Below are 72,089 nucleotides of genomic sequence, written 5' to 3'. Positions count from 1 at the left end.
CAGGATTCGAACGCGGAACCTTCGGTTAAGAAGCCAAGCGCTTTGCCATTTTACACCAACGCCTCCAAAAAAAGAGGTAGGTACCTTTATGGGCAGACAATATGTAAGTAATCATGGTACTCTGGACAACGGTTATGGAGCAATCACATTACTAATCTATAAATGATGCTCTTTTAGGGAGATAAATGTTCATATACTTCTAGATCTGGATATGTTTCCATCGTCAAATGTATATATGAACTCACTCCGTTTGTCTGTCTGGGTATACATTTAGTGTGCGTTAGTTACCCCACTTTCCATTTCCGGGTCCAGCTGAAATTGTGCACAATTATTTAGAGTTGATGTCAATAAATGAATCAATGTAGAGCATCAGATATTAGGCTAACTTGGAGTCCTGGTGATTGTTTGGAATCTATCTATCTATCTATCTATCTATCTATCTATCTATCTATCTATCTATCTATCTATCTATCTATCTATCTATCTATCTATCTCTCTGTCTATCTATCTATCTATCTATCTATCTATCTATCTATCTATCTCTCTGTCTCTTCCATTTCACGATTCTCTCCCCCCCCCTTGGGATTTGTCTCCCCTTTTGCCAGGAAATGAAATTACTAGTTTGAGACCAATGGCTCCGCCCACTTTATAGACCTTCAGAATGTGTCAACAGCTCCACGCCCCAATAACTTTCTGGACACTGTCCTCATGCTCACACACACACACACACACACACACTAAGCAACGACACATAAGGAAACATGTACATCAACATTGAAGTGTATCAGACGAAACAAAAACCTTGTTTGTGGTTTTGACGATGAGTTTCTGAACTCTGTCAATTCTGAATTTAAAGTCACTGTTAAATGTTTATTATTTTATTATTACTATTCATTCGTATTTCCATGCCGCAGTTAAACATATATCACATTGTGAAATACTAACAAATACATGCCAAATAATTATCTAAATTGCTCTTCTAACATATAGTACATTACAGTGGCGTAGCTAGAAATTTGCCAGCCTTTAGGGGCCCGGGGGGGGGAAGCTTGACCTCTTTGGGGGGAGGGTCTCTGAATTTTACGCAATATTTAATATCTAATGTAAAAAACTATTTCAAACACTCATTTGGGAGCCCGGGGGGTTTTCAAATTCTTCTCCCTCTCCCCCCTTAGCTACGCCACTGTTACATCAATTTCTTGCCAAAAGGTTAATAAGTATTTTTATTTATTATGGATCATATAGTACGTTTCTAATTCTGATAATGATACTTTGACATTTTGTCACTTGAGACAATCAAAAGAAGACCAAAGCTTGAATTTTCCTTGCCCAGGGGTGAAATTTTGTAAGGACCGCTTCTGAGTTTGTGTAATAACACAATCTATTTTTGTTGTCTTGTTTTTCATAATGCTTACGTACTGAGCTAGACAAAAACAAGGACAGATGAAATGCGCAAACTATATTGCTCCAAATTAGTAAAGTAAACACAATCTTAAATGTCTTATTAAATGAAATGATGGTCAACTTTATCAGTTTTTTTTTTAAAGCCCTTGAGGATGGAACATGTTTCCAGACTGACAAAATAATTGAGGCATTTCTAAAATTGTAGAAAGAAAATCTTTGAATAGAACAGTTAGTAATCACATGGGACTAAGATGATTAGATCAAGGTTTAGATCATGTCATGGTTAGATCACTTTTTAGTAGGGATGCACCGGATAGTACTTTTTGATATCCGGCAAGAGCCAGATATGACCGGATAGTAAAATTAGATATTCGGCCAGAGCCGGATACCTAGATGACTCAAACAGCTCGTTTTACTGAAGTTTTTGCAAATCTTCTAAATAACATACCTATATTCATATTATTTTTTAAAATTTACTTTCTTGCTTTAAACTTTATTATTGATTGATAAATTGAAATTAACAGCATTTTTTAACAAATGTGCTTATCATAAACTAATCTTTGTAGCATGAGATGATGTGTGTATGTATGAGGCCACCAATTGTACAGTAGTATGTGGGATAACTCATGTAGAATATATAAACTTATATGTAACTAATGTAAATCTTTCAAAGGTAAAGTTCAATCTTGGTTGTATAGTGTAAAAATCTCTCTTAAGTACAATCTAGGTTGTATAGTGGGTACATGTTTGTGTTCATGTATTTGACATCATCAACTTGTCTTTAGGCTCGTGTTTTAAAGGCCACAAACCGCTTCTGGTTTGTACCTAATACAGATAATGGCTAAGTAATTATCTTAAGTAATACCCTAAATAACGAGGAGTTACTTGGCACTCTTAAATTATTATTAAGGAATGTTGTTACTCAATCAAGACACACATAACACAAGAGTAAGATTTAAAGTTAACACGTTAGAAAAATTAATTTAACAGTAATATTTATTTACAAAATAATACATAATGCTAATTTAATATAATAATATAATAATGCAAAGCTGCTTCGGTCAAATGACTCATTCAACTGATGGGCAGTTAAACCAGAATATGATTCGGTGGTATTATCAGCTGTCCAAGTGTCTGTTGAGAAAGCGATGCTTTTAGCATCAGATAGCATTTCACGAAGCTTTGAGGAAATATTGTCGTAGATATCTGGAATAACTCGTTCAGTACAATATTTGCGACTAGGCACAGTGTATCTTTTCTCCGGGACTTTTAAAGGTCCAATAAATCCAGTTTTTAGTAGGGATAAGTACAGAGTAGACGAAACACACAGAACTGAAAAGAACTTTCTTTTCATTGTATACATCAGATCTATATTTAGCTTGCAAGGAAGATGATAAAAATAAATAAATCTATATCCATATCTATATCCATATCTATATTGATATCTATATCTATATCCAGTGCCCTTTTTGTGACGGTACGCACCTGTACGCGTACGAGCACCTTTTTAAATGTGGGAAAAAAAATATTTTTCTTGTATTTTAACGTTTATTATTAATTTATTAGTAATTAAAAGTTAGGCAATCCATCACTGAGTACAGCCACCTATTTTTTGTTTTTACAAAAAAGCACTGTCTATATCTATAACTATATCTATATTCATATCTATTTCCATATCTATATCTATACCTATTATTACCTATATATCTATATCCAAACCTAAAACTAAATCTGAATCTAAATCTATATCTAAAACTATATTTATATCTATATCTTTATCTATTTATCTATCTAACTGTATACCCCTTGGACATACACAACGGTCTCGGCTATATTCCTAGAAAAATTTTATCAAGATTGGTCAAACGGTTTTAAATTCTAAGCATGACATACATACATACATTGATTAAAAAAGAGATTGATAATAGATTTATAAATAAATACACCAAAAGAGAGATGATTGCTTAGATAAATAGATAGAAAAAAAAAAAAAAAAAAAAAAAAAAAAAAAAAAAAAAAGTTGGACAACAATAACAACAACAACAACATAGAAATACAGCAGCTATCATGATAGAAAGAGTGAAAAGAAAGAAACAGAGAGATAGAGAGAGAGATAGAGAGAGAGAGAAATGAGAGCGCGAGAGACATTGTTTATTTTAAAAAGTAAATGAAACACATACGTCGTTTGAAATCTATCCATCGATCGATAAACTTGAATATAATAAACTTCTTTCCTAGGTTCATAAATCATTTGTTGTTTTGAGCACAAGATCTCATCTAAAAATGGCTGATTCAACGCTCAGGTTTAGAATGCAATAGATTGCGAACATGTTCTCTCTAAGTAGCATGTACTTTACTAGTGTAGAACAAAGGTGGTGCAACGGTCCTAACCGCTGGTTCTACAATGGACTCCCACACTGTACAAATACAAAAACAAAATTTAACAAAATACTCTGAAAGACACAAAGATAAAGGCATATTCCTCGTCCCATATGCTAGGACAAATTTGTACAAATACTCCTTCTTCCCTAGTGCTATTAGAGCATGGAATGGGTTGCCTGAGCTGCCAGGAAAACCAGTGACTTGGCTGAATTTAAGTCATTGGTTAATATGCATGACTAAATGCATGACGCGTAGGACGTAATCATCTTCTTTTTTTTTGAAGTAATGTCTGTATTATATAAGATAAGATAGAGTTCTGCAATGATTGAGTTGCTATTCATGTTTCGCAATTTTTCCCTAAAAATAATGTCCTAGTCCTGTGCGAGGCCCCCTTCAATCGGAGGCCCTAGGTGGCTGCCTAATTTGCCTATACCTAAACCCGGCCCTGGCATTGTTTTACAAGTTTCGAATATCCCTTCAGATTCGAAGAATATTACATCCTAGTCCAAACCTCCCTCAAGAGGCGAGGGGAGGCGGCGGCAGGATTCTAAACCTGGACCATCGAGGTGATAGTCCAAAAGGCAGACCACACGACCAGAAAGCCCCCCCCCCTTCCCAAGCCAAGCATAACAGCTTCACCTGATTATCAAATTTTTACATTGTCAATAGCATGGACATTGTTTGTTTCACCACCTAATAAATAATGTGGTTGTGCCTCGTGAAGGAATAAGATAAGCCTGATTTCTTGGAGAATTCAAATCAAGTTTCTGATAACTTATCCTACAAAAATTTCATGCCAAAATTATTGGACAGTGTCTTTGATGTATTTTGTTATTAAATTCTTGAGCTTCAAACAATTTTCTCCTCTTTTTTACCCCCCGAAAATGCAATTTCGAATTACTCTGTTTGTCTGTGTGCGTGTGTGTGTGCGTGCGTGTGTGCGTGTGTGTGTGTGTGTGTATGTGTGTGTGTGTGTGTGTGAGTGAGTGCCACAAAAGAGATTGTGTTCACGCAAATTTTGTTCGTGTGCGAGTATAAGGGAGTATGTGTGTGTGTGTGCATTTGCCTTTGACGCGAGCTTTAAGGGAATAGAAGTCATCTCCAAAGACAACAAAAATTATATGAAGGGAGTTAATTATTAGCACAAAAAAATTTCGGTTATTTTTTTGTTTTTGTTTTTAAAGCGTAAAGCAAAAATCTGCAATTTCCTTAAATTAAAATTCAAATTTCGATCTTTAATAAAACATTAACTTATCATCTGGATGACAGTTGGAAATAAATAAATAAAAAAACACCGAATAAAATAATTTTGAAAGCCTCAGCTAGTTTTTTAACAACTCTTACTTTTACTTCACAATTTGTGAATTAATCTGCGTAACAGGATAGTGACCTAACATATAACAATATTTATAGGTTATACGGAATATGGGAGAAACATAGCAAAGAGGCTCAGTCATACAAAGGGTTGATCCCAAAACAAGAAAAATATTTAATAAAAAATAATTTTTATTGTAAAAACAAAGCGTATATAACGACAGAACTTCAAATTTACAGCCACATATCTCAATACTGTAAGATCATTTTCCTTTTTCAATATCAAACCAAATTACCACAAATTAATTAATAAATATTTAGCTTGATTCGTGTTTTTTTTTAAATTAATTAATAATTTGGATCTGATCCGAGAATGGGAAGTGGGAGAAATAATGAGTACAAAATGTGTACAAGAAACACTCAGTAGATTATAATCTTTTAACTCTTTCTCTCCTAACTGACGATACCAAACGTTGATACCACCAGAATGTGTTAAATAATTACGGAAAAAAAAGAGTTAAATACCTGTAATCCAAGTGTACAAGACTATAGCCCTGGAAGTACACTTCTATAAATAAATGTCCCTCTCAAAACCCGATCATTTTTGTTGCTATGTCTCTTGGTTCTCGTTTTTTTTTAGCTCAGGCTGAATCAGTTTTTGCAACGTCAGCTTTTCTTAACATTGTTTTGTCGTAATGCTCGTATACTTTTGGTAACTCTGGCTTGCATTGTCAGCTTTTCTAAGTATGGTCTCACTTATCTCAAGCCTCCGCATTACTTTTCACATACATGTTTAATTAACCATTTCTTTTAAAATATACAATCTACAATTTTCCCTTGGCTCAATTACACTTAAGTTTGAAGTTTCCCCACAGGACGCAGGTTTGACTTGTCCTGACATAAACACCGACACCAACACTTAATTTACCTAGATACCATGAACTGGACTGATGTTGTTGCTGGTCATTACCATTTACAGAAACGGCTACCAGAGTGAATGCGTTATTTATGGTGAGGACATATTAGTTTTAAAAATGTTGTTACTAATAAGGTTTTAAAATAATTCTGACGTTAAAAGAGGAAATTGTTACAAAACATAAAAAGAGAGTTTTAAAATAGATTTGTGCCGTTCTGTTCTGAAGACCATTATATAATAAATGTAGATTTTCAGGCAGACGACAGTCATTATTTCTTGTTGCAGACGACAGACTTCTGGCAGGTTTTTAAACTAGGTCTCTATATCAGGCTTTAAAAAAAAACAAGACTATGAAGAAAGCTCATGTTGTCACACAAACTCAGAGGCGGCCCACGTCGGAGTCGGATCCCTGTCGGATCCGCCTATTCGCAAGGAATATTCAAGACGTGATTTTGTTTTGATTGTCAAAAGTAATAATGTTTCGAAGATTCATTTGGCGTTGTAAAAAATGTGTTTTTTTTCTGTAAAATGTTTTACATGTTTTGGATGTTCTCTTTTATGCACCACAATGGTTTGTGCGCTCTTGTTCCTAGGGTCGCGCTTTGTTGATGTCATTGTCTCTTTGCCTCTGTTGTAGTTGTGCTGATGGCGGATCTTTGGTTGGACTTTTCTTTGGTGTTTTCTTCCACTGTGTTGAGGACGCAGGCTTGGGACTCTTTTATAGTCAGCCTGTTTTGTTTTGGTATGTTACTTGCATCCATAGCATTGTGAATGAGTTTGTGTGGGTTACAAGAGCCCTGATCAAATTTTGGCACCGAGATTGTGTGCTATATATCATTTGCATAATATGTATAACTTGTTGTTGCCCTTGTAAATACTATTAATACTCATGGACTATCCATGTCATAAATCTAATATTCATTCATTACTTAAATTAATTAAAATATTTTTTTTAGGTATGTTTAAAAATACTTGCTTGTTGAATACTTTACTTCCATTTGATTGGCTAATTGTAGACTCAGACGAATTAGGGTTAGCGAATTAATGTTTATTACTTAAATTTTCTTAACGGTATCGGGAAATCCATAGTCCACAGTTGCGGATTTTCACAGTGAAATGTAATCACATTAGTCTCCCCTTTGTTAACAGTTTGATCTTTAAGATCTTGTTGTCGTTCTTGAAGAAAAGAAAGAAAAAAAGAAAAGAAAACAATATGAAGAAATGTGGTGCTGATACTTCAAGTTATTAAAGTTTGTTTGTTTTTAAGCAAAACGTAAGAAGATGAAAAAGGAAGATTGGGAAAGATTTTTAAAAATAAATAAACACATTAAACAACGGTAGGACGCCATATTGAAAAAATGACCGTGAAAAACTAGATAATAAAATTTTCTTTTTGCATCAAGTCAAAGAACTTCGCGATTTGATTATATGGTGCTGAGGAAGGTAAATATTAAACAGTTTTTTTTTTAATTCGCATTATTAATAATTCCATAATTCGAAAACCGTAAACATCAAAATCTTGCTCATTAAGTCTTTACCTCCATTTATGTTAATCTTCAATCGAAATGAGCATTTCATTCTTTAAAATTTGTTTCGTCTAGTAGCTTGACAAAATGTATGACTTTTAAAACTGCGACAGATTCAGGGGGCTTGAGGCAGCTGGAATTGTTGGTCAATACTAGGGCTTACTGGTTTGATTGAAAGGAATAGTTACTTTAGTTAAAGCCTTTTATAAATTTTGTTATGATTAGTAGACGTTTGCTTACAAAACAAAATCTAAAAAAATAAGACTTAATGAACTATTTACTTAAGATCTGGGAGAATGTAGATATTCTATCTGTTTTTTTTTTAAATAGAAATGTTGGATTAGATTAAAATAGTGAGCTTAAAGTAAAATGTAAAAAAAAAAAATACATCCCTTCAATTATAAAGTAAAGTCTATGATCAAAACACATTAAAGTTCAATGTAACAGTACATTTCAAAACAGAATCTACTTCCATTGGAAATACCTGGTTTGAATATTTCTTATTCTGAAATGTACTTTGAGGTACAGCCTATTAACATTTGGACATCAAAATTCTTTCATCCTAAACTACTTTTTATATTATTGGCTGGTTTAGAGTTTAATGGTGCCAAGAAAAACTCTTTCTAGTACTTGTAGATTTAGTATATTTTAGACACATTTTTTATAAGATGATTAAAAATGGAATTCAATAAAATTACTAAGAGAATTTGTGTTTTCACACAAACTCAAGTGACCCCCAGCAAGTCCTCCCGTGTATCCGCCATGAAGGTAGATATACAGGTTTCGACATCCATCCAAAATGTTTATGTGCATGATTGCCTGCTATCATTGAAACCAAAATGTACGAGGTCCTGTTGGTCACCTGTCTCAATACGACAGAGCATGACCATTGAATGGTTTTCTAGATGTAGAACATGAGATATATGGTAATCTCTCTCTCTCTCTCTCTATCTATCTATCTATCTATCTATCTGACACGCACTACGTCATTTGTTTCTCTCTATTTCAACTTCTCTCTCTCAATGTCTCTCTCTCTTTCTCTCTTTGTCTTTCTCTCTTTTTCTCTCTCTCTCTTTCTTACTGTCTCTTTCTTTCTCTCTATTTGTCTTTCTCTCTCTCTTTCTCTCTCTCTTCCTCTCACACCCACAGCGTCATTTGTTCCTCTCTATCAACTTCTCCTTCTCCCTCTCTTTCTATATATCTCGTTCTCTCACCTTCTCTCTCTTTATTTCTAGTTCTCTCTTCGTCTCTCTATTTCTCTCCTTTTTTTCTCTCTCTCTCTTTCTTTCTCTTTTTTTTCTCTCTCTCTCTCTTTCTCTTTCTCTCGCACCCAGAACGTCTATTGTTTCTCTCTCAATTTCTCTCTTTCTCTTTCTCTCTCTCTCTTTCTCTCTTTCTCCTCCTCTTTCACTTTCTCTCTTTCTCTCTCGCATCGTCCTTCGATCTCCCTCTCTCTGTCTTTCCCTCTCTCTCTGTATTTCCATCCCTCTCCCTCTCTGGGACATTGATTTAATGAGAACGATATGGTAAAACGGTATTCAAAAAAATAGAAGCACTGACGACGTCGACTAGATACAGACAGGGGAAATAATTATGTGCTTCTCCCGAGTGGGTGTGAGAGTAATGGGTCTTGCATGTAAATAGTATGCAGAATTAGACTAAAGAATATGTTTCCCTCATCCAGCAAGGCGGACCTTTTTTTTTTCGCCCGCGGACACGAGGTGGGCGGAAGCTGACAGGACTGGAACTAGCTTGCAGCAATTAGATTCAGGAGAAACGATTTCATGATCAGAATGACAATATGGCAATCAATGTTGTCACATTTCCAGATTTGAGAACTATTAAAACAGTGAACAGTGGAAACTGAGCGACCTAAGACTATTGTCTGTGAAGGGAGGTCTCATTGTTTCACATCGAAGGACAAAACAAAGTAGAAATAAAATAATGTCCACTAGTCTAGAACTTGAGATGCTACTAGTCTAGAAATTAAGATGCTATTAGTCTAGAAATTGAGATGCTATTAGTCTAGAAATTGAGATGCTATTGAAGGTATCACCTACAAAGACCGTATCACATACGAAGATAGTAGAAACAAGATCACACCGACAATATAGGGCCCAATAAGTGACATGCTAATCACTGTTCAGAAAAGCAAACTGAGACTTTATGGCCGAATCACAAGGTCCTCAGGTTTTGCAAAGACCTTCCTTCAGGGAACAGTGCCATGTTAAAGAAGAAGAGGCAGACAGAGAAAATGATGGGAAGACGCCCTAAAAGAACGGACGGACTGTCACGGAAAGAGATTCTAACAAAGGAGTGGTGCTCCAAGGGATAGTTGAGGTGACGAAGTCTAGTAACTGAAGTAAAGTTCCCCTGTCAGACCTTGTGGACTATAGGGCAAATGATATAAAGGTCATCTGGTTCTGTGGCCTAAGGATAACGAGGGTGTTTTGTGGCCAGCACAACGACCAACCACCTTTACTTTTCCCCAACTAATGTCAGGTACCTATTAGAGCTGGGTTGACTCAGAGGCGCCCGAAGATCCCGAAATTTAATATCCCAGTTTTCACCAGGATTCGAACCCCCGGACTCCGGTTCGGAAGCCAAGCACTTTACCGCAAAGCCACCGCGCCTCCCGTTTAGAAGTCTAGATTTATTCTAAACTAGACGCTACCATAGACCTGACGTCGGTACTAGACGCTACCATAGACCTGATGCCGGCACTAACCTATGCCTAGCTTTTATTCCTAAACTAAATGCTAATTTAAACCTGGCGCCGGCACTAACCTATGCCTAGCTTTTATTCCTAAATTAAACGCTAATTTGCCTAGCTTTTTTCCCTAAACTAAACGTTAATTTGCCTAGCTTTTTTTTCCTAAACTAAACGCTAATTTAGACCTGACGCCGACACTAAAAGTTTAACCTATGCCTAGCTTTTTTTCCTAAAATAAATGTTAATTTGCCTAGCTTTTTTTCCTAAACTAAACGATAATTTAGACCTAAAGCCAACACTAAAAGCCTAATCTATGTCTAGCTCTTTTTCCTACACTAACCACTAATTTAGACCTGATGCCGGCACTAACCTATGCCTAGCTTTTATTCCTAAACTAAACGTTATTTTAAAACTGACGCTGGCACTAACCAATGCCTAGCTTTTATTCATAAACTAAACATTAATTTGCTTAGCTTTTATTCCTAAACTAAACGCTACTTTAAACCTGACGATAATTTAGACCTGACGCCAGCACTGAAAGCCTAACCTATGTCTAGCTTTTTTTCCTAAACTAAACATTAATTTACCTAGTTTTTTTTCCTAAACTAAATGTTAATTTGCCTAGCTTTTTTCCTAAACTATTCGCTAATTTAGACCAGAAGCCGACACTAAAAGTTTAACCTATGCCTATTTGTTTTTCCTAAACTATTCGTTAATTTAGACCAGAAGCCGACACTAAAAGTTTAACCTATGCCTATTTGTTTTTCCTAAACTATTCGCTAATTTAGATCTGACGCCGACACTAAAAGCTTAACCTATGCCTATTTGTTTTTCCTATACTAACCGCTAATTTAGATCTGATGCCGGCTATAAAAGTTTAACCTATGCCTACCTTTTTTTCCTACACTAACCGCTAATTTAGATCTGACGCCGGCACTAAAAGTTTAACCTATGCCTACCTTTTTTTCCTACACTAAACGCTAATTTAGATCTGACGCCGGCACTAAAAGTTTAACCTATGCCTAATTGTTTTTCTTAAACTAACCGCTAATTTAGATCTGATGCCGGCACTAAAAGCTTAACCTATGCCTATTTGTTTTTCCTATATTAACCGCTAATTTAGATCTGATGCCGGCACTAAAAGTTTAACCTATGCCTACCTTTTTTTCCTACACTAACCGCTAATTTAGATCTGACGCTGGCACTAAAAGTTTAACCTAAGCCTACCTTTTTTTCCTACACTAAACGCTAATTTAGATCTGACGCCGGCACTAAAAGTTTAACCTATGCCTAATTGTTTTTCCTAAACTAACCGCTAATTTAGATCTGACGCCGGCACTAAAAGCTTAACCTATGCCTAATTATTTTTCCTATACCAACCGCTAATTTAGATCTGAGGCCGGCACTAAAAGCTTAACCTATGCCTATTTGGTTTTCCTATAACAACCGCTAATTTAGATCTGAGGCCGGCACTAAAAGCTTAACCTATGCCTAATTGTTTTTTCTATACCAACCGCTAATTTAGATCTGAGGCCGGCACTAAAAGCTTAACCTATGCCTATTTGGTTTTCCTATAACAACCGCTAATTTAGATCTGACGCCGGCACTAAAAGCTTAACCTATGCCTAATTGTTTTTTCTATACCAACCGCTAATTTAGATCTGAGGCCGGCACTAAAAGCTTAACCTATGCCTACCTTTTTTTCCTACACTAACCGCTAATTTAGATCTGACGCCGGCACTAAAAGTTTAACCTAAGCCTACCTTTTTTTCCTACACTAAACGCTAATTTAGATCTGACGCCGGCACTAAAAGTTTAACCTATGCCTAATTGTTTTTCCTAAACTAACCGCTAATTTAGATCTGACGCCGGCACTAAAAGTTTAACCTATGCCTATTTGTTTTTCCTATACTAACCTCTAATTTAGAACTGTAGCCGGAACTAAAAGTTTAACCTATGCCTAATTGTTTTTCCTATACCAACCGCTAATTTAGATCTGACGCCGGCACTAAAAGCTTAACCTATGCCTAATTGTTTTTCCTATACCAACCGCTAATTTAGATCTGACGCCGGCACTAAAAGCTTAACCTATGCCTATTTGGTTTTCCTATACCAACCGCTAATTTAGATCTGACGCCGGCACTAAAAGCTTAACCTATGCCTAATTGTTTTTCCTATACTAACCGCTAATTTAGATCTGAGGCCGGCACTAAAAATATAACCTATGCCTAATTGTTTTTCCTATACTAACCGCTAATTTAGATCTGAGGCCGGCACTAAAAATATAACCTATGCCTATTTGGTTTTCCTATACCAACCGCTAATTTAGATCTGACGCCGGCACTAAAAGCTTAACCTATGCCTAATTGTTTTTCCTATACTAACCGCTAATTTAGATCTGAGGCCGGCACTAAAAGCTTAACCTATGCCTAATTGTTTTTCCTATACTAACCGCTAATTTAGATCTGAGGCCGGCACTAAAAATATAACCTATGCCTACCTTTGTTTCCTACACGAAACTTAACCTAAAGCTGAAAATTTTCATGTGCGCATGCAAGTTTTGTAAGTAGAAAGGAGCTAATGTATGCCTAATGTCATGAACCTAATGAATTGATGAAATGACCTATCTGACCCTAAAATCTACCTAGCTATTTAATTAATGATTTGATGATTCGAACGATTAATGACGCTTTTAGTGGGACCTAATGTTGTCCTGCAAATTGCGTAAATTTCGTAAAGAAAGCTGGTACCTAATGGTAGTGTAGTGTATTGTGAGCAGGTGATGCGCTGTCTGTAGCTGGATCCTGGTTTGTTGTCATTGTAAGTGTTCTATGTTATGGTGTGCTAGATATAATCTGTAGGTGTGGTTGCATGGTGTTCCCCATCCCCCCAAGTCATCTGTAGTAGTTGTCTGACTTAAAGGCGTCGCGCGAACTCCAAGTAATTCATAGGCTTACCGGTATGAATTAAAAAAAAAAAATCTTAAATTCCCATCTTAATTATATATAGACTAGATTGACACATGACATGCGTAGGACGTAACTATCTTATTTTTTAAAGAAACGTCTGTAATCTATAAGTAGTATCAAAAAGCTTTAAAGTCATTAGTCTGCTTTTGTATTGTTTATAGTTTTCAGACTACATACATGTATAAATAGAATACATTATGTAATCCTACGAAATGCATCCATCCAGTTTTCGATGCGTTATCAAACTTTATATATTTTGTAGAGAATTAGGCTATGATATAACACATGGGCGTAGTTGGGATGGGAGGGGTTCAAACCATCACTTGCCTCAGAAAAGGAAACTTTACTTACTGCCACAGTGCAGCCAACTTATTATATTATAGCTTTTATGTAGCGCTACTTTCATGCTTATAGCAAGCTCAGAGCGCTTTTGGTCCAATCTCATTTGTGGACCAGTGGGGGGGGGGGGGGTATCTAGGAGTTGGTTTTCCGTGCTGCCTTTAGGCGTTCAGTAAACACAACTCTGCCCGAGTCGGGTGTCGAATCTCGAGCCCCCTTCGAGGTAGCCGAGCCAAACCATGTTCAAACGCACTTGGCCTCTTGACCACGCTTCCCACCATTTACTTAAGCAAACTACAGTCACCAAATTTCATGAGCGTAGCCAAATGGGGTTTTGTGGTTACCCTCCCCCCTCCAATACAAAAACTAAAGCATTTTCACCATTTTCTACCAGTCGCTGAACTCAAGTGAATAGCAAATTTAGTTTTTGAATTTTTGTTAGCGGAAGAGTAGCAGGCTAATAGCACTGTAGATACTCCAGAATATGCATTTTTTAAAGCTTAAAATAACGGAAATGATGCTTGGTTCCGGGACTTCGCCCCTGACCACACTGGGGGAGCTCACAGTGCTCCCTACCTGTCCCTTGGCGGTGTGTACTGTCTTTCCATTAATTATAGGCAGAGAGTATTCTAGGGTAGAAAAAACGTTTGAAAGAATGAAAGATCAGAATGAAGTGAAGATTAATTACATATACACACACACTAATTATATATATATATATATATATATATATATATATATTGCGGAGTGGGGTAAAAATCCCCCCCCCCACCGAAAATATATGACATACCATTTGTGGGCCGCTTTATATGGTAATGCCCGGGCCGATTTTGATACCCAGTCCGCCCCTGACTTCAACCTATGCGACCGCAGCGGGCCCCCACTTTCAAAGGATCCGCACTTTCATAGGACCCGCTCTAATTCAAGGTGTATACATTTTTAATTAAACCATTTTATAACTTAAAACAGATTTCGCGCGCCCTCCTGTCGATTTACCAGTAACTCCTGGAATTCTCCCGAAATCGCAAAATATACTAAAAAATCATTAAAATATACGGTTTCAATATGGAAAACAATTTGATTGAAACATTTGGTAATTCTTGCTATTGAGCGAGATCTATGTAGGAAACAGAATTATTATGATATACTGTATGACTTTGCTACACGCAAGGCTCGTAAAGTAATTCTGTACGTAGTAAAGAATGAATAAAATGCAAAGACGAATTTATTTTCTAATACAAACTCTTAATTTTCACTTATTATCCGTATCCCCACCCAAACTTGGCCCCGCGAAATCCGTTTCGCATAGGGCCCCACAATGGTTAAGTACGGTCCTACTATTTAGTAGATTACTTAGATTAGTTCCTAGTCCAAACCTCCCGCTGGACAAAGGGGGATGGGATCGGGCAGGGTTTGATACATTTAAACGACAGTCAAGCGCGCAGCCAGTCATCCGTAATGTGAACACTACTCTTGTTTTCTCGTGGGCTATCCGCAGAAATAAGGGAGTGATCTTTCCTTTGCTTCTTCTCGTTTAAACTGTTGAGGGAAGAAGAGAATTATATATATAGATAGATTGTAAGCCAGTTAGGAGACTATACCAAACACTCATGCTGTTATATTGGTAGGTATCGCAAAGAGCTGGTTTTACAGGTAGTCAGGCATTGGTTTGGTCGCAGGCAGGTTGACGTAAAGACACCAGTCCCGTCATTAGCCGACAGGGTGACATCTTCTATGCTTTGAGGCGAGCTCTTTAGCCGACAGGGTGACATCTTCTATGCTTTGAGGTGACCTCTTCAATTGCTAGGTCTATCAACCAAACAAAACCAAACAAACAAACAAACTCGTTCATATACTGACGTAAAGAAGCTCAAAGGGGAACTAAACAAAAAAGTCTGACCCCCAACATCAACTTAAACCAGTTCTTTTCCTATCTCACTAAAAAAATGACCTCTCTCTCTCTCTCTCTCTCCTATAATAGTATAAAGATTCTGCGCACACCTTAAGTATCTCTCCTGTCTACACTAGAGCCTATTATCCACAATATCACAACAATCGTGATAGTCACTCTCAATTTTTCATTTTTGGAGATTGTCACCATAAACTAAACAATGTCAAGGACGTTCTAGTGAAATGGCCAACTAAATAAGAGCCACAAACGGAGTAAGGAAGTTCCCCCCTTTACTGACCTTTTGGTCTATAGGGCAGATGATGTAAAGGTCTGTGGCCTACGGTTAACAAGGGTGTCATGTGGCCAGCACAACGACTAACCGCCATTTCTTTTCCCTAACTAATGTCAGGTACCAATTAGAGCTGGGTGGACTCAGAGGCGCCCAAAGATCCCGAAATTAAAAATCCCAGTTTTCACTAGGATTTGAACCTGGGACCCCGGTTCGGAAGCCAAGCGCTCTACCACTCAGCCACCTCGCCTCCGCCACAAACGGAAGCGCTTAGAAAATGTGATTATACAGTGTTAAAAAGAGCAAACAAATAAAATTAAATAACTTGAAAAACAACATCAGTACTTAGCAACACTTCCTTCCTTCTATACACCAAATACACCAAAAAAGCTATTTTATAGTTTTTTCGCCATAAAAATTGGAGATTTTCACGATAAACGAAACAATCTGAAAGACGCTCAACTCAACTAAATATAAAAAATAGAGCTATAATTTTAATAATATATCAATGCGTAGCAGTCGATCTTCGTATCAACTCCCACTAGTTTCAATTACCTTTCTTAGGGCCCTGCCCTGGACTACTCCCGCAAGTCTGTCATCAAAACTGTTGCACTCATATCATTAGGTAATAGATTCCAAAGTCTCTTCCAGGGCTGCAAGAAGTGACGGTGAGTCAACCACTGAATTGTCTGGTCAATAGTGCAGTACGAATTCAGTGTGTGTGTGACGTCATTACGCATGACAATTGTATTGATATGAAATCATTTCAAAGCCAGATTATCAGGAACCAATCTGTTCATATTGAAAAATTTGGACCTAAGTTGGACAGCTTATAAAAAAAAAACACAACTCCAAGCTAAATCTAGATCAATTGAACTGTTCAAGCCCGCGCGCTCCCAGATCTCAAGTCTGCCAGAGAAGTAAATGCAATGTGAAACCCCCGTTACAGGCCAGACAGGCTCACGTTACATTGAATTGCCTTGAGGTCGTCGTTTGTACGTCGTAGTCTCGCTTTTCCAATTACACACCGCTTATTGTATTTGGCCTTTTTTAACCTATTTACGAGCCAAGCTGGCCACTTTTTTTTTCTTTGGCGCGCTTACCATTGGTTAATATAGACTCGATCACACATGAGCAAATTATACTTTACATTTACATCGTCTGGCGGTGTCCAGATTTTCCAGATTTAGTAGAGCCAAAAAGTAAGATAGCAAAAAGTCTATTACTCCCACACCGCGGCAATTCATAAAAAAAATGTCGTAGCTGGCCAATAAATACAATGTGAAAAATTTGAGCTGCAAACAAGAAAATAAAAGGATCAGTAAGCCGACAGTTTAGTTAAACAGACTACAAGACCTAAGAGTTAATCCTTAAGTTAAGAAACCACTAATCTAGAAGTAGAAATCATTAAATCAATTAATGCTATATGGGGAAAGGAAAAGCTTCAAATTGGGAATTTAAAAAATAAGAAGAAAATACTACATTGCCATTAAGTGTAGTTGCAGGGCCGGTCCTAACAATTGCGGGGCCCTATGCGAAACTGGTTGCACGGGGCCTAGTCTGGGTGGGAATAGGGGTAATAAGTGACAATTAAGATTTTGCATTAGAAAAAAAAAATTGACTTTGAATTTTATTTATTCTTTACTAAGAACAAAATTGCGATCAAATTAACTTTAATTTACGAACTTTGCAACCTATGGCATATGTATTTGTCAGTGACTGTAAAAGTAAATAAAGAATTGTAACTTCTGATTAAGGTGAAAACTCGCCCGATTATTACTATTTATTACATAAAAGCTGACAATGCCTTTTTTCTTTTATCGCGCGTAGGATTGGTGTTTTCCGTAAAGAATGACATCCACAAACCACAATTTGGACTATTTTTCATGAGATTTCAATAAATTCAGATTTCCATGACTTTTTCGTATGTATTCTACAATTTAATAATTACACATAGAATTAGCGCGGGGCCTATGAAAGCGCGGGCCCACTGCGACCGCATAGGTTGCAGTGGCCTAAGACCGGACCTGTGTAGTTGCTTTTGTATCTCGACCTAATTAAGAAGATTGAGTATTTTCAACACGATAATGCCAGTTTGACTCCTCTCTCTTTAGATTTTTCTCCATCGCAAAAGGTTCAACAAATATCTAAATCTTTACTTAGATCCTCCCGCGCTATATGGCGCATTGAGTGGCCTGCAGTCTCAGGAAAGATTCATCACTGGCAATGTTGGAAGCTTCTTTCCACCTGGTGGCCACTGCTCTGAGGTCACCAATGACGGTGTGGCGCCAAGGTATACTAGGACGTCTCTGCTTTCGCTCTCCTCACATTGGCCTCCATGTCATCGCAACTCATGGTATACGTGGTTCATTCTGTCGGAGGATTTGTCCCGCAAACCTCACGCGACGCTCGGTCACAACCTCATTAAATTTCAAAAAATATTCTGCATATCTTTTCATGATTGAGAAACAAGATCCAGATTGGATAAACTGTAAAATGACGATTTCAAATCTAGTGGTAGATTTTTTAATATTTTTTTTTTGCATTGTTGCTTTATAGAATGATTGAGTGTTAAGATAATAAAGCTCTTACTAATAAAAAACAAGGTAACAAAGACAGTTTGTGTGGAAACACAAACTCAAAATCGGCCCCCGAAGTGGTCCACCCAGGCAGGAAAAAAGGCAGGTATCAATATTTTCAGAAGAATATCGGAATTAAATTCTATCAACCCAGGCAGGTAAAAAGGCAGATTTCAATATTTTCAGAAAGAACATCATAATGAAATTCTATCAAAGGCTAATGACAGAGAAGAATGGAGAAAGATGGTTGACAGATCCTGTGTGGTGCCCCAAAAGTCCAGCAGACCAAGGGATAGGTGAATGTGAATGTGAAATTAGATGTGAACCTGGCCTAACTGATGTCTTATAATGAGTATATCTAATTGATCTAATTGTTTTGTAAAGAGTCAATCTCTTTATTCAACGACTTAAGAATACATTTCCGTAAAAAAAAATTCCTTTAGTTTTGTGTTTCATTCTCTTTTGTGCATTCTACAGTTAACGCGATATTATGAAAAACTACTTATTAATCGTTGTTTTAAATAATGTCCAACTTATTAGCATAGATTTTTTCTCTTTAAAAAAAAGTTAACATTTTTTTTTGTAAATGTAGTATTTAATATGACAGAACTTTCATAACTTAGCAATACAATTGTAAAAAAAATATTTTTTTTTATAAAAAATCTAAAACCATTTGCATAAATGTGTTAAATAAGGGTAAATAGATATCTCCCTTACTAACAAAAAAAAAACATCCAGACTTTGTTACTATTAATAGTGAATAGTTGTAAAAATTGTGGATTTTTATGAAAAACTGCTTGCATAATTGATTTTAAAAATTAGATTTTTCTCTTCAGAAAAGAAAAAAAGTAGCCGTTGCATCAGAACTTTGAATGATCTAAAATATCATGATGTCCGATTTTCATTTTCTCTTCTAGTTTCTGAGATCTAAACGGGAAGGACGGACGGACAGACAGGCCACACAAAAGTAATAGCGTCTTTTCCCCTTTCGGGGGCCTCTAAAAAAAAGGTCACATCAACTTCTTACAATAAGAAATGTACTTTTCGGGAGTGGTCAATTGATGTGACTCAATCAAACGTTTCTATTCTGAACTTCAATTTCTGTTTCTTGTTTCTCATGAGCTGTTTTTCTCTATTTCAAACTGTTTTTCTCCCCCCGACTTTTCACGCGGCGTCTCAGACTCGGTCTAGAAATAAAAACAAAGTTTAATAAACTGAGTCGTGACATCAGAAATCATTCACTCCAGTTGCTAGCCAACGTCTGCTGCATTCTCTTGACATATTGAAAACACGCTTCTCTCCCCTCTGTTTGTCTCCCTTTGTTTTAACTACACCTCGCAGGAAAAAAGTGGCGTCTCTTCGCAGGGGCGTAGCTAGGAATTTTCCATCGTTTGGGTGCCCTGGGGGTAGGGGCTTGACCTCTTTGGGGGGGGGGGGGGCAGCATTTTGCGTAATATTTAATTTTTAATGTAAGAAACACTCATTTGGGAGCGCCCTCAAGTAGGGGCCCGGGGGGATTTTAAAATTCCCCCTCCTCCCCCTCCTCCCCCCACCCTAGCTACGTGAAGATGGGCAAGAACAATGAAGTAGAATATAATTCTTTGAATGCCTAATTGTATGGAATGCGTTTCAAGATGTCTTAAGGTGCCGAGTTTGAACCCTGTCCTGCAGGAACCTTGAGGTAGAAGGTAATAACCTTCATTTTGACCATTATACTCAAATATTTTAAAATATTGTAATGGCTTTTGCTTGGGCATGTTCGCCGGATGAAGGTCAATCATAACCCGAAAATCTTTCTTTACCGACAACTCGCGTCTGGCTCGAGAAAAACTGGTCGTTACGTGGATGTAAAAAAAGGTACTTTAAAGGGAAACTCCGATAGTTTTTCAAATTTTAGTTATTGACTTATTTAAATTCTGCGTAAAAAGTTGTAATAGTAAACATTATATCATTTTTTATTTAAATGCTCAGAAAATTTAATATTTAATAAATTAGACAGAAAATTCTTCACACCCCCCAAAAAACGGGGTTCTGCGAGATTTTGTTTTAAGTTATTTCATGCGTCACTTCCCTAAACAATACTGAAAGAGAAACCTGATTTAACCAATCGTATCGCTTCATTCTTACAGTAGCTGTTAGGCTGTTAGGCTTAGTGACGGCCTAGTCCAGAGCTATGATACAGTTATATATATAAACATGTATAGATAGATCCAAAAGCATTAGGATAACCAACTCGAGACAAAAAAAAGTAACATTTTCATCTAAGCCTCTCCCTATCCCAAGAAGTAAATAGATCGTGTGTCTGAATGATTCGAGCAAGCTGGTCAGTGTAAGGCTAGTCTAGACTACGTGTAGTCGGTCATGACAAGAAAACCAAGCGATAGTGTTTGTTGTGTGTTGAATGGTCTGGCGAGACAATACACACTGCCGTGATTAGTCAAGCATGTAAATCTACTTTTAATACGCATTTTTTCTTTGCTTACAAGATCCTAGATCTAACTGCATAGACAAAGCTATATTTCTTTTACGAGAATGTAAACTTTGCTGTATGGTCTCCTGTTATACAATAAGTCAGTAGATTAAAAGACCTTTGCGACGTCACATAGAAACCTGGTGAAAGTCTGACTGTTTTGGATGCGCAGGAAAATTACGTCGGAAAAAACATCAATTACTAAGTTATTATTGCAAATAAAAAAAAAGAAGAATATATTCATTATCTGTAAATCAAAACACATTATATCAAAAATTGTCAAAACCATCGGAGTTTCCCTTTAAAACAGTAAACATTGATATTGACCATTGGGAAGACATAGCCCTTAGATTGCACTAGATGTAGAAAGACGGTGACCAAGAAAGCCATGGACAGTGAAAAAACATGGGCCTCAGCCCTGGAAGACAAGCGTGCCATAAGAAAAACGACCGGCTCCTCTACCATCAAAACCAAAGTCACCTTAACCTGCTATATTAGTGGACGGGAGTGTCTCTCCAAAATAGGGTTCCAAAGTCACATGAAAAAGTGTTCGAGATGAACCATAGTCGTCCTACGACTGAAGGAGGCCAACTAATGGCTTTTGTATATAGATATATAGTATATAGATACCATTGTGCTCAGAGCGCTATGGCCCAACCTCTGTGGAGGGAGAACGTCTCAAGAGACAGCCAGGGAGAAGGTTTACGGAGCTAACCTTAGGGAGCTCACCAAAACTCAATTCGGGTTTCGAACTCAAGCCCATTGATACTTGGTGAAGTGGTTCATGTCCCTCAGCTACACCGCCCACTTGTGTTCATATCATTATGTTTTGTTTAAAAAGCGCTTGTTACATAAACACACAAGAAAACAAGTAGCTTTGAAGTAACATGAGGGGAAAGAACAGATTGTCTCAGCTACGCAATTTATTCCGTTCAGCTTATAGTCAATAAAATATTGGCTACAACCAATGCGTGTTGAGCCTTGTGTCTGTTGGACCGTTGGGGCACCAAGCAAGATTTTTCGACTGTCTTTCTCCATTTCTCCCTGAAGAGGCTGACTGAGAAAGCGATGGGAGGACAACATTAAAGAATGGACAGGTCTACAATTGACAGAGGTTTTAAACAAGGCAAAAGACAGGGAGGATATACAATTATATTTTTACAAAGCTTATATCAACTCACTCTGTCTGTCTGTCTGGGGAAAAATTATTTGTACCACACCCAGCCTCGGATCAAGCTGACATTTTTGCTTTAATTATTTCTTTTAACTGACAACACACGAATCAATAAAAAAAATCAACCAATTAGATAATTAATTATTGATATTTAATTATTTTGTTTGTTATCTCAATCAGGGAAAGAATTTGTATTTTACTGAAGTGGTGGTCTAAGCTGAATTAGTCCCCTTTATAGGTCATCGTCTGTGTCATAGTGAAAAAATAGATAACTTTAGATCTTCCATATTCATAAGCTCTCCATTAGCTGAATGGTTACCGTGTTGGCTTGAGAAGCCTGAGAAGGCTTGAAACATGAACTCGAAATCAGGTCTTCCCCCCTCTTTTTTTTTTTAAATTTAAATAAATACTTTTTTATTGTTAGTATAAATATATTACAAATTTAATTACATGACTGATTCAAACTAATTGAGTTTACTATCCTTAATATAAGCTTTTCGATATTTTCTTGTTGGTGTTAGTTTTCTCCCTTTAGTTGAAGATTGCAGGATGGACAAGTGGAACTACCCAAACTAGAGTCCGATTGGGAAGTACATTTGTCTTCCAATCTATTGTGAGTAAAACTATATCTGATTGAAAAGTTAATAAAAGCGACCTTACAGGTGGCGAATAACCATTGAATTGAATTGAAATGAATATGACAGGTCGTGAACTGTTGAAACAATGGACTACTTTAAAACACTTGTTGCTAAATGATGAGTTATCTTTCTTATACAAGATTTGTATACCTTTAAAAAAAAAACGATGTCTACCAAAGACTTCATCTCTGTAAGGGAATAACCATTTCAAACTATTAGTCTGTGTATGTGCATTATGTCACGTCAAGTTCCTACAGCAGAAAGTGAGTCTTTTATTTTCTTTAAACATAAGAAATTGGTTTTTGCAGGAAGCTTGCTAGACTAAATCTATCCTCATCTACCGTAATGCATTTTGACCATGCAAGAACTCATCTTGGTCTGGAAACAAGTAAAAGAAAAATATTGAAAACATACAAAATACTTTTTAAAAAGCAATAACAAAGCTTATACAACGTTTTTAAAAGCATTTAAAAAAATAGTGATCACAATGGTTCACGTCTTCTCAAGCCGACATTCTAACCACTCTGTTAGGGGAAGTGCCTATGGCTATAGAGGGTTGTATAGTTACTTCCCTTGAGCGGTGATTTATAAAGGGGACTAATTCAGATTGAAACACCCAATTCAGTCAAGTGCACTTTGTTTCTCTTGTTCGAGATACCAAACAAAATAATTAATTACCATGTTGAAATTCTGCATAATTATCATAGTTGATAACAATAGAAGAATTAATAAAAAAATTAACCAGTTAATTAATCAATAAGTACTAATTAATTAATTGATTAGTTCTAAATAATAAATTTTGTTTTACATGTCAGAAAGGGAGCTAAACCCTGCAATTTTCATATTGTTAAGACGTGGGGGTTGAACTAAAGAAAATAACTCACCGATTCTCAGATCGCTGGTATCTCTCCGATTGCAGAAACACAATCCAACTATGATCAATCAATATCCCCGATAAAAAGAAACAATGTCACAATCTCCAAATCAAATTTACATATCCCGATTCACTAACACAAGAGAAAACAATCCTCAATCCTTAGTCGAGAAATCCAAAAATCAAAATTAAAGTCTCTTAACACATTTACACACTAGTCAAGGTCATTTACGCCCAACAGCATAAACAAAAACCACCCTACTTTGCCCGGGATAAAAAAAGGTTAGTCAGGGAGGAACAGGGTTACAACAATATAAATGACAGTAATCAGCGGTTCTTTCCCTTATACAAGTTTTGTATTAAAAAAGTTATCTTTTTTCTTTTGCTTGTCTGTTTATTGATTAGGTTATAGACCTCGCCCTATTTTTAGACATATAGCTAAATCTAATATAGATTGTATCTAGTGTAGAATGTAGATTTAGATCTACAACCGGATTTAGTCAGAGCTATAGACTTACAACTAAAGCGAATGTTCGGATCGAAAATCTTATTAAAATTCGCGAATTTATAAATGAAAATTATCAGTGAAAAAGTCTATGGCATAGACTTATATATACTATATCTAGACTGGACCACTGGCGGATCCAAGGGGGGGGCGGTATGGGCGATCGCCCCCCCCCCCCGAAATGTGGAGGGGGGGCGGACGAATTTTAGTATAGAATTCACACAATTTGTATACGAATTTATTACTTATGTTAATAATATGTACTAATTATTTATATTTCAACCTATTTTTAGATTATTTTGCCCCCCCCCCTCTAGTATGTTGGCCGATTTGGTGGGGTCTGGAGGGGGCGATGGTATCAATCTTGCCCTCGCCCCCCCCCCCCCCCCCCAATACACTTTCGAGTGGGGGACGGTCCAATTTATTTCAAGAAATCACAGCTTGCTAACAGAATCAATTAAACATCTTTATGATCAAAACCTGTCATTGATATTTTTGTTTGACTGTTGATAATCAATTACTAGATCTAGATCTAAAAAATAAAATTATATATTACATAGGTTAGGGTTGAAAAAAAAGCAACTTTACTTCTGTGAACTACTTGACAAAACAACGCCTTGATTCAACTTTCTACAAAATGTTCACGAGCGATCAGTCGCGGATAAGAATTTATTTCCGGTTTCCAGTCTAGTAGTAGATATAAGTCTATGGTCTATATATATTATAGCTTTTATATAGCGCTACTTTCATGCTTATAGCAGGCTCAGAGCGCTTTTGGTCCAATCTCATTTGTGGACCGGTGGGGGGGGGGGGAGGGGGTATCTAGGAGTTGGTTTTCCGTGCTGCCTTTAGGTGCTCAGTAAACACAACTCTGCCCGAGTCGTATGTCGAACCTCGAGCCCCCCCTCTAGGTAGCCAAGCCAAGCCAAGTTCCAGCGCACTTGGCCTCTCGATCACGCTTCCCTATTGTAGGTGAAGAATTACCTTCCCTGTAGTTTTGTAAAATAAAAAAAAATGGCTTGCGTAATTATTTTTTAAGATAAAAAGATAGACTTTTAGAAAACAAAAGGCAGCCGTTGCATCACAACTCTGCAAGCTGGAAAATGTCGTGAGATCTTATAACTATTTTAGTTTCTGAGATCTGAGATTGACAGACGGATGGACAGACGGACGGACAGACCACACAAAACTTATATTGGCTTTTCTCCTATCAGAGGCGGTTAAAATCACGGGAGATCAGCAAATAATTTTATAATCTCCTGGTCTTTCTGTGGTTTATCTCCCTTGCACAATTTTCCCATTCATGCGAAAACAGGTGATTGTGCGTGTGGTTACGGAAAAGGGGTTGGCCAGATGTAGCAGTGACTCTCAAAGTACTGAATTATGTTGTCATTATGAGGGTGTCGTGTAAGATTTCTCTTCGCCGACCCACCAAGCATGTAACGTGGAGATTTTTTTTTAATCAAATAATTGTATCTCTACTTACGCTAATTTTCCAATTAACCCAAATATCCAGTCAACCAAAAACCCATAAATCCCAATTGTCTATCCGCTGTTTTAAACCAATGACAATAACTCTCTAACGCCCGGAGTACTTGTAAGTGTTGCATCTTGTCATAGCAATCAATCTTTTTTACAATACCTCTAATCAAATCACTCCTTCATGGAGGGTCGGAGGACAGCTGATCTCAAAAATGGCTCTAACGATTTTCCTAGAAATGTATATGTGGATGTATATTGCTGAGAAGAGAATTACATGGGGAAAACTATGGTTTTTCAAAGTAAAAATAAATAAATGTAAATTTGGCTAGAGACTAAATCTAGGTCTAGATCCTACATCAGTTTTGAAAGGATTATCGCGTTCTTGAAAGGATTATTTCTTTCGGGAGTTTCCGAACGTATGGCCTTAGTCATTCAAGACTTTAATAAATTCATGTTCAGGGAAATTTTTGCGCATCGTTTTCATAGTCGAGATCATAGACATAAATAAATATAGACTGGAAGTAGGAAGTTATTTTTATTTGGGGGAAATCAAATATGTTTTATGTACTCTATCTATGTGAAAAAAAAATGGCGGCAATTGAGCTATAAATTCTTGGACTAACATTTCAGCCAATATATACCTTTGATCTTTAGTTTTGAAAAGTACAAAACTGCCATATTCCCAATATTTTGCCTTTGTTTCATAATCATAGACATAGGCAAATATATATATAGGTTTGTGATGTGGATCTTTGTTTGTTGACACGGCTTCTTCGTCTTATCGATTCAAATTGTTAGAATTAGTTTTTAGTCAAAAAAAAAATGAGCAGAACGTGCTCTTATGTTCGTAGTACGATAGGCCAAAGATAAATTCTAAAGGTTGAAAAAAAATTGAATATTATACACATTAACTTTCAGTTTCAGTAAGTCAGAATAATTCAGTGTCACTGACACTGACACTAATTTAATATTGATAGATCTAAATCTAATAAATATGACTAATATTTGTATTAACTAGGTCTAATACTTTTCATACTTTTTACTACTAACTATTAAACTAGTCAGTCTATCATCTATGCATGCAGACTATAGACTAGATCTAGTTTAAGTATAGATTATAGATCTAGTGACAATCTTGAATCTAGTCCTAGACTATTTATATACTCTATAGACTAGACAGATTACAATTATAGTTTAAAGTATAGTATAGTAGTATAGTACTAGTAGTAAGTAGTATTTTTTTTACTATACTATCTAGATCTATATAGACTGGATCTAAATCTAGTATTTAAAACTATTTATAATTAGGCACGATTAGAGATATAATAATACAGAAGGGGTTCTATCAATTATATAGGTTATGGCTGAAAAAAACAACAACTATAAATACTTTTAATTTTACACTGCTCATAACTGCTGTATAACTCATGCAAACTTATCTTTTCCCAAATGTTTCCCATAATAATTTTTACTTTATCGTCCAGTCTATAAATATATGTCTATGGTCGAGATCTAATTGCAGATCATTGGCATATTAAAAGGTGTACTAGATCTATACATTCGCTTGACCAGGATTCTCTCGGTGGGAGAGGGAGGGTACAGATGTTTTTAAATCTAACATTCATTCATTTTTAAAGAGGAAACATAGTTGCTTACTAATTTGCTAAAAAGGAGGTATTGTCTTTCTTTTAAAAGTACTTTTAATGTTCTCCATGATGCAAAATTATGTTCATTTATATTAGCAAACTGTGTTTCTGTATCTTTTAAAATAGTTTGCTTATTAAAAATATTTTAGAAATGTGAAGAAAAATCCCCCCCTTCTTAAGTATAACCAAAGTCTTCCATGTATTTATAACCTGTATCCGGTTCTGTATGGGACGGTCATTACGTCAGATAAGTCTGTTCCCCCACCCCTGATATCTAGTTCATGTAACTAGCTAATTGTTTACTGCTGATAAAATTATGAATCCACGTACATCAGTGTATTTAGTAATACAGAAAGGAGAAGTTTAATGTCTTATCAAAGCCTGTAAAAAATATACATGAAAGATATGTACATGTCTTATCTAAAGGATTGGAGCATACAAAATATATATATATATATATATATATATTATCGTTTTATATAGATCAGGAAGTAAAAAAATTGGAATGGGGGCGACTTACCTGTCTTTTTTTCTATGATATGCCCACGTGACCAAGTACATTCTAACAGTTTTAGTATCAAGCGTTGGCTTAATACTTGGACAGATTTATACGCCCTAGAATGAAGCTAGCAGGTTTTAAGTACTATAACTCTCATATGTTTAGTGCACTATACTAATTATGGCGAAGTTGATGCCATGCAATATATTTGGAAACTGTGTGGTTTTGTTTTGGTTGAGGTGTTTGAGATTAATGATTGAACATGGTGGTTTTATTCGTTCCTGCTTGTAATCATTCAGTCTGTGAGGAGAGACTATGGAAACTGACGGATCTTTTAAGTGATGAAGGTTACACCATCTTAGAAAATGTGTTCAGTAAGTACCCTGAGATCTATTATTTTGTAGGAATAATTGTCAATTTTTGTTCACTGCTCCTCTTATGAGCTTGTACACTCTTCACGGGAGGCTGAGGGTGATACTGTTGACTAGATCAACAGCAAGCAATCACACCGATGAATGTTTGTGTTTGTAGGACAGGTTTTGATTCACCGATATCCAATGATGACTTGAATAGTTTACTCTCTATAACTGTCTCTCTCTAGGTCTCACCATTTCTCTTTATTTCTTTTTCTTTTTTATTTCTCTCCACGTGTCACACACACACTCTCTCACACTGTCTCTCACACACTCTCTCACACTGAGTTGATTTTTTATCCCGATTTCTCTTTCTTTGCGCGCTCTCTTTCTCTCTCTCTTTCTCTCTCTCTCTCTCTCACACACACACACACTTGTATAACTTTCGCTTTATTTCTCTGTCCAACTTTCTCTCGTTCTCCCTCCCTCTCTCTTTCAAAATATACACAATGTGTATATATACATATATATATATATATATATATATATATATATATATATATCATGGGCGTAGCCAGGGGGGGGTTCTTGGGGTTCAAACCCCCCCCGAAATGAAATCCCCCCCCCGCAGGGGGGGGGGACGGAATTAAGTGACTGATTTTTGCTTTTATTTTGTTTATTTTAGGTGAGATTTTAATACTAAATCATCACTTACCACAGCACAGCCGAGTCAGTTTTGAGTTAAAAACCCTCTACCAGCGGGTTTTGAGTTTAAATCCCCCTACCATAGGGTTTTGAGATTTTAAAAACCCCTATCAGGGGGTTTTGAGATTTTAAAAACCCCTATCAGGGGGTTTTGAGATACAAATCCCTCTACCAGGGGGCTTTGAGTTTAAAACCCCCTACAGGGGGTTTTGAATTTTAAACCCCCTACCAGAGGTTTTTGCAGTTAAATCCCCCTCTTCTATAAAACAAAAAAAAAATCCAAACAACAATCCCAAATTCCAACAGCACAGTTGAGAAAGATTTTGATTTTAAAACCCCATCCAAAATTTACGATAACCCCCCATCTTCAATATCAAAAAAGCAAATTACACACTCAAAATTCTATGAGCGTAGCCAAATGGGTTTTGAGTTTAACCCCCCTCCCCCTTCCAGTTGGGGTTTGAAGCTAAAAAGTACCTCTTCAATAAAAAAAAAAAGCAAATTACACACTAAAAAATCTATGAGCGTAGCCAAAGGGGTTTTGAGTTTAAATCCCCCTCCTCCAGATGTCTTTTTCTTTAAAGTTTAAAACCCCTCCAGATGGTTTTGAGTTTAAAATTCCCATACAGAGCGTTTAGAGTTGAAAACCTCTCTCTTCAATATTATTTTAAAGCAAACTACAGTCACCAAATTCTATGATCGTAGCTAAATGGGGTTTTAAATTCAAAACAAAACAAACAAAAAACCCAGAGATTTTTTAGTTTAAAACCCCTCAACAGATGATTTGACGAAAAAACTTTCCTTTTCGATATAAAATCTAAAGCGAAATACAGGCATGTAATTCCAAGAGCGTAATCAAGAGATGTTACAAATTTCTACCAGTGGCTTGGGCTCCATTAATTAAGTGTGAATAGTCTTCTGCCGAAATTGAAAATCATTAAATGTGTCTCAACAAAGATGGCTAAGACAGATTTTAGGAGTCAGTCATAGAGATCGGGTCTAAATCAAAGAAATCATATGCCGAACTGGGAGTCGAATCCTTAGTAAGGTTGTGACAGAGCGTCGCATGAGGTTTTGCGGGACATGTTTTCCGACAAAATGAATTACGCAAAATAAGAGTTGCGGAAACAGCTTGCCGGAAAATGCGCCGAACGGCGCGAGAGGGTCTCAGTAAGAATAGCACATTAGATTTGTGAAATAAAACTTTTTAATAGCAAGATAATGCACTGTAGATACCTCAGAATATGCATTTTGTTGGCTTTCAATACCAGAAATAGTGCTCGGCGGCGGCGCTGGGGGAGCACTGCGAACTCCCCCAGACCCCCTTGCTAGCAAGGGCGGGGAGTCTACAATAAACAATAAACGTCTTCCGAAAGGGTCAGAATGTAATAAAGATTAATTATGTACACACACACACACACACACACACATATATATATATATATATATATATATATATATATATATATATATATATAATTTTTTTTCGTGGGGGGGTGGTGGTCGGGGGGGGGAATCCCCCCCAAAACCCTCCCCGAAAAAAAATCCTGTCTACGCCCATGATATATATATATATATATATATATATATATATATATATATATATATATATATATATATATATATATATATATATAAATATATTATTGTTGTTGGCCTCCTACAGTCGTAACGACTAGGGTTCATCTCGTAGAACACTTTGTCACGTGACTGTGGAACCCTATTTTGGAGAGACACTTCCGTCCACATATATCACAGGTTAAAGTAGCTTTCTCTTTGATACAAAGCCAGGCAGTTTTCGTCTTGCTCGCTATTCTTACAGAGTTGAGGCCCATGTTTTTTTTTTCGCAAAAGCTTTCTTGGTTACAATCTCACTCCACATAGTGCGGTCTAGGGCCAAGTCTCCCCAATAGTCAGTATCAATATTCACAGCTCTGAAGTCCCGTTTAATTACATCCACAATATATATATATATATAATGACCAACACCAACTTAACATTATTTGCTTTGCCTTGATTTGCTTACTTAGATCTAATTCATTATTGCATAATCTTTACAAAACGAACCTTTTTTTTTTCAATTATTATAATCGGGTAAATTCATGTTTTTATTTTTATGCTTAAAAATGGGAAAAACCCGCTTCCAGACTTCACCCCCTCCCACTGTAATGCTCATTTTTGGAGTTTCCAATCCCAGAAATCTCTCAGGCGAAAAACATCTTTGAATGTACTTTATAAGTCCTCTATTAAACATTCTAGCAGTCTCCCCATAAGACCATTGCTTAGATCTGCTAGCTTCTGAAACAGGAATGATAGAAGAAACAAAATCTATTACTTGTAGAAGGAAATGTATGATAAAGATTCACTTCAAACCACAGCTATGAAAGCTATTTAAAAGCTGATCTAAGCATTTGAGATTTACCCACTTGGCTATTTTTATATAACCTTATCTTACCTACTTTTTGTAAAAGCTGTGAGACTGCTGATACGAATGTTGTCATTTTATATTTAGACTGATAACGGTGACGTACTAACAATTAAAAAAAAAAAAAAACGCTCTACAATAACCTGTCTCCCTACTTCCATATTGTATCGACCGTTGTGTGCCGTTAGCTTGGCCTGTTTGCCTTTTTGTAAGCAGCCTTTGGCGTATGTCAACCGTGACAGTGGAGACCTGGTGACATGACGTAGCCAGTAATATTTATAGTTGTATAAGCATTATTTATAATTTGTCTATTGGAAGTTCCCATTAAAAGACACAATAGAATTAGCCCAAAGTGTACAAGACGCGGTGATCAACCTGTTTCAGCCTAGGGGCATTAAAATCCGTTTCCAGGTTCTTTGGGTCATGATTCCATGAAGTTCTGAAACGAATAGACATATTTTATTAAAGGATTGTTATGGATAGTGCCAAATATAAAAATCACATTTGTTTTTCATTTTCATCAATACCTCTATTCAAGTCAGAACTTCATGGAACCAGGAACCTGCATTGACGATGATCTCAAAAACGCCTCTAACAATTTCTACAAATTTAATGAAGGTACCAATAAATAATGGACAAAAGTTTGTATTGCTTGCCGAATTAGTTGCATCCTTATTTCAAGCAGCTGACGGTGTCAAAATCAAGGGTTCGATTCCCGTTCTGTAGGGGAGGGTTAGACTTAGCTGGTTACCTGTAGGGGAGGGTTAGACTTAGCTGGTTACCTGTAGGGGAGGGTTAGACTTAGCTGGTTACCTGTAGGGGAGGGTTAGACTTAGCTGGTTACCTGTAGGGGAGGGTTAGACTTAGCTGGTTACCTGTAGGGGAGGGTTAGACTTAGCTGGTTACCTGTAGGGGAGGGTTAGACTTAGCTGGTTACCTGTAGGGGAGGGTTAGACTTAGCTGGTTACCTGCTGTTGTGACACGGTTACTGTGTGAGGTCAACCGTGACACACGGTCAAGTGTTGGGTATCGAGAGTTAGGGGACTTGCGGGAAGTGACGAGTGTGTAAACAAGAAGAGAGGAAGTCAGCTAGTGAAGTATCTGTATATAATGTCTGCCGTGTATATATGTTATGTTGAAATGTTCCTCAATTAAAAGGCACTTTAAACGTAAAAGGACTTGTTTCTTCACACCTACCTAGAAGAAGGAACACTCTGAAACCAAGCCACTGACCCCCCTAGGAAGATAGTAGTACAAGGCGCTAAAGCCTGGCAGAACATGCGACGCTATTGATTCCGTACTGTAACGGGCACTTGCCGTTTCTTTGGACTTAGCTCGTACAGAATGGGAAACAGAAGTGTTGGCTACATCATTTCTTTGAGATGAATGATTGTCACACCTCGACTGAAAAGGCTATTTTATTTTCAGACCTTTGTTCTATAAGTGATGTAAGGTCATCTGTTTCTGTGGCCAACGGTTAACGAGGGTGTCATGTGGCCTTTACTTTTCCCCTGTCAGGTACCCATTAGAGCTGGGTGGACTCAGAGACGCCTAAATATCCCGAAATTAAAACCCCCAGTCTTTACCAGGTTTCGAACCCTGGACCCCGGGTTCCGAAGCCCAGTGACACCATTTCATATAGTTAAGAACTGCAATGGGTGTTTAATTTTTAGTACCAAAAAAAAACAACAACAACAGAAAATGATATTATCGATCATGCATAAGTCATCTATTTTAAAGATGAGAAAAATAGAGCACTATTTAAATGTATGTAATGAATTCTAGATCTATGTTTGTTTTAAAACTCACAGCTGGTTCAATGTTTTTTTTTAAACTCACAGCTGGTTCAATGTTTTTTTTAACTCACAGCTGGTTCAATGTTTTTTTAAAACTCACAGCTGGTTCAATGGTTTTTTTAAACTCACAGCTGGTTCAATGGTTTTTTTTAAACTCACAGCTGGTTCAATGTTTTTTTTTAACTTACAGCTGGTTCAATGTTTTTTTTTAAACTCACAGCTGGTTCAATGTTTTTTTTAACTTACAGCTGGTTCAATGTTTTTTTTTAACTTACAGCTGGTTCAATGTTTTTTTTTAACTCACAGCTGGTTCAAAAGCATCATTTTTCAAAGAAAGTATTGAGAAGTCATCTTTCACTATCTTACACAAATGTCCAGGCCTGTGGAATTTCGTAAGTAGCACTTCTGACATTTTGAATAATAATAATAATAATAATAATAATAATAATAATAACGGCAACGAACACCAACATTGAATTTGAAGGCATCGAGGAATTGAACTCCACCTCTATTTATAAATATCTTGGAATAAACCAGAATGCCAAGATAAACCATAAGAAATTAAAAGAGGACTTTCTTTGCAAATATAGGCAAAGAGTTAATAAAATCCTCAACACCAAACTGTCTGGCAGTAATCTCATCACTGCAATTAACAGCTGTGGCGTCCCTGTGCTCCTTTACACGTTCGGTGTGATCAAATGGACTGACACCGACCTACATGACATTGACAGACTCACTAGAAAATTACTAACCAGGTTTCGATGCCTACACCCCAAGTCCTCCACCATAAGGTTATACCTGCCCAGGAAGGATGGGGGTCGTGGATTGCAGAACATCTTCAAATTGTGTAAGATGCAAGTTTTAAAAATACGATCAAAACTGCTCGCCTCCAGCAACAAATTAGTTTCCTTCCTACGGAAATACGACTCCGATGCAACCCCTCTGAACCTACACAATGCTGATGTCAATATCGGTTTGGACGACGTTCATTTGTAACATAATAATAATAATCTTTATTGTTCGTAAGGAAATTTATTTTACTATTTGTCCATTTCTACCTAACAAAGCATTATAACTAGAAAAAGAAACAAAATGTACATTCACACCAGACTCACTCATAATTTACATGTGAAAAGTTGATATATATTTAATAATGTATAAGTGGGCATTTATCAGACATGAAGACTATTTAAAGACTTATTAACACTGAAGGAAGACTAGTACGAAATGGCAATTAGCTGTTTCGTATCTACTGAAGTATTGGGGTTGAAAGCATCCCCAGGGCCCAGACACGTCTGTGTCTAAACATTCGGCTATTCTTAAACAATCTCTGTAGCTAGCAATGTCTCTCAACTAGTCCTGTGTACGCTTAATTCTAATGTGCTAGGTTGATATGGAGATACATTCTTCTTTTTATATGAGCGAAAGAAAGGAGAAAAAAAAAGTAATCAAATTTTTTTGGACAAAAAAAAAGGTTTAATGTAATATGTGACATCATGGTAACATAATGAATAGCAAATGGACTTAGAAAGTATGTTGGTCAAATTTTGTAAGACGATTTGGAACAGATTAAAAATCTTCTGGGGAACATTGATTGATTTTAAGTGTAAATGTGACTACCATATGTCTATCTATCTATCTATCTATCTATCTATCTATCTATCTATCTATCTATCTATCTATCTATCTATCTATCTGTCTGTCTGTCTGTCTGTCTGTCTGTCTGTCTGTCTGTCTGTCTATCTGTCTGTCTGTCTGTCTGTCTGTCTGTCTATCTGTCTGTCTGTCTGTCTGTCTGTCTGTCTGTCTATCTATCTATCTATCTATCTATCTATCTATATATATATATATATCTGTCTGTCTGTCTGTCTATCTATCTATCTATCTATCTATCTATCTATCTATCTATCTATCTATCTATCTATCTATCTATCTATCTATCTATCTATCTATCTATCTATCTATCTATCTATCTATCTATTTGTTATAAGACTCTTTTATAAATGAATTAACATCAAACGAGTTCTGTTTCATAAAGCGTGGTAGAGAGGCTAAGTACGCTTGAACTTGGCTTGGCTACTTATGAAGGGGGCTCGAGATTCGACACCCGACTCGAGCAGAGTTGTGTTTACTGAGCGCCTAAAGGCAGCACAGAAAAACCTTCTCCCAGATACCCCCTCCCCCCCACTGGTCCACTAATGAGATTTGACCATAGCGCTCTGAGCATGCTATTAGCATGAAAGTAAAAAAAAAAGTAACGTTCCTTATTCAGACTTTGTGGTCTATAGGGCAGATGATGTAAAGGTCATCTGTTTCTGTGGCCTACGGTTAATAAGGGTGTCATGTGGCAAGCACAATGACCAACCGTCTTTACTTTTCCCCAACTAACATCAGGTACCTATTAGAGCTGGGTGAACTCAGAGATACCCAAACATGCCTAAATTAATAAGCCCATTTTTTTTTAATCAGGATTCGAACCCGGGACATCCGGTTCGGAAGCCAAGCGCTTAACCGCTCAGCCACCGCGGAAAGTAACGCTATATAAAAACTAAAATTTATTTTATTTTATTTATTATTTAATCTTAATTTAATAAATAAATACCGTAAACACAATTTGTTCCCACAGATCTAAATCTATATATTTATATATAATATATCTAGATTCTCTAGAATGAGCATGGAAATCTCTTAACACTACAAAAGAAAAATGTCGCAAACATTTCGAAAAAGCTGAAACAAGGCGTTGTTTTGTAAAGTAGTTATAAGAAGCAATGTTTTTTTTTAACCCTAACCTATGTAACATATAATTTAATGTTTGAATGTTTAGTAATTGAACATTGAGAAAAGTGCACTCTTAGCTTATAACTATTATTTTGCCATTTTTAGATACATAATCTGTGCAATCAATCTATTTAAATGTACATAATATGGCTAAATATGTGTTACTATTGCGTATAGAACTAGAGCTTTCTAACCGTTATTCAAATTTAAACTGTTAAACTCAACTCTTTTTTGTAGATACGAATAGCAGACTTAGATACATTTTTAAGAAAAAGATCAGATCTCTACACAAAGTTGTTGTGTGTCGAGTTCGGAGGCCTAGCGTTCAACAGTCTTGTTCACGACCCTCCCTCTTTTCAACGGTTCGAACAATTCTTCGAGGATCTGAATGTTCAAGAAATATCAACGGATCTCAAAGTAACGAGATTCGTTCTTTATGTTCAAAAGATCTTATCAAGAACTCGAAAAAGATCGGATAGCTCGACCAGGCCCAAGACTGCCTTGCTCCGGAGCCAGGGGAGCGTCTCGGCCAGATCCCAGATGCTCTCTGAGAACGTGGAGAGCAAGGAGAGAAAGTTTCTGCAGAAGCTGCATGACCTGAGAGAGAAGCAGGTCAAGCGGTCAAGCAAGGACGATGGATCGCTGGTACAGTACTCATCTGATTACACTTATGTGTTTGCCAAAGTGATAGGAGGCAGGGAAGAGTCAACAAGGTTACTGAACAGTAAGTTCCACTTAGAATAGGAACCTATTTGTAGGAGGAACTTCTATCTTAACTTTTTCTTTAATTATTATATTGTTACTGAACAGTAAGTTCCACTTAGAATAGGAACCTATTATGTAGGAGGGACTTCTATCTTAACTTTTTCTTTAGTTATTATATTGTTACTGAACAGTAAGTTCCACTTAGAATAGGAACCTATTTGTAGGAGGGACTTCTATCTTAATTTTTTCTTTAGTTATTATATTGTTACTGAACAGTAAGTTCCACTTAGAATAGGAACCTATTATGTAGGAGGGACTTCTATCTTAACTTTTTCTTTAGTTATTATAGTGTTACTGAAAAGTAAGTTCCATTTAGAATAGGAACCTATTATGTAGGAGGGACTTCTATCTTAACTTTTTCTTTAGTTATTATATTGTTACTGAACAGTAAGTTCCACTTAGAATAGGAACCTATTATATAGGAGGAACTTCTATCTTAACTTTTTCTTTAGTTATTATAGTGTTACTGAAAAGTAAGTTCCATTTAGAATAGGAACCTATCATGTAGGAGGGACTTCTAGTTTAACTTTTTTCTTTAGTTATTACAGTGTTACTGAGAAGTAAGTTCCACTTAGAATAGGAACCTATTTTTAGGAGGGACTTCTAGCTTAACTTTTTCTTTAGTTATTCTATATTATTTTACTAAATGACTTATGATAAAGAATTAAATTAATTTTTAGAGAACTATTTCACTTTACATGTAAGACGGTTTACATCATTTATAGCGTTTACGCACGATGCAGAAACAGGCTAGGGTCAAAACAATCCTTTGTGGAAGACATTTGAACGTTTAAAAAACAGAAAATAATAGAAAATCAAAAACTCAAAACATTTCGCTGAAGGAATTTACTTTTTAAGGGATGTTTTAATTTAAAAAAAAACAAAAAAAAAAACTTTTTTTTTTAAATCTACTTTTTTGAAAGTATAAAGATTTTGAAAAAAGTTGTAAGTAAGTCTTTAATTTAAAAGATTTAATAAAGAAGAAATATAAACTCGATATATCGTAAATTAAAAAAAAAGAATTGCACAAAAAGTTGGACTGAAAGAAAGCAAGATATTTGCTATAAAAATTTAGGAAGTGGGTTGTTTTTCTATTAACTATTAGTAGAAGTATTTGCTGGAAGGAATTTCAAATAAAAAAAATTGCTGAAAAATTAACCGTTTCTATCATAAACGTGCTTAGTTGTTTAAGCCCAAGGTAAGTAATATTTGAATTTTCATATTTTTTCGTAGGGAGAATAGGCGATGGTGAGTCCACTCAGTCATCTAGGGCTTTTGTGTCAATATATATATATATATACAAACATACTCAGCCTCTTTTATGCGTAGTAGTTTCGGTTTGACATGAGATTGCTTGGACAACAGACGAGTGGCCATGTTGGAAGAAAAGGTTTAGATTCCGTTGATAGTGTCGGGTTCCTTTTTATTGCTTGGCTTGGCTCGTTAGGGGGGTTACAATTAAATATTACTATTAATAACAATTACTACTAAACACACTTCAGCTCCAACTATCCCTGGAAATGTAGATAATACTTTAATATCCGATAGAGCCCAAATAATGGCATCAACAAGAATAAGTATTAATACACAACCACCAGTCCAGGAAGCGACCGTCCAACTTTCCTGGACCGGGAACAAGACCTCACAAACTAACACACTCTCTCGCAATTTTAGAGAAGACTAATTCAGTTCATAACAAGTGCAAGACTAGTCACATTTATAACCTGGGAGTACATAGACACATAACTATCATACAAACACATCAAAGTAACATATTCACTCTCGCCATACCGCCCCCTGACAGATAGTAAATCTAGTGGACGTCTGTTATACCTTGACCTAAGATCGAAGCCATCTGGTCGAAATCCTTTATGTGAAAACGTGGTATAGAGATCTGCGAATTGAATGTGAGTCTCTGCAGCTCATTGAGAGCTTTTAAAACAAATAAAACATGTGTCTTTTCTTTTGTTATTATTAAAATGTACAAAAACAACATACAGACAAAATAAGATAAGATAAGAGTCAGACGATGTTTATGTCCTCAGTAAACAGACTCACAACATTTGATGAGCTGAAAGAACACATCAATGATGTCCTACGTACCAATGAGACGGCATTATGCAATCTGCAGTTTTTAATACATAAGGTAATTCTAGTTAGCACGAACAAACAGGCAGACAGACAAACTGTAAAGTTCTAGGGCTTATAGGTAATGTTTCAGCATTCTATAAAAATAAAAATGTACAACTCATATGCAAGAAAGCAGTGGTGTCGACAGGAGCGTTCGAGGGGTGCGGACTGCACTAGGTTACAACCATGAGATGTAAAACCAAAGTTGAATTAATTATTTATTCATAATTATTATTTAAATGAATTTATTATCATTATCATTAGCTGTATTATTAGTATTATTGGTATTTGTATTATAAATTATTTTAGATGTACTTTGTATTAAATGTATTTTGCAAAAGCTGACATTTTAAGTATTGACATTCAAACAATACTCTGCACGTTTAATAATCAAACATAACCTTTATTTTAACCAAACATTACTTTTCCCTTTACTTATCCCTTAGTCTGTTGGATCGTTGGGGCACCATGCAAGATTTGTCGACCATCTTTCTCCATTCCTCTCTGTCTTTTGTCTTAAATAAAACCTTTTTCAATGAAAGGCCCTTCTATTTTTTATGTTGCCTTCCCATAGCTTTCTCTGTCTTCCTCTTCTTCTTTACCTGGTACTGTTACCTTAAGAAAGGTCTTTGCGAGCACCGAAGACCTTGTAATCCGACCATAGATTTTTAGCTTGTTTTTTTACGATAGTTAGCAAGTCATCGTGGGTTCCAATCGCTGCAGTAACCCTGTCTCTAATCTCTTGATTTGTAATGCGGTCTTTAATAGTGATACCTAGGATCCTTCTGTAGCATCTCTATTTCATTGCTAGGATCCTCCTCTGTAGCTCTGCAGCCAGCGCATAAGACTCGCAAGCATATAAGAATGTGGCCATAACCAGGGAGCGCATCAGTCTGACTTTGGTGCCGAGGGCTAAGCCTTTGTCTTTCCATACTGAAAGTGCCGCTGTGGACTGCGTGATTCTGGCCAGTAGTTCAGGTTTCGTTGCTTCATCTGAGACAATAGCTCCATGGTGTTTGAAACTAAGGGTGAAGGTGCGGGAAAACTGCAAAGTATCACAGCAAAGCTAACGACTCATATACCAATAAGAATCATTTAGAAATTAATAAATCTCTTTGCATCTTGTTTAGATTAAAGAATATTATTTGACTATCATGTTATACACCTGATTGGGCTCTGATTCATTCTATGATTTTTTTTTGACAGGCTCTGCCAGAGTTATACAGTAGTGACATGCTGCTTGGCCTTGTCACAATAGCAACGTGTGATGAGCTTGATTTACAAAAGCACGCGCTGAACCTGATAGAGCGTCTTGTTCTTAAAGGGAAGTTGCATGCCCCTGACACGGGCTTTGAATTGCTGGTGAGTTTAATCAAACAAATGTAATCGACTCTGGTTAGTCCGATCAGTTTTTCTGGAACCGAATTCTATTTTTATTAAGCCAATTTATACATTGGGGGTGGTGGTGGTGGTGGTGGCTGAGTGGTTAAGTGTTAGGCTTTCTAACCTGGGGTCCTGGGTTCGAATCTCTGTGAAGACTGGAATCATAAATTTCAGCATTTTTAGGATCTCCCGAGTCCACCCAACTCTAATGGTTACCTGACTTTAGTTGGGAAAAGTAAAGGCGATTGGTCGTTGTGCTGGCCAAATGACACCTTGCTCGTTAACCGTTGGCCATAGAAACTGATGACCTTTACATCATCTGCCCCATAGATCGCAAGGTCTTTGGGCGCCTCTGGGTCCGCCCAGCTCTAATGGGTACCTGATATTAGTTTGGGAAAAGTAAAGGCGGTTGGTCGTTGTCCTGGCCACATGACACCCTCGTTAACCGTAGGCCACAGATACAGATGACCTTTACATCATCTGCCCTATAGACCACAAGGTCTGAAAGGGGAGCTTTACTTTTTTTTAAAATGGAATTATTAAAGCCTACAATGCAAATACAACTCTTTTTTTTTCCTGAAAAAAAAACCACCATTCTGCCGGAATGTCCGCTGTTCGCGTTTGTACCATAGTCGTATAAATATACGTATGTTTATATATATCTTGCCACACTCACTCAATGTTTGTAAAGTCAGCTTTAGAAAATTGTAATTTTTTTTCCCTATGTGGGTGTCACATTTTGATGCGCGTCATCTGATGCGGCCCACTACCCCCCGGTGACGCCACTGATCATTAGTGCCCAATTTCTCAATAGGTTAACATTGAGGTACACGTTCTAATCGGAAATATCGGACAAAAAAAATATAATAATAATAATAATAATAACCTGACGTGAAGAATTAGAAAAACAATATACATTAAAGGGACGACAACCCTTTGAAAAATTTAAATCTAGAATTGCTCCGCTAGATAAAAAGTTGTCTATCTTGAGCCACCAATGACCTGATTAAAAGTAAAACGTGTACTTATATGTCAGAAAAAGTTTTTTTCTCTTCACGTTCCATAAACTGTATTATTCACAGGTCACACTGAAGGTTACTCTTATCGACTCCATTGACCTTATGAGGTAGGTACATACATCACACATGGAACTTAATACAAGTCAATAACATTCAGATATGACCACAACGCATGGGTATATACATTATTAAATTAGTCATATATATTCTTGTGATTGTAAAGAACTGTTATATATTCCCTGGCAATGCCTGTGTCAATATTCTTTGGTGGGAAACAAGCTTCATTATTATTAATAAAGTGAGGAGGGGGGATCCGGCCAAGATCTATTGGTTATCTGTATATTATCGTCCTCTCATGTGACAGAAGTCACAGACATGTACCATAGCGTAAGTGATCATACAACGGTGCGAATATGAAAGGAAAAAATGGAATGGTCTACAAAAATGGATTTAACTCAAAGGGCACTTTTGGTACAGTGTCCAGCTCAGTTATGTTTTTTTTTTCTAGAAATAAAAAGGGGGGGGGGGCGGCATTTTAAATATTTCGCACGCAGGCGGCCACACCCCTTGCGGCGGCCCTGCGTAAGTCACCTAATTTATATATAATTTACTTATAACACGGATTTAATAGTGCATGCAAAGAATTTAAATATAGTTGATCAATAATTAAATGCATTGATCTTGAAATAGTGGGATGTGTTACAGTAAGCATGCGAAATATTAAGTACTAAAATTATTCTGTTCTTTTGCCATTCCCTGTAAGTTTTAAGTCAGAAACGCTATCCTTTCAACTAATGGCGCCCTAAAGATACCAAAAATTAAAAAATCCCAGTCTTTACCGGGATTCAAACACGGGATCCCAGGGTTCGAAAGCTGTACGCGTTACCACTCAGCCACCGCGCCTCCTGTCTGTGACCATGACTATAACTTTTTCCAGACAATCCAAAACCCAAACAAAACTCCAGGAAGAGTTCATCAAGAGAAAGTGCCTTCTGCTGTATTGTGTCCAGATGGAGATTCTGCTGAAATCCCAGAGACTCGAGGACGTTGACCAGCAGACTCTCAAACTAAGGTATGAACGTGATGAAGAGTTTAACTCATATGTCACATATAGATTTACCATCTACACATTATTTTCACCTAGTCTTCCCCCGTTGAGATACATAGAAGGAAACATTCAAGCAGTAAAAGTGTTAATTTTTTTTTCAATGTAAGTGAGTCATGGCCCAAAAGTATAAGTGGGGGGTAGAGGGTAGGGGAGCCTTATTATGACTATTGTTTCACTGGAATTAAAAAAAAGCCAAGAACAAATAATATACAACAACAATTTTTTTAAAGGAATACACGCACGAGTATCGGGAGTATTCGAATCCATAAGAAGTGCCTACTATTAGGCATTATTAGGCTCAGCTTTTTCGCGTCATTTTTTTGGCAGGGAATGAGAAAGATGGACATGTTGGATTTCTATAACTGGTTTTGGGAAATCTTGGACATTTCAACCAAGAGACATTTTGTGATAATTTGGGAACAAAGCAAAGCGAGAAAAGCTCGTACTAGTTATATAAGCGCTCAATGAAAGAGCACTATCTACGACTCAGGTTTGACCAATATATTTTCAGATCAGATCAACCGAAACTTAGTGTTGAAAAGTACATTACGGTCACACAGTCCTTTCTTAATCTACCCGTGGAGGAAGTCAGACAGTTTTTGGAAGATCTGCAATCCCCCAGTTCAAGGAGAGTCAGTGACATCAACAGCCTGATGAGTCAGCGAGACTACAAGCAGTTCTACGTACTTGTGCAGCAGTTTAAGCGAGTAAATATGCCTATATATTAAGTAATTAGAATGTAACAGTCATCCCCAATACCCTCAAAAAAAAAAGGAAATTTAAATTAAATATCAAAATAAACATCTAAAAATGATCAACAATTCCCTAACAAAAACATCAAAAGTTCACAAACAAAAATAATAAGGATCGATAATTAAATACACAAAGAATTCATCAAGAAAAATATTACCGGCTCACTGACTAGAATATATTTTTTGTTCAACGGACTATATGTCTTCGGGTATTTTCGAGCTCAAAACTTATAGAGATGTCTGCAAGCGAGACATGAGAGACACAGACATCAACGAAAGTATGTGGGAAGAAACAGACAAAGACCGGAGTGCTTGGAGACTGTGAGTGCTGGTACGATCCTTAATCAAGAGAAAAAAAAAAGAAAGCTGCCCTATCAGCTAGTCCTGAAACAGATACATACACATGCATGAACAGTGGCAAAGGCTGCCGCTCCAGAATTGGCTTGATTAGCCACACCAGATTCGGCCCCGTCTCTAGACAAAACCAAAAGCAGTGACATATCCATTGTTTTCCGAGATAAAAGGAGCCATATATATATATATAATTTTCGCAATCATTAGAGAGTTTAATGAATCAATGTTCAGGAACATTTTGCGCACCGTTTTGTAAGTCTAGATTTAGAGTTAATCATTAGAATATTATAAACCAGAATAGATTTATACATTCTCTTAACCGGGGGGGGGGGAGGCGGGAATGGACCGAGTTAAAAAAATGTGCTCTACTTTTTATGAAACTTAACATTCAATTATTATTAAGAGTAAAATAATCTGTCTATAAGGTGGATTTACACACACACAAAGAAAAAAGAAACAAACAACATAACATGGCTTTTATATAGTTCTACTTTCATGCTTAAAGCATGCTCAGAGCGCTTTGGTCCAACCTCAGTTGTGGAACAGTGGGGGGGGGGGAGGGGATATCTAGAAGAAGGTTTTTCCGTGCTGCCTTCAGGCGCTCAGTAAACACAACTCTGCCCGAGTCGCGAGTCGGGTGTCGAACCTCGAGCCCCCTTCATAGATAGCCAAGCCAAGCCAAGTTCAAGCGTACTTAGTCTCTCGACCACGCTTCCCACATAACAAAACAAAAACAAAAGCCAAAAAAAAACTATTGATTTTAAAACATATTTTTCATTTCTTCTGTTTATTTCTAATGATTAAAATGTGTGTTCTAGATCTATTATCAGGGCTTTCATGTCTAGTTATATACACTTGGTCACTATTACAGATGTTTACAAGTGGAGGAGATGAAGACATGCAATGCTTGGACTACATAGAAGCTTATTTGACTTACAGGCCGGGTTTAACAGGGCGCAGCCCTCCACCGCTGTGCATCGAGCTCATACAACGAGGCATTTTACAATTTCTTTCGTTCATCTCAAGTTAGTTTTATTTTAAGCATTTCTTTGTCGGGAGTACCCGGTGGGCAAAATATGGAGAGCCATTCGGCTTTTTACCCACCAAATACGCCTGGTATTTAGGTTCTGACCTTTATTCCCTCAACGATAAGTTTTAAAAGTTCCATACACCAGATATGAGTAAAACACAACCGTCTCTATTTAGAAGTCTTATTGGGTAGTCTATAAGATGCAGCAAATAATCTATTTGGGGGGATATTCGAGATTGTCTCGAAAAACTAAACAATGTATTGGATGCTGAATTGAACTGTTGCTAACTGGATTTAAAGAAAACAAAAAAAAAAAAAAACAAGCAATGTTTGTAAAGTCAGCTTTAGAAAATTGTAAAAAAACAACAAAAAAAAACAAAGCTTCTCCAAAGAGGAAGAATTCAAACCTTAAAACTATATCTATCAATAATGTACAAGCTATTCCCCTTATTTGATATCAAATAAAAAAATTAATTATCAATAATTAATTGACTAGTTGACTAATTGAGTATTTTCGTTTATTGATTCATGTTTTGCTAGGTAGAATAAATAATTGTTTACAGTATCAGCTAGATATGTGAGGGAGAAATAGCGATAACAGTTATTGAATGGGACTTAACCCAACAAATTTAGCCATATAGGTGAACACTGGCATTCCCTTGTCGGTATTAAACACAATAATTGATTACCAGTAATTTAGTTACTTCTTTTTTTATTGAAACGTGTCTTGTACATGCCGATAAACAGCATAATTCAGAATTGATTCTAGAATGGGTGTGGGAGAAATAACGTGTACGCACTTTTTACCAGACAGACAGACAGAGAGACGGAGTGAGTTGATTTAAGCTTTCTAAAAAGAATTGAGCTCTAATTTCAACAAGAGGCCTATCCCATTGCCTGGTTGTTCATCTTGGTATTACCGCTATTTAGCTGCCCATTTTTTTTTTCGATAAGTAAGTCCTAGTGTGCATACATACTGTATCCTTCATTACATTGTGTTAAAAGTGATATAGTTTGCAATTGTGACTTTGCATTGCTTTTCATTAAATGCATAAAATATCATTTACCTTAAAAAAACATAGATTAGAATTATTTATTTATTTTGTGCATCGAAATGATCAAACACAACCACCGATGATATAGATACAAAAACAACAACAAGCAAAACAAGAAAAACATTAGAAAATACATTTATAAAAAGACAAAAAAGACAACACCTCCATTGTGTTTCTCACAATTAAGATGAAATATTTGTAAAAAAAAATTTAAAATAGAATTAACCCAAATTGGGTATCGAACGCATAATGTGGACATTGTTAGCTTATTGATCGAATGATTCTACCAATTAGACAATACAATACCAACTAGAAATCAATTATTTATTGGTACCTTTATTATACTTAGAAATCTTAAAATCTAGTCTAGATCTAGATCTACTTCTAGATCTAGATCTACTTCTAGATCTAGAATCTAGACGTAATCTATATTAGATTTACTTAAAAAAAATATAACCATTGCCTAGAAAATCTATCAATAAACTATCAATAAAGCAACCTTAAATTTCATAAACAACTCTTGTTTTTTTTTCCATGAATAATTCCATTGATATAGACATAGGTCTTCATTGGCTTAGCTAGGGTGGGGGGAGGGGAGGGGGGAGGATTTGAAAGCCCCAGCTTGAGGGGGGCCCCTAACGAGTTTTTTTTTTACATTAAATATTAAAATATTACGCAAAATACAGGGGCCCTTAAAGAGGTCAATCCCCTCCCGGACCTGCTAACGATTTAAAGTACTTAGCTACGCCCCTGTAGGCCTTTAAATCAGACTTAGAAGATGAGGCACCAAATTGCCCTGAACATGAATTTATTAAACCCTTGAATCAATAATATCTTAACTTTCGGACATTCCTGGACGCGAGAGTCCTTTCAAAACCCATGTTGGTTCTAGGTCCAGCACTGGCATGAAATTCTAACTTGATCAGAGGTAGTGTAGAAAAAAAAACCCAACTATTTATACTTTTTCCCCCATGTACAAGTATATTTGTTCAATGCTAGTCATGTATTGATGTATTTACGTTTCAATTTTCAGAGGAAAGTGTAAAACAGAGCATTGCAGTTTTGTGCAGGAAAACATTGAGAATTATTTCCCTTTTAAAGCACAAGAACAATTTGAGCGAGGTACAGTGGTAGAATGGTACTTGCATAAATTAGTTATGAAAACTTAAGACTATGATTGCTATGTTTACACTGTATAATTGATAGCATATAAAAATGATAATGTCTTCGATTCCGAATATTCAGGATGTTTCACCTAACTACGTAAACCCAGATGGGACGTGTATATATCTTTACGAATCTTAAGCATATATTTTGAACGGAGCAGTAATAAAGTGGACAATTTTTTTTCTGTGTGAGTAAATGCACTAAAGTTGTGAAACATCAAATTGAATGTTTGTAAGAAACTGATGATTAGATCAATTTTGTAGATTTCCATTTGCATGTCCAGATATGTAGAACGCAATAGTTGCACTGCAAACAGAAGATCATTTGAAAGACTCGCAATTCTAAAGCATTACAAGAAATAAAAGAATGATAAATTATGAAGTTTCATAAGATAAATCAAAGAGGAATTGATTTTTAAAAAATGTTGCTTCTGTATTGATTACGTGTTTCTTAAAAAATAATGTAAAAACTACTTCTTTGTTCATAACAAATTTAAAAATCCCCAAGGTCCCCCACTTGAGGGGGGTCCCCAATGAGTGCTTCAATTTTTTACATTAAATATTACGCCATTATATTATGTCATGATGTCAAGTATCAAAATGCAGGGGCCCCTAAAGAGGTTAAGCCCCCTGGCCTTCAAATCCCTAGCTACGCAACTGGATTGAAGCATTAGGTTTGGGATCTGGAGTCGTATGCAATAATCGTAATTTCCTCTATCCCATGTCAGCCGTTTCATTTGGCTAGATAGTGTAGCAGAAAATACGGAGACCTGTACACTGTATAATCACCATGAAAATCTAGTCAATGGGATTTCACTTCACAGATTTCCAGGTCCCTCAACAGCTTGATGTTTTATCCCAATGACGTGATCCGTCAACAGATTATCGATTTCTTTGAAAATGACAAGGACCTTAAAGAGTCAGTGGAGCAGCGCAGCGTACACTTCCTACAAGAAATGTTTCCGACACTGAGCCTTGATCCAGAGGACGTCGACAAGGTCAATCATAACTGCTAATCATAAATATATATTACTATGTATCATTTTGTGGTGGCAGAAGTGAAGATTTTACGAATAATGCCTGAATTAAAATAAAAAAGCTAAGCAGACAGACAGACAGACAGACACAGACAGACAGACAGACAGACACAGACAGACGGACAGACAGACGGACAGACAGACACAGACAGACAGACAGCCAGATGTACATTCAGCTTAATTAAGATATCATTCAATATTTCTTTTATAGGACTATCTGGTGTATTCTCTACGCACAATATACACTGCACTATATACTTGTTCTTATACGTAATTCTAAAAAGATTTTAAAAAGTTAAAATTATAACATCTTTTTATAACACAATCACTTAGTTCACTCCTTCATGGAGGGTGGTCGCTTATCTCGAATACTGCTCTAACGATTTTCCAAGAAATTTGATAGTTGATATATGTTGCCGATTTATGCGATAACAGTAAATTTAAAGTTGCTTCAATTTTAATAAAGTTTATAACCGTTGCTTATATTTTAACGTTAATCTAATAGAGATGACATCTACATTCTAGACTAGTCTAGATCTTGGGGGGCTCTACACAAGAACTTTAGGTCTAGTGTTACACCTAGATATCCATATAATGAATGTACCAATCGCATAAGCATGTCTTCCGCTTCGGAAAATGCAAACGTTTAACTTTAAGGCAATTAAGCAGCTGACGTAGTCACGGGTTCGATACCATAATTGCTGAAAAAAAAATTTAAACTATAGTTTTTAATTTAAAAAAAAATTATATTTGAAGTTTTATGATGGAGGTATTGTCTTAAAAAATAGAAATTTTAAAATATTTTTCTTGTTATCATGCTAAATAAGGACACTCTTAAAACTCATATAAAAATCAATAATAATTTAAAGAATACAGAACACTAACAATAGTACACTACTTGCAGGCTTCTTCGTTGTCTGTGAAAAGCTGGTTTAAGCTGCCAGGTCACTTCATTGATAAGCCCATCAAGCTCTTCGTCCACAAACCCTCAAGAAACGATCACTACCGAAACAACAAAACGGACTTTGTAGCCTACAAAGATTTGATGAAACTGCGTAACATAAAGATGCTGCGCAATTTGCAACATGAAAATGTGGTGACCTTGTACGCATATAATATTGACAGCATTCCAGAATTCTTCGTCATTGAGAAGCACTGGGAAAAACAGTGCAAGAACCTGCAGGTAAGAAGGGAATTAACCGTAGAATAATTTAGGAGGTGTGTGTTGGTTCCAATTAGTTTATTACATTTCTTACTTGCATCTATTTATGTAACACCTTTGTGGTGACTTTTGTTATCTCCGGTATTTTCAAATTTTCTTGCTTCCTAATGTAAGTTTTGGAGATTTCCGTATAATGCACGCTGAATTAAATATCTGAAACATTTCTTGACAGCAAGGTCAGCCAAACGTGGTTTACAGCTCGTTTACACATCTTATATTAACTCTTTCTGTGTGTAGTCTCTTGCGTGTTATTTAGTTCACATTTCCTTCTAGGATAACACATTTGCACACTTTTTTATTGTCTCGGACAGTTGTGTTGATTGTGTTTGTATGTTGTATGGTGGATGGCACTCGATAGAACAAACTGTATTTTGCGAACCCTAGTGAACCGCGAGGTCTGAATAGGTGAACCACGAACAACTGGAATAATTAACTAGTAGGCCACCATGTGAATTAATCTCTCTAAAATAAATAAGCAAAGTGTTCCGTATATAGTCAGAATGTGTGAAGTGTTCCGTTAAGTTTGGTAAACACTGGTCTAGGATAACACACGAATCACTAAAAAAAAAGTGACCAATTAGTTAAGTCGTAATTAATTAATTATGTTTTATAAAGTAAATTTCTGGAATTTTAAGAGCGCCTTTGAGTCCACCCAGCTGTAATGGGTACCTGACAAAAGTTGGGGAAAAGTAAGTAAAGGCGGTTGGTCGTTGTGCTGACCACACCACAACCTCAATAAAAAATGTAAACCATGGGCCACAGAAACAGAAAATTGTTTACCATCTCCCCTCTAGATCACAAGGTCTAAAATGAAACTTCTACAAAGTAATTGTACGTTTAGTCAATACAAGCTAGACTGTCGTTCGGACTTATCGATGGTCACTTTGATGCTAAATGAAAAAAAAATTATTATAAATTCAAAATGATTTAAAATTACTTTTTTTTTAATCCTTGTATAGCATTACTTGGTGAACCGAAGACTGACCAAAAGATGGTGTTCTGTAATAACTTTGAACAAGTTTGTGTGTGAGGCTGGTGCTGCCGTTGAATTCTGCCACTCAAGGAATATAATTCTAAGGGACATCACTGCAGCCAGTTTTATAGTCACAAAAGACAACTCTGTAAAGTTGTGTAGATTCTACTTGGCCATGGACCTGGGAACAAAAGCTGAAATACAAGACGGTAAAGTTTTCATTTTTTTTTAAAAGACACATCTTTATACAAAAATAGATTTGAACTCATAACGAACGCTTAAGATATCTGAAGTTTTGCTGATGTTACAGACTATGCCTAGAATCCTTATGAAATACAGCCCCCACTTTTTGACTCTACCAAAATGACCCAACTATCTAAAAAAGAAAAGCATAAATTTCTGAAAAGAAATTAGATTAAAAAAAATGTTTTCTGGTCTAGTACAGATGTATTGTGACAAAGTGCAACACGATTACATATAGACTGTTTTCATTATATGCTTCAACAAAGCCGCAATGTGCAATGGTCCAATTCATGATGGGCTGTGAAAAGGAAAGAAAAATTGTTATAAGAATTCTAAATGCGGTACGTGACGTTTTGGCGCCGCCGTTTTGGCGATGGGACGTTTTGGCGCGAGCCGTTTTGGCGATTGGACGTTTTGGCGCGAGCCGTTTTGGCGACGCCTTTTGGCCCCGCCGTTTTGGCGATGGGACGTTTTGGCGCGAGCCGTTTTGGCGACGGGACGTTTTGGCGCGAAATATCATTTTACGATTATTTAATAAGCACGTAGCTTTTATAACAATGTTTATTTCACTCTACCATAATATTGTATGTATAGTGTGAATTCTAACACCGTTCAGCGAATTGTTTTTTTTAATTATAAAGGTTTTGCTTATTTCATGAATATAGGCCTATAATAAGTCAGATTCCTGAATGGAAATGACATGCTAATGCTATATGTTCTGCTAATCGCACTGAATGACATTTTTGGATTTCTTTCCAAAAGATTTTTTTTATTTGACATTAGTGTAACTAGCTAAGTGTCACACTTTAATATAACAAAAACCATGTTAAAATCTAAAACTTTTTTGAAAATAAAAGCGTGCCTCTTAATAAACACACATACACAAGCCAAAATGTTTATGAAAGAAAATGATGTGAAAAACAAACAAACATTTACATTTAGTACGTGAAAAATATGTCTTAACACAAACACTCATGCAAAACATAGATATGAATAATTCTTTTAAAAGAAATAATACAATAAACGTACATAATGTATTTAGCGCCAAAACGTCCCGTCGCCAAAACGGCTCGCGCCAAAACGACCTTCGCGCCAAAACGGCGGGGCCAAAACGGCGTCGCCAAAACGGCGGCGCCAAAACGTCCTGCTTCGTTCTAAATGGTAGAGCATAGCCTACTGAATGGAACATGTCCTGCCTCTATTCTGCCACTACAGCCCATGCAGTGCCCACTGCAAACGTGAAAGATCTTTATACCCTACTCTGTATTTCCATTTCATTGACTATAGGTAATATCTATATTATAAAGTAGAATGTGAGGGGTATGTATGTATGTATGTATGTATGTATGGATGTATGTTACTTATAGACATCAAAACCGCTTGACCAATCTTGATAAAACTAGGCAGGAATGTTCCTTGGGTACCAACTTAGACCGTAGTGTATGTATTGTAGCCCTAAAACAAACTTAAGACCCTCAAAAAAAATAAAGTTGTCCGACTCTATTACAGATATAGTATTTTATGGATCTAGGCCATGTCTACAATGTTGACATAAGAAAAGATAGAAAGGATTTAGACCTAGATCTAATTTTAAGAAATACACTTTGCGCAGATAGTTTTTTACTTTGACACATGAAAATACAAAAGAAGATCCATTGATTTCATTATATAATAAAATTAACCTTCAATTTTGTGTTTCAAAAGCATTTTTTACATAAATTAGTTCCTGATATCTGTGACTACAGATTTCCTGACGAACATTCTTTCATTAGACAATACCGTAATGAATCGCGTACTAAAAATTAATTCGTTTAATTGTTTACTGTATAATCCCATCCCTAGATCTAAAACTCTAATTCAACTCTAAGATGATAAAACTTCTCTTCGCACAGATAGTTTTATACTTTAACACATAAACATATTAATTAAAGTCCATTCATTTCATATTTTGATCAAATAAACATTCAAATTTGGTTTTCTAAAGCTACATACACTTACGAAAGCCACGAAGCCGAGTTGAGATAGGCCTAGATCTATATTCATTCATGAATTGCGTACTAAAAATTATTTCGTTTAATTGTTCACTTTATAATCCCATTTATTTAACAAAGCTATCGCTCTTTTCGTTTTTAATAGATAAGAATGTATCGACTTCGGGTAAACCATTTTCGCAAAACTAATTTTATTTTCGTAGCGAAAGAGAAATAACGTGAAAGGATCATTAGCTACGTTTAACATACATCTAAATCCAATCCACTAGATTATTCAAAAGCAAATGTTTTAATTTTAAAAAATGGATTTAAGCCTATTAGCTATTTTGATTTGATAGCTTCATTCACACTATTTTTACATTGACACATTCGCTTTACTTATTACATTATTATTTCGTCTACGTTTAACATACATCTAAATCCAATCCACTAGATAATTCAAAAGCAAATGTTTTAATTTTAAAAAATGGATTTAAGCCTTTTAGCTATTTTGATTTGATAGCTTCATTCACACTATTTTTACATTGACACATTTGCTTTAATTATTACATTATTATTTCGTTTAATTGTTTACAAAACACTCTCAGTGACTATATCGACAGTAATGCGCAAATAAAGACCCGCGGGTCGCGGGTAACATATGTCTAGTATATATATATATATGTGTGTGTACAGAGAAAATACATACGTTATAGTAATTCCTTAATGGGTGCAACAATCAAGAGGCCCTCTAATTAAAGTACATTTGTTTAAGTAGTGTCAATGTTCAACCTAGTTGTTTTTTTCGAGTTACTTAAAACTTTTCTGGTGTCTATATAAATCTAGGATTTTTTTTGTGAAAGTTTTTAAACCATGTTTTTTTTAATGCACATGGCAGGAAAAAGTGGATGACAGCCCTACACGCGTAGACCGCCACGCAGTTCCACAAAAGGGCACGTCAGCATGGTGGTCATGCGGGTATGGCGGTAGAGCAGTAGAGCGCCTCTGAGTTTACCCTGCTCTAGTTCGCACCTTACATTAGTTGAGGAAAATTATAAAGGCGGTTGATCGTTGTGCTGGCCATATAAAACCCTCGTAATCCGTAGGCCACAGAAACAGATGACAGTTAATGTCCCATAGATCACACCATCTAAAAGTCCTAATTTTTTCCCCTTCTGGATTGAATAATTCCAGTAATGTTTTCATTATTGTCTTTAGAGATAGGGGACCACTTCTTGTTGCCCACAAGATGGAGCGCCTCTGAATCTTTGTGGAGGTATAGATGGTCCAAAAAATCTGATGTCTGGATGTTTGGTACTTTTATTTATGAAGTGCTCACACATGGGCTTTTGCCCTACACCCAAGTGAACATCACTGATGTGGAACTGAAACTACAGGTAAAAGTCAATACATCTTAACTTTAAGAATCTAATTTTGTCTTAATCTTCATCTCCTCCTGTGAATTATAAACGTTTTTACAAAGCTTATATCAACTCACTCTGTCTGGCCAAAAGTCTGCACACTTGTTTTCTCCGACATCCAATCTCGGATCAAGCTGAAATTTTGAACAATCATTTCTTTTACCTGACAATACAAGAATCAATTTAAAAATTTACCAATTTGTTAATCAGCTATTGGTAATTAGTTATTTTGTTTGATATTTGAATAAAGGGAAAGATATTGTACTTGAATGAGGTGGTGATATAAGCTGAATTAGTCCCCTTTATAGATTGTCATTTGAGGCTTAGTGAACACAAACATGAAATAGAAAACAATAGATAACTATACAATATTCCATATTTCATAGACTCTTCGCTAGTAGAGTGATTACCGCGTTGGCCTGAGAAGCCTTTAGCCCACAAGTTCGAATTCTGGTCATTCCATTTTTTTAAAAATACATTTAAAAAACGATCACCCAGATACCCCGTTGTCTCTACCTATCACTTTCCAACTGGTCCACACAAGTGACATGATCATAGTGAATTGAGTAAGCCAAAAGCATGAAATCGCGCTAAACAAAAACAATCGGTTAAACAAATATTTCTAATCACATAATTATTATTGCTAGTCTAGATCTATTACAAATTTAATTACATGACTGATCCAAACTAATTGATACTCATTATATATGCTTTGTCTTTATTTTTAAAATTGTCCTTGTTTTATATCAACAGATGCGCATGGGTACCATCAAGCTTCAGAAGGAAGACTGCATCTCCGACCTCTATGAAGATATTCTCAGCTGCACTGACAACTTAGAAGCAAATCGACCCACCATGTCCAAGATAACTGATTCACTCATGCGTCACAAAAGTACTCTCGATATAAAATATTTTTGCTGTTAACTTCTTCATTCCAGATTTGATTTTTTATTTTGTCTTTAAAAAATAATAGTTTCTGCAATGAAAATAAAATAAACTCAAACCACAGCAGGAATTAACACATAATATTTAATTAAAGAACTATTTTAGAACAATTATGTGTTATATTTAAACATCTTTTATTATATTCTATACATAGAAAGTAAAAAATAAAATATGATCACTTTCCCCAAACTTGCTGATGGACAGTACAAGACTTCCACCAATTTCTCTAAAGTAAGTTAACAATACTGCTATTATAGGTTTATAATTTAGCTTGTTTACACTTTCAAAAGATGAATTGCTTAAAAGTTGTAGACAAAGAACTAATTAAGTCTCAGGACAAGGAAGTTCTCTCACAAGATTGTGAGACGTGTACCTACTTTTTTTCTTCTTCTTGAAACTGTCAGGTAGAGTTGAGCCTTCGGCTCTTGGAACTCTAGGCCAGCAAAAATGAACAAGAGCTCTCTCTCACCGGCGTGAATGAGAACAGTGTACACTGTTCTGTCTGGCGGGTGGGTCAGACTCGTGGCAAGAGGCCGCGTGCACTGAAACCCCCGTCATTTTCTTTTTCTATACCAGGCTAACCGTGCAGGAACACGCCATTTATGTAAATTCCCCTTGAGGAACAGCGCCTGGATTGTAACAAGGTTGTGGGAGCTTTTTTACAACTCTGCGCAGTGCAATGAGGATGCTCTCGCACCCCTTAGGCACCCCCACGGGAGTCTTGTTTTGCTACCCTGTAGCCTAATCGTTTCCTCCTAATCGTTTCCACCAGGGCGCCACTATGAGGCAGGGTAGCATCCCCGGAAGACGAGTACCTACAAAAGGCGGCTCCTGTTAGTTCCAGCTTCTAGGCGCCTAAAGACTGTATGGAAACATTATTTCAGAAATCTCTCCCCCCCCCCTTTAAAAGAGATACAGACCAGAGCGCACTGAGCCTGCCTATAAGATAAGATAAGATAAGACTGCTTTATTGATCCTTACGGAAATTTGTTGTGATTACAAGGACTCGTTTCTCATATAAAGACAACACAACAGAAACATACACATAAATGAAGAGTTCATTCAGCGACTACACACAGGTATCTTGGTGCATTTCATGTTCCCTGATCAATGAGTGGTGGTGATAGAGTCTGACCGAGTGAGTACGAACGAGTTTTTGTACCGCTCCGTTCTTGTTTTGATTGACAGCAGTGGCCCACTTCGCGACGACCTGGCGTAGTTCTGATGGAGCGGGTGGCCGTTGTCTTCCAAGATTTTTTCGATTTTTCTTAGGCACGTTTGTTCAAAAAGTTCCTTTAAATGTGGTAATGTTGTGAGTTTAATTTTTAATGCTTTTTAAATGATGTTTTCAAGACGTTGCAACAGTTTAGATGAGGCGTTGCCTTGCCAACAACTTATTCCGTATGTTAGCAGATTTTGTACAGTTGCGCCGTAAAATGTCTCAAGGATCTTGTTGTTTAATTTAAAACTGTTGAGTTTGTATAGAAAAAAGAGTCGCTGGGCTGTTTTCCAAGGTGGTCTTCCCATGAAAGCTTGTTGTTGATGATAACGCCTAGATATTTATATGCCTTTACTTGTTCTATAGATGTAGTGTTTATTTGCAGTTTACGTATAGTTTGTTTTTTCTTTCTAAAATCTATTATAAGTTCTTTAGTTTTTGTTACATTCAGTTCTAGAAAGTTGTCGGTGCACCAGTTTGTAAACTCTTCTATCGAGCTTCGATACTGAGTTTCGTCTCCTGAAATAAGACCGACTATGGCAGTATCATCAGAGAATTTAATGAGTTTAACTGAGTCATAGATGCTTCTTATGTCATTAGTGTAAAGAGTGTATAGTACAGGAGAAAGTACACAACCTTGTGGAGCACCCGTACATAGTACTCGAGTTGACGATTTGGTGTTGTTGACTTTAACATACTGGGGCCGTTGGGTTAAAAAGTTTAGAACCCATGCTTGTAAGTAAGGGCTTACATTTAAGTTACTCAGTTTGTTTATCATTAGATGTGGCTGTATGGTATTGAAAGCCGAGGAGAAATCTACGAAGAGGACTCGTGCGTAGGTTTTGGGTATATCGAGATGCTAATAAAGATGATCCAAAAGCAATAGAATGGCATCCTCAGTTCCTCTAGCTGCTTTGTATGCAAATTGGTGAGGGTCTAGGCTGTTATTGACTTTTGCTACAAGTTGTTTAAGCATATATTTTTCAAAACATTTCATAACAATAGGTTTTAGTGCTACTGGGCGGAAATCGTTTAAGCAATCTATTTTTGGTTTCTTAGGCACTGGTATGATTTCTGAAGTTTTCCAGATGTTTGGAATTACGCACGTTTGCAATGACTGGTTAAAGATATGACAGAAGATAGAAGAAATTTGCTCCGAACATAGCTTGATCAGCTTGCCACTAATTTTGCCTGGTCCAGAAGCTTTTGTTACGTCTACTCTTTTAAATAACAAGGTCACTTCATCCTCAGTTACAAAATTGACGTAGGGCTCTTGTTTTCCTTTGGACAGAGTGTTGAAAAGTTCTTTGTGTAGATCAACAAAATCTTCTTTGTCAAAACGAGAATAAAAATAATTTAGTTCGTTGGCGAATTTCTCATCATCAGCCACTAAAATTTGTTCTCGTTTTTAGGCGCAGCCTGTTATTTTCTTTAATCCCTCCCAGCATTGTTCTGAGTTGTTCTTGGCAAAGAAATTCTCAATTTTTTCTTTGTATGTTTTTTTCCCTTCAATTATTGCTTTTCTCAGTTTATTTTTAGCATTTATAAACTCTTCGTTGCTAGCCTTATACTTTGTTTTCTTTTCAATAATAAGGTGTTTGATTTTTTTGGTCATCCAGGACTTTTTGTTTCCATAGACTTGTATTGTTTTTGTTGGAATTGTTAACTCCTCGCAGAATGATAGATATGAGTTAACAGTTTCTGTTAGTTCGTTTATGTCTGGACAGTTCTCAATAAGGATTTCCCAGTTAGTTTTCTCAATGCATCCTCGTAGTTTTTCTACAGCCTCTTCAGACCACATCTTGACCGTTTTTATAACTCTCTTTGTAGTTTTAAGAGTAGGTTTGTAACACGAAGGAAGTACTATGCGAGCATGAACCATTGTCCTTCCATTTCTGACCTGCTAGACTGCAGCTGGAGTATCTCGTACGATAAGCTAGCAATCAATTCTCATCTTTATTAGGCACTTCCCCGTCAAAGTCTAAGCCGTGGATGTAGGATCAACTTAATCTTCTCATAAAATAGTGAACAGTAAACAAAAGAAGATTAATTAAAGATTAATGACAAGTGTAAATAATGATTTAATTCTGGTGTCTCCCAATTATTTGTTTAAATTTTCTTTTATTTCAGGGAATTCCGAAGCTTTATGGTAAGGATTAACATACATAATGCAAATACATATACATTATGTTTATTTCTTAAATCAAATTGTATAATATAATTGAATTCTATATAGCCTATAGTGACATCAATCCGGAAAAAGTAACTACTTAAAATAACGTATGGGACCTGCTTTACAAATTATTTTTTTTTCTTTTCAACAAATAATCAAACGTTAAGCTTTGTGATGTTGCTTATTCAGGCTGTCTTGAAGTCAACCAATTACTCTGCAATCGTTTGGGTGTAATTGTTCGGGTGTATTACGTGTAGTTGACCAACAAGTCAGACAAAAACAGGCACATCTGTTTTTAACGAGTGAAGAGATGTAGTCAACACTAATGAACAAGTTCATATGGATTTATTCTGATAAAAGGCCACAGTAGAAGTCTCTGTCACTAAACACGTCGTTACCCTGGAGTATTCTATCGCTAACTGATTTTCCGGTCTCTAACCCAACATATCCCACACGTCACTAGTCCCGTTCAATATGCGTCTTCTATGGTGCGTCGCTAAATAACTAACCTATATAAATAAGGTGTCTAACAGATTCCTCCCCCCCTTGAAAAAAAAAATGTCAATATTTTTCCACTACTGTCAAGTCTTACAAGGGCATTTTCAATTTAGGGGGAAGACAACAAACATAAAATCTTGACATCTTCATCTTGACTTGACAGTTCCTCATATTCATGTCAATGTTCATAACATTCCAGAATCATCTTCATTAGTACACAGTTCATCATGAAAGAAAATGTGGCATCTTATGGGCACGTCATACATCACAAATGTTCTTCACTGGCAGTAATCTGATAAAATACAATATTTCAAAAACAATTATAGACTTTATTTCCACATCCAATAAATTTTTCCTTACCACCCTTTTATACGCTTTTGTCCATTTTTCTTTTATACTCACCCTTTTCCATAGAACTAACTTTCGGTCAATGATATATGAAATGATTCACACAAAAAAAAATATCCATACTTACTTTCAAATGCTTAACATCAAATTTACTTATCTCCCTTTTCCATAACATATAAATTGTGCCAATATATTAATATATATTACATACTCAATATAATCATAGTTTATTTACAAAATTATTTCATTTCAATGTCATTCTAGACAATAGATCAGCTACAATATTCACAGATCCACTAATAGCTTTCAATTCAAATTTATATTCCTGTAGTGCTAAGAACCATCTATAAACACGACTGTTTTTCATGCTCTTTTGCTGTATATACTGAATAGGTTTATGATCAGTTAATAATATGAATTTCCTTCCTATTAGATAACTCTCTAGCTTAGTAATTACCCATATTACAGCTAAGGCTTCTCGTTCAATGACACTATATTTTTTTTCTGCCTCTGACAATTTTCTACTTACATATAATATAGGATGTAAGTTATCATAGTTCTGCATTAGACAACCACCAATAGCACTACTAGATGCATCAGTTGTGACATAAAATATTTTGTCTTTATCAGGTAGTCTTAATATTAATTCATGACTAAAAACACCTTTAATTCTGTCAATAGCTTTCACACATTCCTCATTACAGACTACTTTTTGAGGTTTTCCTTTTTTAAGTAAGTCATTTAATGGATTCACTATTTCTGCTAAGTTCTTTATAAACTTTCTGTAATAATTTACTATTCCTAATATGCTTTTAATTTGTCTTTTTGTTGTAGGTATTTCAATATTAAGTACTTTCTTTATGTTATCTTCAATAGGGCTAATCATGTTGTTATTTACTTTATGTCCTAAGAAAATTATTTCCTCCAATCCTATTTCTACTTTTTCTGCCTGAATTGTAAGTCCACTTTCTTTTATTATTTTGAACACTTCTTTTACATCTACTAAATGTTCCTCCCAACTATTATTAAAAATACATATGTCATCCAAATAACAAATAACATTTTCTTTGTTTCCAATTATCATGTTCATCATTCTATTAAATGTGGCAGGTGCATTTACTAATCCAAAACTCATATAATTCCATTGAAAAATACCATATGGTGTTACAAATGCTGTGTAAGGTTTTTCATTTTCTGTTAAAGGTATTTGCCAATAACCTTTAGTTAAATCCAATTTAGTAAAAAATTTTGCTCCATTTAATTTATGTAAAATATCCTCTATATTTGGCATTGGATATGGGTCAAATTCTGTGATGTTGTTAAGTTTCCTATAATCAATACATAACCGTATATCTCCATTCTTCTTTTTGGCTATCACAATTGGTGAAGCATAAGGAGATGTTGATGGTTCAATTATACCTGATTCTAGTAAATTGTCTATTTCTTTCTTTACTTTGTCTTGTAAATGTAGCGGTATTCTATATGGCTTAAGCTTGATAGGTTTTGGATCTGTTACTTTAATGTCATGTTTAATAATATTAGTTTTTCCTGGTATGCTGGAAAAAATTTCTTTGTATTCCTGTATTATTTTAGTTATATCTTTTGACTTTTCCTTAGTTAAATTATTAAGATTAATCTTTTGCCAAGTTTGATTCTCTTTTGTTTCTATTACAGGTATTTCCTTAATATCATTTTCATTGTGATTTTCATTTGTTATTATCATCAAGCATTCTTCTCCTTCTGAAAAGTTATTTTCTATTTCCTCCTGAATGTTTTGTATCAACTCATCTTCTCTATCATGATATAGTTTCAAATTATTTATGTGATATGTTTTAACTTTCCCATTTATTTCAATTTGATAATTCACATCACTAATTTGTTTTATCACCTTAAATGGACCTTTCCATTGCTTACCAATTTTATTTTTCAGGTCATTTATTAATATTAATACATTGTTTCCTACTTCTAGTGTTTTCAATTGTCTTTTCTTATTTAGATTCTCATGAGCACTTTGTTTGTACTTCTTATTGTTGTTATATGCTTGAGTCCATATTTCTTTCAATTCTGTTGTGATTGTTGTTTCACTGTCATTATTTAATTTATTCTCGTTGCCTATTAGATTTTCTTTAAAAACATCAAATTCATCTCTGGGCTTTCTTCCATGTATTATTTCATATGGTGAAAATTGTGTTGCTTCATGGATGTTGTTTCTATGAGCAAATAGTACATAGTTAATGTAATGATCCCACCTGTTCTGATTATTCTGAATTATTTTTGTTAATGATCTTTTTAATGAACCACCATACCGTTCACATAAACCGTTACTCTCTGGGTGGTAAACCGAAGAGTATATGTGTTGTATATTATATTGTTTAGTCCATTTCTTAAATTGTTCTGACTTAAACTGAGATCCCTGATCACTCAATATAATTTTAGGTATACCATGTCTTGTAATTACTTTTTGAGTTATGGCATTAATGATATTTTCTGCACTTGTATTTGATAATGGGATTGCTTCTGGGTATCTACTAAACATGTCTATTACTGTTAGAATGTATTTATTATTTTTTTCAGTTTGAATTAAAGGACCTATTAAATCAATAGATACTTTCTGAAATGGTTCTGTAGGTTCATCCATTTCTTGAATGGGTGCTTTATTCACTAAGCTTTTGTTAGATCTCTTTTGACATATGTCACATGAGTTTATGTATTTGTTGATTGTTGCTTTCATTTTAGGCCAAAATACTTGTTTTGACAAATTCCTATAACATTTCTTTACTCCCCTATGTGCTGCTAAATTATTATCATGTGTCATGATTAAAACATCTTTCCAATATTTCTGTGGTAAGACAAGTTGTTTTATTTTTTTGTTATCATTACTTGTTTGTCTAAATAATATTTTATTCTCTATACAAAATTTCTCCATTGGATTATTATTGTTTTTATCTAGTATTCTTGAATATATTTTCCCAATAATATTGTCATTCATTTGTTCTAATGCAAATGTGGGTGTTGTTTCTTTTTCACTTTGAGATATTTGTGTTTCAAGACTATTTTGTGTTTCATTTTCTCTCTCTCTTTCCTTAACATCTGTATTTTCTATTTGTATTACATTACTGGTTTCTTTTTCTTTATCATTACTTATTACATTTATTGTATTTTCCTGTTTCTCATCTTGTTTATCCATTGATCTTGTTATTACCATACTTGTTATATTTTGTGTTTCTATGTTTTCATGATTTTGTCTTATGTTTTTGTATTTGTTTTGCCAGTCTTCTAATTCTTTTCTTGAACATTCTTTAACTCCTTTTATGTTTCCTACTAACATATCATATCTCATTTCTGGTATTGCAATGCCATAACAATAACCAGTGAAAAATGGAGTTTCAATGTATACCCTTATAGCTTTAAATTCCCTTACGGTGCCATCTGCTAATTCTACTTTCTTAGTAAACCCTTTATACCAATGAGGTTTGACAAATTTAGTTTTTACTGCCAAAGTGTTACAACCTGAATCCCTGATTAATTCCACCGGAATTCTATCTACAAATCCTGGGTACACTGCAAAATTGTTCCTATTTCCTTCCATGAAATATACCCTATCTGTACCTTTATTTTTGTATTCCCTACTGTAACTCCTATTTCTATAATTTCCCCTGTCATTCCTATCTCTACTCCTATATCTACTGTTATTTTGTTCATTGTATCTATTTCTACTTCCAGACCTACTATTCCCTCTTCTACAGTTAGCTGCTATATGACCTTTTCCTTGACATTTAAAACAGGTTATTTCACTATATTTTCTATTTCCACTATTTGATCTGTTTCTATTTCTACTTCTATCAACATTTTCTTTGGTGTATCCTATTAAATCTACTTTGCTCTTATCCCTATCAGAAAATGGTTTATTTGGATAGGCATTTTTGTATACTCTCATTATCTCTGTTATTTCATCTATAGTTTTTGGGTTTCTTTCTCTAATAAAAGATTGTAACTGAGGATCACATTTATTTATAAAGTTGTCCACTAGAATAAATTTTTTTAATCCTTCATAAGAGTTATTCACTTTTTCTAATTTTACCCACTTATTGAAAAAATCTTTTTCCATATTAATGGTAGTTTGGGGTTCTATTCCTAATGATGGTATATTGTCAAAGTATTTCTTTCTGAATGTTGTAGCATTATGACCATATGCGTTCAACAACTCTCTTTTCAAAACTTGATAGCTATCATCAATATGATGGTCATGATTTTGACATATTGTTAGAGCTTGACCATGAACAAAGTCTATCAGTATTTCAGACCACTCTTCTTCAGGCATATTAAATGTAGACATTTTTGCCTCATATCTTTTCAGAAAATCACCAATGTCATCCTTCTGTTCATCAAAACTTTGTATCTTTCTCTTTAGCCATGTCTGCGAATTAGGGTTGTCTCTTTGTGTTGTAATATTATTTGAGTTATTTGTGTTATTTCCTTGTTCAGTTTGAGCTCTGGCTTGTGCTGCATCCAATCTCATCTTCTCCATTTTAGCTTCATGTTCTCTAATTTTTTCTCTCTCTTTGTCTTGTCTTTCTATCTCTTCTTTCTGTCTCTCTATCTCTTCCTTCACAACTTGCTGTACATAAGCTGCTAAGTCCTTTCCTTTTAACTCCATGGCCTTTCCATCCTACATAGCTGCTTCCTTAACCTCCTTAAGGTCCACATATGATGATGTAGCCATTGTATTTTATTTTCACCCAAATTTATATATTTTTACTTAGCCTATATTAGTTATGGCTATACTTTAAACTTATTTTATATTTAAGTTTTTACAACCTTTTATACAAGTTTTAAGTGTTATGTCTCTATCTTTAGATTTAGTAAATGTGTAAATCTAGTCTGAATTATATTCAGATCTGTATATTAGATCTAGTATCACACAAATTTAAATCTAGTATATTATAGTATATATAATAGTACCATTTAGATCTATAGTTATCAAGAGCACTATGACTATTAGATCTAGTATGAATAACTATGATCAATTTTAAAATTTGGTATGACTATGACTGAAGTGTCTAGAGTAAATTCAATCAAAGACTGTCTAGAGTCTAGATCTAGAGTATATTATGGTTCTATTTAACCATATGAAACAAATATGTTTATACAATGTCAAATATATCTTCAACAAGATATATATATATCTAGAATGTACTACCTTCATTCATCTTTTAATTAATAATAATATTCTCAAATTAGAGTCTAGATGATTAATTGTACCAAAGAGATGTACAACAATTTGTAGATCTAAATTTAGCCAGACGACAGTGTTTGACTACATAGCCAGTTTCGGCATTATTCTCATGGCAAAATCATATTTGATTTTAACCGCTCAAACTAAAATTATTTTAGTCTGATTCACAGTAAACGAATCCTACCTGTACTCTCTATCATTAAGTGAAAAAAAAATACAGATCTAATTAAATTAATAAAAATAAATAATTTAAAATAATATACACAAATGAAATAATTAAATGAGACTATCGCTATGGGTTGGGATATGACAATATGGCACACATTGATAACGTCACGAAGTAACCAAGCAACAACGGATATGACGTTTACACAAACAAAACAATTACAATCCTAAACGTATAATATAGCTTTTCATCTAAATTATGTCTTCTACCCCGAACGGGTTTTAAGGCGCACCACCTGAATCTCAGGCTAACATACCAAATTTAGACAAAATCTATTTCTAAGGGCAATCTAAACATATACTAATAAGAAAAATGGCACTTAGCTTTTGATAAGAAAGATCCCTTTGTTCGGATTCCCGAATATGCTAGATCACAACAAATTCCACTGTCTCTCTTCCAGTTCTGACTCTGTTCTCCGGTGCTACCAGTGGATACAATCCGTGTCGAGTATCCCACGTAATGCCACAGATGTCTTGATATGCCACAGCAAAATGTTTCAGTTTCTTCGACGACTGTTGATGACCGTATGTGTAGTTCCGACGACTTTGTGTACACAGTTACTGACGAATAGGTTAACGGTTCTTCTGGCGATGACTTGATTTGTGTAGACGACTACTGACAAATAACAGTCTCTTGACGGCAACTTGATCTGGACGACTGACGAATAACGAATTTCTTGACGATGACTTGATCTGGGCTGACGAATAACGACTTTCTTGACGATGACTTGATCTGGGCTGACGATTAACGACTTTCTTGACGATGACTTGATCTGGGCTGACGAATAACGGTTCTCTAAAATAGTTCACTGCTTCTGCTGCTACTCTGGTAGTACGACGAAGTTTGCTGTTGTACTCTGCTTCACTAGACCAAACTGTCCAATGTAGACTAGGTGAGACCAAGGTCACCTCCGACGACGTTCCGTTATACGATTAACGGTTTTCAACGAAATTAAGTGGATGTAGCTGTTTCCACAACTTCAATATCAACAAGTCTAGATATCGTCTAGACCAACGAATACTAAATATATCACTGTTCAGTAATGATACCTACGATTTCACTAACCTTCCAAAGGTTAAACACAGTGACCGTTATAAAAGTGGCAAGCAACCGGTTCAATGAGCAAACTGCTCCACAAGAATCTCTCAAAGGGTAAGACGACAGAGCGATTTAGTTAGCTACCAAACTTGTAGTACTCACAATACTTCTACAGCGGGCAAACTGTCCTTCTCGAACTGACGAGGTAAAACTTGATACTCGATGTGGCTCCTACGACTGTTTTCTCCAGCGACGAAAAAATATGTCCAACAGGTTCACTAACGATCTCTCACCCGTTATGAATGAACGGTTTCTCTGGTTGTAGGTCGATTCAGCATATGAAGATCAGACTTTGATAATATACTGGTTGAGTAGACCAGACGTTGCGATGATTACGGTCCTGACGAAGGTCACCCTGAGTTAACGGCTCGTTGAACTTACGATCAAACAGGCGACGACTGCATGTAGATCTAGAACAAAGTCACTCTGCGATGATGCTGTGTTCAGCCGTACTCCGATGAAATCTTATATCTGCGAGTGCACGACCCTCACCTGAGTAAACGTTCTGCTTCGAGGTCCGGTTCGATGTTCGGCTTCGAGGTTCGGGCTTCGGGCGTCGGCTTCGAGGTTCGGGCTTCGAGCGTCGGGGGTCGCCACTGTGATGTTGCTTTCAGGCTGTCTTGAAGTCAACCAATTACTCTGCAATCGTTTGGGTGTAATTGTTCGGGTGTATTACGTGTAGTTGACCAACAAGTCAGACAAAAACAGGCACATCTGTTTTTAACGAGTGAAGAGATGTAGTCAACACTAATGAATAAGTTCATATGGATTTATTCTGATAAAAGGCCACAGTAGAAGTCTCTGTCACTAAACACGTCGTTACCCTGGAGTATTCTATCGCTAACTGATTTTCCGGTCTCTAACCCAACATATCCCACACGTCACTAGTCCCGTTCAATATGCGTCTTCTATGGTGCGTCGCTAAATAACTAACCTATATAAATAAGGTGTCTAACAGATTCCAACATTTTTTGATGTTTACAGTAAATGAGTTTGCTGGAGTTTACTTTCAATTTCATCGCGACCTATCAGTCAACTTGAAGCAGTATACAGACATGAGCCAACAGGTAAATCAAAGACACAAGTCAAAAAGGAACCGATGTACATGTAACAATTATATGTAATTATATTTAAAATAAAATAATAATATATATGAAAGATTTACTGATTTTTTATTTCAGACAAACAGACATTTGTTCCAACAAAAAGTCAAAAGACAATTTTCCCAACCTTTGCATGATCTGATTAAGAAAGGTTCCTTAGATGGCATTGTTCCAATTATTAATATTACACAAGCCAATGAAATACAAGATGATAATTTGAAGATTGTAAGTTCAAACTTTATCAAAAGATTTTAAAAGTAGATCGATCGATTTTTCATTCGGGATCTTCAGGGCGCCTCTGAGTCCTCCAAGCACCACCTGACATTAGTTGGGGAAAAGTAAAGGTGCTTGGTGGTTATGCTGGCCACATGACACCCTCGTTAATTGTGGGCCATAGCAACTTATGACCTTTACATCATAGTCCCATAGATCACTAGGTCTGAAAGGGGAACTTGACTTTATAAATATATAAAAAAACAACAACTTGTAATTGAAAAAAGTATTTATGTTTGAAAAAAAAAACATCGTTTTGAAAGATTTAAAGTTTAAACGAGAAAAATTACTTTAATTTTATTATTATTATATTAGTGCCCAATGATTTTTAAATGCTATTACTTTCAACGATCAAAACAAGACTGGCTTGAATATTCCTGGTCCATTGGTGAATTCAATGGGGAAGCCTATGAGTTTGTGTAATAACACAAACTCTCATTGTAATCTTGTTTAATACTTTCACTAGAGATGTAAATTTCAAACATTTCTCTGGTATGTTTTTTATTCACTCTGACTTTTATATTCTAGAACATCAGAATACCTCTACATCTTGACGGCAACATTCTGGAGTTGGTTCTAAATAAATCTCTGGGAAAATCCGACGCCAACTTTAAGCATCTGCTTCTGAAGATTGCCAAGCTTTTGTATAGCCTGCACAAGTTAAACCTGGTCCTTGGTATTGTGAGAGCCTCTCAGTTGTTTGTGCACAGAGTGTCTGAGCATGACTATAAGGCAAGTCAACTAAACTGGTCTGTCTGGCTGCCTGCTCCTATTCGCTCTGGACTGTCGACCCAGTGTTATCGAGTTCTCTTTACGCTTTCATTTTCCTCGAGAGATTACTTCGCTCTCACTAGCTAGTATAGGATAAAAAAAAAATGAACAATTGTAACAATTCGCTTTGTCCTAGCATCACCCCCCCCCCCCCCATGTAAGGATCTACTCAAGGTATAAAAGGTTTCGGGGTTTGAATCCTAGTGAAAACTGTGATTTTTAATTTAGTGATTTTTATGGCTTCTCATAGCTCACCCAGCTCCAATGGGTACCTAACATTAGTTGGGAAAAAGTAAAGGCGGGTGTGCTGGCCATGTGACACCCTCGTTAACCGTGGTCAACAGAAACGGATGACCTTTTCGTCATCTGCCCCATAGATCGCAAGGTATGAAAGAGAAATTTTACTTTTACTAAAAAAAGTAACTTTTTAAAAAATAATTTGCTTAAATAAATAAATATACTTAATTGCTGTCATAAACTGTCAATTTACAACTCGGCGCGAAACATTTTATTTATGCTATCCAAGCTAGCTATATTCATCTCGTGAAGCTGTGCTACATATTACTTGTGAAGCTGTGCTACATTTTACTTGTGAAGCTGTGCTACATTTTACTTGTGAAGCTGTGCTACATTTTACTTCTGAAGCTGTGCTACATTTTACTTCTGAAGCTGTGCTAATTTTACTTGTGAAGCTGTGCTACATTTTACTTGTGAAGCTGTGCTACATTTTACTTCTGAAGCTGTGCTACATTTACTTCTGAAGCTGTGCTACATTTTACTTGTGAAGATGTCTATATATTAATTGTGTAGAAGTGAATGAACCTAATCGTTTGAATCTCGTATAGAAGAAAAATTGAAACAATTTTATTTTAAATCATCTATATTTTGCCGTTTAGAAATTGTGTGAATACTTTATTTATATTATTATTTATATTTATGTATATTCACTTCAGATTTTTCCAGTGGCATTGGGATGTTTGCAATATTTAGATTCTACACAAACTGTAAAATGTGAAACAGACCAACTGGATTCTACATTTAATGTCAGGTATTGAGCTGTACAAATATATATATATATATATATATATATATATATATATATATATATATATATATATATATACATCGAAGTTACATAAAATAAATATAGTACTAGTGATACGTATTAATGGCTAATTTGACATTTTAAGATCTTTTACTTTTATCCCATCTTAGTGATTGATTTGTCAGTAAAAAACAAAATGGTACGAAAAAAATGTTTTCTTCTTAAAAGTGCTAAAGGTGTAATCCATAATACCGTAAATTTCACAGATCTGCACCTGAAGTCATAGAGTCCAGAAGATTTTCTACTTCAAGTGATGTCTTTAACCTGGGAGTTGTAATGCTGGACCTCTTTCAGGCCAGACTTGAACCTCAGCAGCCTGATGTGGTATCCAACTGTTCAAGCCTGAAGGATTTTGATGCCTTGGTATTTTTGTTTTTCATATTTACAACATTTTTAACGTCAAGCATCTTTTTACATGCGAGTAAAAGGTTGTTTTTTGTTCAGCCAGAGGTGGAAAGAGAATATTCAACCCAACTCCCCAACCCCCAACCCCTATTGAAATTATTCTTCTTAGGATATACAGATTAGTTAAACATGGCTTCATCAGATTGTATTGAGTTTACGAAACTGTGTTGCTATATGAACGCTTCGTCAAGTAATGAATCATGTGTATAGTCCTAGAAGGCAATGGCCTTGTCTGCATTGTATTGGTCTACAAGTTTAGGCCACCACTGGGGGCGGCTTAGTCATGTGAAACCTGAAACTCTTCTTTAATCTTAGACTCTTTTTAAAAAGTGTGTTAAATGTACAGAAACACGGCATAATGTTCTCCCATTTGAAACGTTTGTTTGTATTTTACTCTTTTTTACAAAAATTATATCAAATTCAATCTGTTTGTCTGTCTGGTTAAAATTTTTACACGTTATTTCTTGCACACCCAGTTGCGGATTAAGCTGAATTTTTTCACAATTATTTCTTTTACCTGACAACACAAGATACAATACCTTGAACAAGGGAGCAAAATCGTACCTGACAGGTGTGGTGGTATAAGTTAAATTAGTTCCCTTGGTGACTCGAGCCCTGAATGAACATTTTTTATGCATTTACAAGAAAACGATCATGTAAACATTCACCAAGATACCCTCTTCTTCTCTCCCCCTTTCCCAACTGGTTCAGACGATTGATAGGATCATAGCGCATTAAGAAAGCTAAACGAAAACAATTGGTAAAAATATTACACCTAATATAAGCTTTTTTTTTTTTTTTGTAATAAAAATGATAGATGTTGTTTTCTTGTTTTCTATTGTACTTTGTAAGTTGCACAATAACAATGTCTGTGTTTTATCACCCAGGAAAGTAAAATTCAGCTCACCAGTGGGGAGAAACCAAAGAAAATGAACCCAAAGATTTTCAAACTAATAATGAAATGCCTGGATGAAAACAGTGAACTGAGGCCAACGATGGCGGACGTGATTAGGTATTAAAGGGTTGTCACTCTAAATAGTTACGTCTGAGCACAGCTATTTATGAATTGTAGAGTCACTTTACTTAATGCTGTTTCTAGAATCTCAATACAAGTGTCTCGAATATCGTGCAAATCCATTCACTAATTTTGGCTCGGTAATTTCTATTTGGGTGACAGAGAAGTTTGCTCTTAACAATGCTAAGTTGACTTCAAGAATTGAATTTAGTTTTCTAAAAGGCTTCTAAAATCTATTTTGAAAAAAATAAGGCGATTGGTTGTTGTGGGGGGCGCAACTCTCACTAGAAGTATCAATATCAAATTATTACTCAAGAGTTTTCTATCGTTTATTTTGTACTGTACACAGATTGACAACATCGAGCTTCCAATACAAGGAAAAAGATTTGCTTCTATAAGGCTTACACTTATAGTTGTTTCTTTAATGAAGTAAAACGTGGTTTTAATGATCCATTGTTGAATTAATGTAACTGCTTATTTAGGACATTAGATCTACGTATGTTCTACCTGTTAGGATATCAGACCCACCTACGTTCTACCTGTTACGACATCAGACCCACCTACATTCTACCTGTTAGTACATCAGACCACCTACATTCTACCTGTTAGGACATCAGACCCACCTACGTTCTACCTATTAGGACATCAGACCCACCTACATTCTATCTGTTAGTACATCAGACCACCTACATTCTATCTATTAGGATAACAGACCCACCTACGTTCTACCTATTGGGGCATCAGACCCACCTACGTTCTACCTATTAGGACATCAGACCCACCTACATTCTATCTGTTAGTACATCAGACCACCTACATTCTATCTATTAGGATAACAGACCCACCTACGTTCTACCTATTGGGACATCAGACCCACCTACGTTCTACCTATTAGGACATCAGACCCACCTACATTCTACCTGTTAGTACATCAGACCACCTACATTCTACCTGTTAGGACATCAGACCCACCTACGTTCTACCTATTAGGACATCAGACCCACCTACATTCTATCTGTTAGTACATCAGACCACCTACATTCTATCTATTAGGATAACAGACCCACCTACGTTCTACCTATTGGGGCATCAGACCCACCTACGTTCTACCTATTAGGACATCAGACCCACCTACATTCTATCTGTTAGTACATCAGACCACCTACATTCTATCTATTAGGATAACAGACCCACCTACGTTCTACTTATTGGGGCATCAGACCCACCTACGTTCTACCTGTTAGGATATCAGACCCACCTACGTTCTACCTGTTAGGACATCTGACCCACCTACATTATACCTGTTAGTACATCAGACCACCTACCTTCTATCTGTTAGGACATCAGCCCCACCTACCTTCTACCTGTTAGGACATCAGACCCACCTACCTTCTACCTGTTAGGACATCAGACCACCTACGTTCTACCTATTAGGACATCAGACACACCTACGTTCTACCTGTTAGGACATCAGACCCACCTAACTTCTATCTGTTAGGACATCAGACTCACATACCTTCCATCTGTTAGGACTTCAGACCCACCTACCTTCTACCTACCTACTTTTAGTCTCTTCATATAGTAATTACCTATGACCTTTATTTATTTATTTAGTTTATCTCTCTGTCTAGTTTTGTATAAAATTGTACATTTGCATATGTTTCTCTTTTCAATCTCAAATCAATTGTTTTCATTGTATCTCTGTCTCTCTTTCTCATTGCTTCCTCTGTTTTACAGACATCACTTTCCAAATACTACAAAGTTGATCTAGCAAACTATATAGTCAGAGTAGCCCACTTGGACAAAAATTGTTTTATCGCAGGTTTTAAATCACCATGCATATCCACTATCTACTCAAATATACATGTGTCAATAGATCTAATTTTAGCTATATATTGGAAAGCAATCGACACCTTTTGTAGCAGATCCGACTGACATGTTTAATGAAGAAATGGTATTGGAAGCAGAGAACTTAAATAACATTTTATTACACACTGAAAGTGAAAAGGAAATAATGATGATAATAATTTTATTTCAGAGCTCTTTCCCCTAAAGAGGAAAGTTTTCTCACAAGGTCAAGGTTTGCCGAGAGAGATGCTCTGTTCTCTATTCCCACAAATGTTGCTTCTTTACCCCCAAGAACAGGAGAAGAGATGTTTGATCTCAATGTTTTGAATGAATCTGAACAAGGTTCTTGGGTGCGTGTTAATTCGGCAGAAACGGATTTCGTATCCATCATCGGCACTGAATATTTTGATTTTACGAAGGACAGCGACCAAACCTTAGCAGACGAACAAGAAAATATGGCCCAGGGAGAAGAATCATGGGACCTTCGAAGACAGGAGCATAATCCAGAACAGCCTGAATCTAGAGAAG

At 35.9% G+C, this 72,089-nt stretch overlaps 1 protein-coding gene and 1 long non-coding RNA gene across 3 annotated transcripts; one reads left to right on the top strand and one right to left on the bottom strand.

The window, feature by feature from the left end:
- Positions 1–27,793: 27,793 nt before the first annotated feature.
- Positions 27,794–66,108, top strand: LOC106056617 (uncharacterized). 2 transcript variants are annotated; one of them, XM_056015266.1, is made up of 18 exons: positions 27,794–27,984; positions 33,196–33,281; positions 35,908–36,394; positions 38,481–38,581; positions 39,772–39,927; positions 41,031–41,074; positions 41,905–42,039; positions 42,587–42,782; positions 44,053–44,206; positions 46,300–46,388; positions 47,257–47,430; positions 48,374–48,652; positions 49,651–49,873; positions 53,096–53,274; positions 54,052–54,190; positions 54,398–54,474; positions 57,593–57,611; positions 66,026–66,108. In XM_056015266.1, the coding sequence occupies exons 1-16, from the start codon at positions 27,873–27,875 to the stop codon at positions 54,409–54,411; spliced, it is 2,568 nt and encodes an 855-aa protein (XP_055871241.1). In that variant the 5' UTR covers positions 27,794–27,872; the 3' UTR covers positions 54,412–54,474; positions 57,593–57,611; positions 66,026–66,108. The 2 variants fall into 2 exon arrangements, with proteins under 2 accessions (XP_055871241.1, XP_055871242.1); XM_056015267.1 differs by lacking the exon at positions 41,905–42,039.
- LOC129923612 (uncharacterized) lies at positions 57,964–65,146 on the bottom strand. The gene is made up of 2 exons (XR_008775562.1): positions 63,682–65,146; positions 57,964–58,425 (listed from the first exon to the last, which is right to left on the bottom strand). It is a non-coding gene; the product is annotated as an uncharacterized LOC129923612 (long non-coding RNA).
- Positions 66,109–72,089: the final 5,981 nt, after the last annotated feature.

Source organism: Biomphalaria glabrata, chromosome 17 (genome assembly GCF_947242115.1).
Source record: "Biomphalaria glabrata chromosome 17, xgBioGlab47.1, whole genome shotgun sequence".
NCBI lineage: Eukaryota > Metazoa > Mollusca > Gastropoda > Planorbidae > Biomphalaria > Biomphalaria glabrata.
Note: the sequence above shows the minus strand (reverse complement) of the source record. Positions and strands in the feature narration are given on the sequence as shown.

Coding starts and splice junctions, on each gene's coding strand:
- LOC106056617 (XM_056015266.1), top strand. CDS start 27,873: ATGGTGGTTTTATTCGTTCCTGCTTGTAATCATTCAGTCTGTGAGGAG. Junction 38,582..39,771: donor TGCAGTTTTTAATACATAAG/GTAATTCTAGTT, acceptor TTTTTTTGACAG/GCTCTGCCAGAGTTATACAG. Junction 39,928..41,030: donor ACACGGGCTTTGAATTGCTG/GTGAGTTTAATC, acceptor TATTATTCACAG/GTCACACTGAAGGTTACTCT.